Here is a 71,159-nt window from a genome sequence, read left to right as displayed (position 1 = left end):
ACCCGAAACATAGTTACAAGGCTTTTCTTTATAGTTTGGCCAATTAGCCAAGATCCTCTTATTTATTCTTTGAGGCTTAAGACTTAGAGGCATCTTTAGGGCATTTTTCTCAACAAATGACGGGATTTATAATATAGTATGGCTGCCCATTTCATAGGTGTGCAGACATAGTTGCCATAGAAACCTGTTAACCAAATGTGGTTAACATTGTCCAAGTATGGTATAACAGGCTATAAGCCTATTTCAATGCAATTGGAGTAGAACACAAATCTTTACATAGATACAAGTGAGCTTTTAGAGGACCCCACTATGTAGAGGTGCATAGTGGGTAGCTTGATCTACATGACCATTACTAGGCCATACTTGAGCTATGTTGTTAGACTTGTGAGTCAATTTATGTAAGCCCCTAGGAAGCCACACTTGGATATGGCTAGTCGGATTCTCAAGTACATAAATTCCACAGTTAATAATGGACTTTTCTATGAGGCTAGTACAAACATACAGCTACATGGATACACAGATGTTGATTGGGCTAGTAGTGTCACAGACAAGAGGTCTAGCAGTGGCTTTATGTTTCATTTGGGAGTGTTGTTGTGAGTTGGAGCACTAAGAAACAACCAACAATTGCTTTATCGAGTATAAAGATAGAAGTAGCTTGGTTTTTCAGAAGCTACTTGTTGGTGATATGGGTGAGCCCCTCGATAGGACAGTTGTCATTTATTGTGACAACACACGTAGCATATAGTTGGCCCCAATAACCCAATACATCATGGTAGAATAAAGCACATTGAGATGCATTATCACTTTGTGAGGGAGAAGACTCTAGCAGGTAATGTAGATCTTGTATATGTGAACATAGAGGATCAGATGGCGTCTAACATCTTCACAAAGGCATTGGGCATAGAGAAGCTCCACAAGCTTAGGAGCTTACTTAGAGTGCAGTGTTTGGAGTTAAGCTCAAGGAGGAGTGTTGAGATATTGAGCTCAACTAATGATGTGAACATTAATGACCCACCTAAGTGATATCTTACTTGGAGTGCAGTGTTTGGAGTTAAGCTCAAGGAGGAGTGTTGAGATATTGAGCTCAACTAATGATGTGAACATTAATGACCCACCTACGTGATATCTTTCCCACTTATGCCACTGGCATGGTTGATATGCTGCCAGTGGATGACAAGTTATGTGACAACCACTTTGGAGTATTAGAATTATGGCATAGTTATAGCGCCAGCTCATATAGTTGAGTTCACACTATGGGCCAGCCTTTGTATGTTATTGTAGGAGAGTACTTTCCCTTGTATTATGTACTCTTATCTTTTGGAGTAGAACACAAATCTTTCCATAGATACAAGTGAGCTTTTAGAGGACCCCACTATGTAGAGGTGCATAGTGGATAGCTTGATCTACATGACCATTACTAGGCCATACTTGAGCTGTGTTGTTAGACTTGTGAGTCAATTTATGTAGGCCCCTAGGAAGCCACAGTTGGATGTGGCTAGATGGATTCTCAAGTACATAAATTCCACATTAATAATGGACTTTTCTATGAGGCTAGTACAAACATACAGCTACATGGATACACAGATGTTGATTGGGCTGGTAGTGTCACAGACAGGAGCTCTACCAGTGGCTTTATGTTTCATTTGGGAGTGTTGTTGTGAGTTGGAGTACTAATAAACAACCAACAATTGCTTTATTGAGTATAGAGGTATGTGGGTGACCCCTGGATAGGACAGTTGTCATTTATTGTGACAACACGAGTAGCATATAGTTGGCCCCAATAACCCAATACACCATGGTAGAATGAAGCACATTGAGGTGCATTATCACTTTGTGAGGGAGAAGACTCTAGCAGGTAATGTAGATCTTGTATATGTGAACATAGAGGATCAGATGACATCTTCACAAAGGCATTCGGCATAGAGAAGCTCCACAAGCTTAGGAGCTTACTTGGAGTGCAGTGTTTGGAGTTAAGCTCAAGGAGGAGTGTTGAGATATTGAGCTCAACTAATGATGTGAACATTAATGACCCACCTAAGTGATATCTTTTGCACTTATGCCATTGGCATGGTTGATATGCTGCTAGTGGATGACAAGTTATGTGACAACCACTTTGGAGTATTAGAATTATGGCATAGTTATAGCGCCAGCTCGTATAGTTGAGTTCACATTATGGGCCAACCATTGTATGTTATTGTAGGAGAGTATTTTCCCTTGTAGTATGTTTTCTTATCTTTTGGAGAAGAATGTAAATCTTTCCATAGATACAAGTGAGCTTTTAGAGGACCCCACTATGTAGAGGTGCATAGTGGGTAGCTTGATCTACATGACCATTACTAGGCCATACTTGAGCTATGTTGTTAGACTTGTGAGTCAATTTATGTAGGCCCCTAGGAAGCCACACTTGGATGTGGCTAGATGGATTCTCAAGTACATAAATTCCACAGTTAATAATGGACTTTTCTATAAGGCTAGTACAAACATATAGCTACATGGATACACAGATGTTGATTGGTCCGGTAGTGTCACAGACAAGAGGTCTACCAATGGCTTTATGTTTCATTTGGGAGTGTTGTTGTGAGTTGGAGCACTAAGAAATAGCCAACAATTTCTTTGTCGAGTACAGAGGTAGAGGTAGCTTGGTTTCAGAAGCTACTTGGCGATATGGGTGAGCCCCTGGATAGGACAGTTGTCATTTATTGTGTGACAACATGCATAGCATATAGTTGGCCCCAATAACCCAATACACCATGGTAGAATGAAGCACATTGAGGTGCATTATCACTTTGTGAGGGAGAAGGCTCTAGCAGCACAGGTAATATAGATCTTGTATATGTCAACATAGAGGATCAAATGGTGGCTAACATCTTCACAAAGGCATTGGGCATAGAGGAGATTCACAAGCTTAGGAGCTTACTTGGAGTGCAGTGTTTGGAGTTAAGCTCAAGGGGGAGTGTTGAGATATTGAGCTCAACTAATGATGTGAACATTAATGACCCACCTAAGTGATATCTTTCGCAGTTATGCCACTGGCATGGCTGATATGCTGTCAGTGGATGACAAGTTATGTGACAACCACTTTGGAGTATTAGAATGATGGCATAGTTATAGCGCCATCTCATATAGTTGAGTTCACACTATGGGCCAACCATTGTATGTTATTGTAGGAGAGTACTTTCCCTTGTAGTATGTACTCTTATCTTTTGGAGTAGAACACAAATCTTTCCATAGATACAAGTGAGCTTTTAGAGGACCCCACTGTGTAGAGGTGCATAGTGGGTAGCTTGACCTACATGACCATTACTAGGCCGCCATACTTGAGCTGTGTTGTTAGACTTGTGAGTCAATTTATGTAGGCCCCTAGGAAGCCACACTTGGATGTGGCTAGATGGATTCTCAAGTACATAAATTCCACAGTTAATAATGGACTTTTCTATGAGGCTAGTACAAACATACAGCAACATGGATACACAGATGTTGATTGGGCTGGTAGTGTCACAGATAGGAGGTCTAGCAGTGGCTTTATGTTTCATTTGGGAGTGTTGTTGTGAGTTGGAGTACTAATAAACAACCAACAATTGCTTTGTCAAGTATAGAGGTAGAGGTAGCTTGGTTTCAGAAGCTACTTGGTGATGTGGGTGAGTCCCTAGATAGGATAGTTGTCATTTATTATTTTGTGACAACACAAGTAGCATATAGTTGGCCCCAATAACCCAATACACCATGGTAGAATGAAGCACATTGAGGTGCATTATCACTTTGTGAGGGAGAAGGCTCTAGCAGGTAATGTAGATCTTGGATATGCTGCCAGCAGTGGATGACAAGCTATGTGACAACCACTTTGGATTATTAGAATTATGGCATAGTTAAAGCGCCAGCTCATATAGTTGAGTTCACACTATGGGCCAACCATTGTATGTTATTATAGGAGAGTACTTTCCCTTGTAGTATGTACTCTTATCTTTTTAGTTATATGGTTGTAGAGAAGAGAAGAAGATAGAAAAAAATTTAGCCATCCATCTCTCTTTTGTGCCTTGCTTTCTCTTGTGTGTGTGTGTGTGTGTGTGTGTGTGTGTGTGTGTGTGTGTTTTTGCTTACAAGGAACTCAAGCTCTTCCTCTCCCTTGCATTATCTTTAGAATCTTGCCTTTCTCTCTTGTGTCTTGCTTTCTCTTGTGTGTGTGTGTGTGTGTGTTTGCTTGCAAAGAACTAAAGCTATCCCTCTCCCCTACATTCTCTTTAGAATCATGCCTTTCTCTTTGTCCATATAATTAGCTCTACTATGATATTTTTAAATGTAGCTAGCCTTCTAGTTCCTTCGGCTTGATTGGGATTTGCACCCCAACTTTGTTTTAATTGAAGAGGTCTAGGACCTTTTGCAAATTGTCTCTTTGCTTAAGAAACAAGTGGCAGGGGACTCTATGATGGCTTGGTGGGTGGAAAGGCCTTAGCAAAATCTTTTGCCATTGACATAGCTTCAGATATGGAGAATGGCTTGCATTTTTTAACTAGACTCTCAAGAGATTCATTTAGCTTCATGACAAATGTATTTAAAAGAGCCATTTCATCCATTTAAGGGGTACAATGGAGGAGATTAGAAAAACCCTAATGATACTCTTTAATGCATTTGTTTTCCTAAGAAAACTCTAGGAATTCAATCATTTTATCTTTATGGAATCTTGGTGGACAAAATCTTTCACGAAGATAAACCTTCATACAATCCCATCCTAATTAACTTTGATCCCACACATTGGATTCACAGTGACTTCTCTATTCTATTTGAGCCACACCAATGAGTTTTAAATAAGCAAGAGCCATCTTGCTTTTTTCATTGTATCTTGCAACATCAAAGTATACACCATACAATTAATATAGGCTTCAATTGATTTACCTAAGTTTTTCCTTCTACTTCAAATGGGCCTAATTGAGCTCTGTGAAGTGCCTCCTTGTTGACATCATTGTCAAAAGGTTATTCTACTGGTTCAAAATTATGTCTATTATGACTCATGATTTTGAAATAAGTCAAGAAAAATTACTAATGTATCATGACAATTTCAACTTTTAAAGTTGGAGCTCAAATAACTATCAATTTATGCTAAACATCTTATTACATGATTGATAGGATTTTCATATGCTCAAGGTTACATAACTCATAGTATTTTCATATGCAAAAGGTTACATAGCTCATAGTATTTTCATATGTGAAAGGCTACATAGCTCATAGTATTTTCCTATTCTTACAAAAATATTCCCCCCTTATACAAAGTTTTCTTGTTTAAGAAGCCTTCAAGACCTCTGAGAATCTTGATTTCTTATAGGATAACAATTTTCTCAAACAAGCTAGCTTATTTTTAAAATTTCTTGACAAAACTCTTCATCATTTGATGCATTATCTATGTCAAGAACCCAATAATAGTTTACCAAACTTGCTATTTCCAACTCATGAAATTTTCACATTTTGCTTTAACATCTCTACATTACTAATAATAGAAAGTTCAATCATACGAGAGCAAAAGTTATCATCCCATAATCAAGCCCATTGGGTTTGCCTCTGTCCTCGAAACAATTCTTCTTCATCACGACTATTAATTCGTAGTAGGATCTGGTTAACAATCTCTTTCTTCTTCAAAAAATATTATTTCGTTTTCAAGGTTCCTAATAATTGGTTCATCATTAGATGGCATAATTCTTGCACAAATATATTTATACTTTTGCATTAGATGGCATAATTCTCTGCACAAATATATTTGTACTTTTGAGATAAGTTTTCAACTTGATGTTTTTAGGATCCAAAAGAGACATCTATATCATATACATACACACATACATATATATATATATAGAGAGAGAGAGAGAGTTTTCCTCCATGTAGGTATGAGGGCCACTTAATACATTGTGTGCTTAGGTTTAAACTCAATGTGCATTTGGAATGTGTACGCAAGAATCGTGCATCCTGCAAGGCCACATCACTATCTTCCTTCTTTGACGACATTACATTGGCTTCTTCAGGTCTCTTTTTATGCCAGAAATCCTTTACTATGTGACCAATTTTGCCACAATGATGACAGGTTATCTTTGTCCTTAGTTCTTCTCTGGTCCTCGATCCGGGTCCTCTTGAGAAGAGTGCTTTCTCCTCACTTGATGTAGCATGAACCGTCTTCCCTTGAATCCACGTCTCTTCTTCTATGAGTGTTGCTTCCACTCCTACAATGGTTGTGGATCTGGGAGGTTCTCCAAGGTAGCCACTAAGAGCCATACTCCTCAAGTGTCATGCTTTTTAACAATATGGCTATGGCATCCTCTTATGCTAGCTAATTCTTGAGTTATACTCTTCATTTTGTTAAGTGTGCTGAAAGTGATTCACTATCCTTAATGTCCAAGCCAAAGAATTGTATTTTCAAGCTTATTTTTGAATTATTTTGCTTTACCCCAAACAATTTCTCTAGTTTATCCCAAGCACCCTTAGATGTATCTTGTGATGCAATACCTTATCTCGTTTCACTGCACCCTCTCTGCACAGGCTGTGTGGTGGGTGGCCCTTATCCACCCACTAACTCATCTGCCTCCTCCACACTGCGTGTAGCACGCTAGCAACACTATGGCCACCATCGCCACTCTCAGACCTCGAGCTAGGCAGAGAAGACGACTTTGAGGCCTGCGCATCTGTTGTCCATCTACTGTTAACTACTCACCTGTAGGTGGAGGTTTGCTGCTCTCTCTTTATTTCATGGCTTGCCAGCGAAGTTCATCGCATCCCTCCTATTGGATGGCCATATGTGTAGCGGGCGGTTGATCTCACCTTGGCTACAACCTTAGCTCTAAACCTCCTATGCTATGCAAGCCCTTTGATTGCGCTATTGCTTCTATGAAGTGTACACTGTTATTGGAGTTGCCATGCCCATCAAAGAAGTCGCCATAACTCCTGCTTTTGCATCTTTTGTATCTTCCTAGAACCTTGCCCTCATCCTTGCTCATTTTTTTATTTTTTATTTTCACTCTCATCTCACAGAGCATACACAAGCCCACTATCATCTCTATCCTCATCCTTCACCAAGGTACACTCGCCCTCTCTAGACCATCTGCTCAATGTTGCGTGCGCAACAAGCACTTCTTGCAAGCTGCTCATTGGTTTTGGTCAACATTGTACACTCTGTTGCAGTTAGTGGCTCACCACCAACACTTCTGTTGCAGTTAGTGCCTCACCACCAACACTTTTTACTACATTCAAATCGCCACCACACCAACACTTGCTTCTTTCTATTGCAGTCGAGTCATAGCCTCTTGCTTCCTTTGTATTAATTGCTCTTTAATTTAACGATTTTAATTCTGCACTTTCTTATTCTATTCTGTGCTTCTTCTCACCAACCTTGCTTGGTGCTTTAGCTTCATGTAGCTTCCTTTATTAGACTTGCTACTATGCTCTCTAGTCTTCTTTAGCTGCAACCCTTATGTGCAGCTCCTCTCTCTTTCAAGCTCTCCTTTTTGAGAACTTTAAAATGCAACTCCTCAATAAAACCTTCTTAACAAAGTTAACTAGCCATCAATATGTCCTCACTGAGTGCACAATTTTCATGCTCTCCTCTTGCATGCCAAAACTACTACAAAGGTGCTTTTCACATGGTCTCTCAAAAGAAACCATAGGTGCATAAACCAGAAAAATGAATGCTCCAGTAGCATCTAGAACCCGCTCATCTTCCATGAGCAAATCAATGAGAACAATCATTCTATCATGCTCTACTTAGGCTCTAATCAGTCCACAAAATTGCTTGTCTTCACACGAACAAGCATGCAGCTCACATCCCTGCTAAATTGCAAGGTACCAAAGGATTCATACATCCCAAAATAACAACCCGTTTTCAAAATTTCATGAGGCAAAACTCACAAAATCAACCTTCATTGCTTAATCTTCTTGTTGTGGCAGCTTCTTTGGTGATGACAACTCTATTTGCACCCTCCTTGATGCAAAAACCTCTACTTGAACTTCAATGACAGCTTCAAAATCTTTAAATGGTTGAAAATCTTCAACTCCAATCTCCATGAGCAGCTTCATGAACTCTCTCTAATGCAATCTTAATGATAATAGAGTGTGCTTAAATTTTCTCATAAGAAAATGCTAAAAACATAATATATGTTTCAAACCACAATCTAATGTACATATTATTAAACCATGATCAAGAGCCCATCCTAGCTCATATTATGGTGTTGATCCAACAAAGATTAAGCATAAACTATGGTGGGTTAAACCACACCAAGAACTCCATGGATATACATATATATATATATATGTATATATGTATATATATATGTATATATGTATGTATGTATGTATATATATATATATATATATATATATATATATGTATATGTATGTATATGTATATATATACATATACATACATATACATATTACATATATATATATATGTATATATATATATATATATATATATATATATATGTATATGTATATATATATATATGTATATGTATGTATATATATATATATATATATATATATATATATGTATATGTATGTATGTATATATATATATATATATATATATATATATATATATAGAGAGAGAGAGAGAGAGAGAGAGAGAGAGAGAGAGAGAGTATGAACCATATAAAGAAAGGCGTCTAATATAGATAGCCATTGACCCAATCTCCTTTAAACATCATTGTATCATGTGGCAATCTCTATCCCACATCTTCTTGTGAGGCTCTCATAAATCACATCCCACATAATATCTCATCTCACCCATAAGGTGTGTCCCCACACAAACATAAACTCACACATAAACCTGTTGCAATTCTACATTGCACATTTCAACAGTAGAGGAGGTTGCCACTTGGGAAGAGTTAGGAGTCAGATTAAAAATTGATTTTCACATGCTTCTTTTTTTGGGTTGAGACAAGGGAAGTTAGGAGAAAATTCCACAACAAGGGGAGTTAGGGGTTTATTCCATGATGTTAAAAGAGGAAAACAAAGAACAAGATTTGGCCTAAATTAAGGTGTTAAAGTTAAAAGGGAGGGTTTAATAATTTTACATAAAGATCTAAACTTTTCTACATTATCTTGGTCTAAAGCAAATGAAATGGGATTTTAGGGGACTTTAGGGTCAATTTTCAAATGTTATGGGCCTCTTCAAAGTGAGACTAAAAATGGGGATTCTTTCATATCTAGATAAGAACTTACAAGTTGAATCATCACATTAACCTTATGGGGATTATGGACAGAGTCAACATATCTAATTATGCCTTGATAATGTAAGGCTTGGGCTAAAAACTTGAATACTTGAGTTCTTGAATCAAAGATTTGGTAAGCTTGTTTATTATTACACTTTAATATTGTACGAGCGTGAGATGAACTTATCAAACACCATATCCTTATTTGAAACAAATCATGGTTGTTTCTTTATTTAGGAAAGTGCTTAGAGGCTATACAAAATGTGTGGAAACCATTGTTCCAATCATAACACTTGTGTGTGTGAATGCAAACCATGGTTGTTTCTTGATTTAGGAAAGTGCTTAGAGGCTATACAAAATGTGTGGAGACTATTGTTCTAATCATAAAACTTGTGTGTGAATGCAAACCACTCCATAACTTGACCTCGGTAAAGAAACCATGTAACTTGAGCATATATGAAACCACCCATTCAAGAGAGGTCACAAAACAATGGAATATAAAGGGAAGGTGATTGTACACTCTCATGCCTTGGTTATAGAGGAGTACAAAGTCGAAGATCTGAAATCCAAGAAGAAGAAAGTTAAGAGAACTTCCTTGGCTACTTCATATAAATATGTATCTAATAAGGGATGGTCCAATACTTTCTTTGAACTTATGTATTTGTTCTTTCCATCTATAATCTTGAACAAGTATCCATGGTCAGATCATTGCGAATATTTTATGAATCTTTGTACATATGAATGCGAGAGAGTGAGATGGGCCTCCACTATAGTGCGAGCTTCGACATGTCTTCTATGGAGGCATGTAAATAATCTATGAAAAGATTTTTATGGTTATGTGAAATCTTTGAATGAGAAAGAGAGTGAGATAGATTACGACTATAGTGGGAGACGGTCTTGGTAGTTCTGTGTGGAGACTAATGGGTAAGCTCCAACAAGAGAAGATTTTCCCAAAGCTTGTAAATATTAATAATTTTTTTATTATGGGAATATGTGTCTTGCATACATTTTATTTATATTGTTCAATCAGTGTGAATGATTGAAAGCAATGTCTTCATTAGTCATTATTGGATATTGCATCCATTTGACTGATGAAATTTGAGGCTCGTGAGTGAGAGAGTAAAATCTTAATACAAATATGTGAATTTCTAGTAAAAGTGTACATTTATATTCAAGCCTCACTATGTTTATGATGCAATATCTTAGATGGAGATATTATCGAGCTCCTAATCATCACAAGGGGATAAATAAATAAGGAAATAATTAAATAAACACAAATCTTCTATCAATTGGGTGTCGTTTATACGTGGTGTGCTAAAGGAAAACCTAAACCAATAAAACTATATGGAATTCTTAATCCAAAATAATTATGCAATAGCTTGATATGTGAGAGACTCCAATTCTAAAGTTTTGCTTATTTTGTGTAGCCTAGAGAAAGTTATAGAGTGTGTCATTTTAGAATGTTCCTTGAGGGTGTTTTGTCAATATAAGTGATGAATTGAAGGAAAAAGCAAATAAGCTTGATTTCCTCCAACCTTTTGGTTTGTGAGTAAGCGTAGTTTCAAGCTTTCCATTATTTATGCATACCCTCACAACAAGAAAAGCTAAGCTTGATTTCCTCCAACCTTTTGGTTTGTGAATAAGCGTAGTTGCAAGCTTTCCATTATTTATGCATATCCTCACAACAAGAAAAGCTTGTTTTTATATTTTTTAATCAATGCTATACAAGAAAATGAGTGCATGCTAATTGGTCAACTACCACAAACCTGGCTTGGATTTTATTGATTAAAAACCACCACATTTATTGTCGCAAGAAATTGAATATGTAGATTAAGTTACCAACAAGCATTGTTGTACTCTAACAAGGGATGTAAACTATCACAAGTTGTTTGATAACCTTACAAAAAAAAAAGTCTAAACCTCACCATATCTCAATACACTTTAACAAACAACATTAGTGCTCATCCCTAGCCTTATAATTTTTTTAAAATGCCTAATTAGGTTCTATCCTCAAGCCAATGTTTAATAGGTTTTAAAATGTTCATTTATTATGTTAGACTTTGTTTAGAAATGGAATTACCCCACAACTTCCCTAGCCAACAATGCCATAATTCAAGCAATATAGTATTCGGTGCTACAAAACTAAGAGGCTACATGGAATTCGTTTTCTTTTTTAAACATCAATGCAAAGTCATTAGATATGTCCCAATTGCTCTTAATAAGAATGGTATTTGCTTAATGAGCACATTTGGTGCTACAAAGCTAAGAGGCTACATGGAATTCATTTTTATATTTAAAACAACCATAAGCTTGGTATCACTGCAAAGTCATTCCATATCTCCCAATTTCTCTTAATAAGAATGGTATTTGCTCTCAATATGAATGGTATCACTGCAAAAGTCATTGGATATGTCCCAATTTTGCTCTTAATAAGAATGGTATTTGCTAAATGAGCACATTAAGATAGTCCTTGCTTTCTTGTGGGCTTGTGGTCAATATGAAGTGCCAAAAACGTTCTTTCCCTAAAACATTTCATTGCTTGCTTTTGCAAGTCTCCATCATAGGGTATAAGGTGGGGGTGAAATTCATTCTCTACTACACTACATCAATTTATTTGTCACATGAAGTGATAGACATGTGCATGGTGGGATGGGCAATCCTTGATATGCAACCTAACACCTTGAGTATGACATTTCAATGTATTAGCCTATATCTATGTGGGCATTGTGAGACAACATTGGTTAAGAGGAAAGAGTTCTTATCATCAGTTTTATAGGTGTACCTTATGGATCACCTAGCGGAAAGTGATAGTGAGGCATGGTTTTCTTTGTCCCTCCCAAGGTACTCTATTGATAGTGTGAGCATATCTACCCCTTTTAGAACTCCACAAAGGAAAAGGGTTATGAGTTTTGAGATAGTTGATGAGGTTATGTCAAATTGTGTGTCTTTCTACAATATGCTTTGCTTATGCGTGAGTTCGAATTTTTATCATCTTGAAGATGGCCTTTCCTATGTGAACCAGAGGTAGGTGCAATCCATTCGCTGTGTTAGGATTATCATTTGCCATGAAAACTTTACATGATGGTTAACAATTGGAACATAAGGCACACATGCTATTTGTGCTCTTGTCATTGGTGGGAGGCTTCAACGAGCATGATTGCCTATCCATTTCGAGTTGATGAATGGGATGGCTTGGGTTGCAACATTTCTACTCCTAAAGTGTGAGATGGGTTGGGGCAGTACTGGAGAAAATACTCCTTTATTGTATTTTTCATGGTTGAGATTAAATTGGTTCAAATCATGGCTTGTTTGGTAATCAAGGGCTAAAATTTAGGTATATAAGGCAACATAGATGCATTTTTGAGAAAAGCTCCACAATGATGATCCACACCATTCTCATCTATTTATTAAGATCTCTTACATGTGTAAAATTTTAAGGTCTTTTTTTGGCTTTCCTTGTGATAGGCTATGTGTTAAATACTTGTTGTAGTGCTTCATGGGGGTCTTCATTCTTAAGTGGGGATTAAGTTGGGTGGGTTAGGAACCATATAAAGGTATGATTTATTCATGATCTTGGGTCTCTCAGATGATAAAACGAGTGGTTGATGATAAGGGGGTTTACACACTTTAAGTGGCCCATTCTGTTTTTTTTTTTTGGGTTTTGGCAGGAGATCCAAACTCATGGATGAGAAGTCACTTTGTCCATCTCCCGCCCATTGACGAGAATCTTCGTAAAATGCACTCAATGTGTATAGGACCTAATATATGTTATAGTATATTAACTATGTGTTTTCTCTATATGTGGCCCTTTTTTTCCCTACAAACAATTATTCTTCTTGTCCTCATTTTATTTTATACCTATAATCTAAATTTCTAATATATATGTAGAGGGAAGGTGTGAGGTCATTGTGACTTCTCACTTGTTCTAAAGAAACTGTTTTAGCCAAGACAGGACCTCGGCTGGTTTCACACGCTATTGACCATTGGGAGAATCTACGCTAGATATGTTTACACGATGACGACACAAAGAAAGCTAGCATGCCGCCCACCACCCACCTCGGGTCCTTCAGGAAGGCCAGGTGGCCCTTCCTCGCTGTTTTGTCTGCTCTTCGCAGGTGCGTTGCATCCGTCCAAGCACACGCGCTCACACCCCTCTCTCTTTAATTAACTACTACCCGTCTCCTTCTCTTTCTACTCCGTGGTGTGCACTGTGACCAGGTCTCCTCTCTCTGTCTCTCTCTCTCTCTCTATCCTCCTCTGGCTCTCTCTACCCGCCTCGTGCGTGACCCCATTTCTTCTCAAACAAAGCTGCTTGCGGCCTCGTGCAGCCCAGCCAGTTATACTGTTTTGGTGTGGAGCCCCTCTCCTCACCGTTCTCTCTCTTCCCGAAACCTCCCCTCCTCCTGTGTCCTGATCCGGAAGCCGGGTTTGTGCTCCTGCTGCAGGCAGCAGCTGCCGTGTATGCTGTAGCTCTCTGTGTCTAGCGTAACGGCTTGCTTAGCCCTTAGCCCTAGGCCTAGCCTCTGTTAAAGTTTTCAAAAAAGGGCAGTAGAAATTCACCTTCTGTTCCCGCCCTTGGTACTACTGCCCAAGATCTCGCTTAGTGTCAGCACCTTCCCTTGGCATTATTGCTGCGTTCTCTGGTGTGGATAACTTCCTCCCCCTCCCCTTCTCTTTTTCTCCCGGATCTGTCTCAAAGTAAGGGTTGAACGTTTGTTGAATATCCTCAAGCCATGGAGAACAGCAGGTACAGCAACAGTTGGAGTTATACTTCCCACAACCTTGTGCAGGACTAGCAGGTGTGTAAAATCTACAGCTCAGTTTTGACGAGGTTACTATTGTTGCTGTAAGGAGCTTCTTCTCCCTAGAGCATGGCCGGCTGGCCGTGGAGCCGATGAATCAGACCTGATAGCAGATAGCGCAAATTTAGATTAGAAAATGCCTTTCAAGAGCCTGATCCGGGAATTTCAGGATTTGAGGGATGGCCTGGGCAGCATCTCCAGGCGGAGCTTTGACATCAAGTTCCCCATCCACCATCACAGGTCAAGGTCTATGAGCTCTGTCTTGGATGAGAGCCAGGCCAGGAGCAGCAGGAATGGTGAGACTACTCAACAGAGCTGCTGGGCCACCATGCCCCCAGAGCTTCTCCGGGATGTGCTTCAGCGCGTTGAAGCCAGTGAGAGCACTTGGCCCTCCCGAAAACACTTTGTTGCTTGCGCTTGCGTCTGTAGGAACTGGAGAGACATTGCGAAAGAACTTGCCAAGCTCCCTGAGCACTCCGGAAAGCTGACATTTCCCATATCTCTTAAACAGGTATGCACAACCAACTACTTTTTTTTTCCTTCCCCGTTTTATGTAATCTCTGTCCCTCTCTATCATTCATTATTGCATCTGATCAAATTTGAAGGTGGGTTTTTTATATGATTACGAATTGAGTGGCTGTGACTTGAGGCTAGGTTGATTTTCCACGGAGTTATGGTGGCTGCTGGATGTAGTACAACGTCTGCACCTGAGGATGATACTCAGGGATGATTTCATGCCCTATGTAGTCATCTTACAGCTGCAGGGGAATGCCCTTTTCTTTGAACACTTAAAATGACCAGTAAACTGTTTCACCTTGATTTAGATAAGAAGGTGCTTCTATGGCTTCTTGTGTTATCGATCAAAAGATTGGGAAAGAGGCCTCGAACTTCAGCAGTCGTTTCATGTGGGCTTGCACCTGTACCTGGATCTGGGTTTGGACCAGTAGCTGAAAATCATCGAATTGTTCTTGGACGGTGCGAGACAGGTCTAGTGCATTAGACGAGGGGCTGTGATCAATTTGAGACCTTTTGCAGCTTGGTACAAAGTGGGTTTATAAGCTTAAGCATAAAGCTGATAGTAGCATTTTGATGTGACCTCTATAAAAAAAGAGACTTGTTACAAAGGTAACAAGCATTTTGATGGTAGCATTTTGATGTAAGGTAAGAGGCTTGTTATAAAGGGTTATGCATATGAGAAGGCCATAGATTATGATGAGACCTTTATCCCCATGTCTTATACGACTATAATCCGGTGTATTATTGCATTGGCAATGCATCATGGATAGAATGTACATCAATTGGATATCAAGGCTACCTTCTTGAATGGTGATTTGTATGAGGAGGTTTATGTATCTCAACCTCGTGGTTTTGTTCATAAGGGACATGAGTCTAAAGAATGTAAGTTAACAAAAGCTTATATGGTCTTAAGCTGGGTCCCAAAGCATGGTACGATAAGATAAATGTATACTTGGTTACAAATGGTTTTTGCAATAGTCCACTAGAGTACCCTTTATGTAAAGAAGAGTAAGAATTGTTTATTGGTCATCGTTTTTATACATTGATGACATGCTACTTACAAGCCCTAATGAGGAGAAGATTCAGTCTTCAAGGTTGAATTACATGTGTCATTTGAGATGATAGATTTGGGCTCATTACATTATTATTTAGGCATAAGTTTATTTAGCATGTTGATGGTATTGTGACGTTGCAGTCAATGTACATATAGAGACTGTAAAAACTAAAAGCTTGTCACTACACCAGTAGAGATAGCTCTCTCTGGTGCATGGTGTGAGAGGGTTGCGGGATGGGCTGTGATACATGTGCTTTCTGTGGTTTGGATGAGTCAGGGTGGTGTTCGCTATGGTCCCTTGGTGGGGACCAAAAAAATTTGTAATGGAGGTTTGAGAGGTGTCCTGTCTCCTTGTGTGCTATTTCATAAAAAACTCTTGATGACGGTGAAGCTCCATCAAGTACAAGTCCAACATTTGTCATGTGCATGATCAATGCCATGGACTATCTGCAGACGTTGATCCAGAAGAGGCAGCGAGATAAAGACTATGAACCAGATAGGATCAGAGATTGGAGCACAGGTGCTTTGGGCAGTGTGGAGCAAGGCTTGGGAAAAACAAGAAGAGGATGCTGTCGGTCCCTGGAAAGGGGGTACTGTTGGTTGGAGTCTGGACACAAGCTCTGTTGGCTGTACCAGAGAGCATGGCGGCTGAAACGCATCAAGATATGGCAAAGGGACTACAAGCGCATCAAAACATGATTTATTTGTCCAATCAACTGGCCGACCAGCAGTCGGCCAGTTTTGCATAAAGTCAAAAGAACTATAAATAGCACGAGAGGCTCCTTGAAAGATTCATTCAATCCTCTAGGGATTGGGTCATTAGGAGTCCCATAGGAGGATAGAATTTTGGGTGTTATCACCTTTTCTTCAAGGCAGCCTATGGCTGTAGACAAGTATCTTTTTGTACTATATGAATATACGGAAATGAGTCCAGCACATCTCTCTCTCTATATCTGCGTTTTGCATCAGATGGTTTCCAAGAGTGTTTAGGGCTGAAAGAAGACTCCTAGAGCTTCCATATGTTACATTGGTATCAGAGCATCAGGCTCAGCAAAGCTAAACACTAATTCAGTCCCATATGATGGTGTACAGGTCCAAGGTATAGGAAAGTACACAGATACGAAGCCCAAGGCAAGGAACATAGAATCGGGAAGAGATCCCAAGAGGTTTGTTGGTGGTGTTCCACAAAGCCAAAGGGGATGGCAGTCCTGTGAGCCAGATAGGTTCTCGGGCAACGGTCCCAAGGGAGGTTTATCCTCCAAGGGTGATGTGAAGAGTGCCAGACTCATTTCTCAGGAATGAAGACCAAGACGGTGTTCAGAGTCAGGGCAGGAATGGATTGTGGACTTGATGGAACCAGATGCATAGATCTTAGTCTGTGACAGAGTATGTCTTGCACATGACATCCCCCTCTGCAAAACTTGATGACGGGCTTCCAACCTGTTCTTGGATGACTGTCATCATTCCATACTTTTCCCGAAGTTCCTTTGTCATCCATCCATCCCTGGCAACCCTTTTCTATGAAAGCCCGGCCCTGTCTCCAAACTACTCTGTCACCGACTAAGATCTATGCATCTCATAGTCACAAGAGACGGAGGGGACAGAGGCTTGGAACGTCGGGACGGCGCAGGGACGGGGACGGACGGACGTCCCCCACTAGACGTTTCTCACAGGGGACGGCGACGGGGACGGGGACGGACGGACGTCCCCCACTGGACGTTTCTCACAGGGGACGGCGACGGGGACGCCGCAGGGACGGGACGACGTTGTGCGGGGACGGCAGAGAGCCGTTGCGCCTGTCGTTGCTGCCGTTTTTGGCCGTTGTGCCTGCCTGTCCGTTTCTAGCCGTTTATGGTTGTTGGGCCTTGGCTCTTCTAGCCGTTTATGGCTGTTGGGCCTTGGCTCTTTGAGGCTTGGCCCTCTCTCTCTCTCTTGCCCTTGAGGCTTTCCTCTCTCTCTCTTGCCTATCTATATAAGAACAAGCCTCTACAAGGCTACAAGCACACACAAGTTCACAACTCTCAAGGCTCAAGCTTTCAAGGCTCTAGGGCCTAGGCTCTCACCTCTCCCTCAAGCCTCTTGAGTCTTGACTCTTTCAACTTCCAAGCCTCTAGGCTCTCTCTCTCTCTCTCTCTCTCTCTCTCATTCCTCAAGGCTCTCTCTCTCTCTCTCTCTCTCTCTCTCTCTCTCTTTCATTCCTCAAGACTCAAGAGTCAAGCCATCTTCAACCATGGCATTCTCCTCACGTGCCGGGGCTTCTCGTAGGACAACGGGATGGACATGGTGGGAGGAGGTTAACTACACCACATCCGTTCATGGAGGCGGTTCTCGGCCATGGGTATGCAAGCTTTGCTCGTATCGGCGAACGGGTGGCGCCGACAAAGTGCGAGCCCACCTCTTGCATGAGAGTGGGCATGAGGTGAGGTTTTGCACGAATGTCACGCCCGAGAAGAGACGGGAACTTCTTGACAAGCTTAGCGTCTACGAAGCGGTCGAAGCGACAAGAAGGACACTACGAGTGGCCGTGGATCCCGCGACGATGGGGAGAGGAACTCAAGCCTCTATAATGGAGTCATGTGGTGGATCGGGATCATGCACACCATCACCTTCACCATCAAGTCGGAATGTTACTCCATCCACGACACCGGCACTCTCCATCTCCACGGCCTCTCAATCATTACGTGGTCCACGACGACAATCTACACTTGGGGAGAATTGGAACCCCAACTTGAAGGAGGAGGTGGATATGGCGGTGGCCCGTTTCTTCTTCCACGACCACATTGCCTTTCAAGCGGCTAGGTAAGTGCAATCGATCATTACCAATTCATCATTCATGTTTTCATCATCCTAGTCCCCTTCTCATTAGTAAATTACTTTCTTGAATAGGTCGGAATACTTCAAGGTCATGGTTAAGAAGATTGGGGAGTATGGCTCAACTTATAAAAGTATTGGATGATGACAGTCGTCCAAGAACAGGTTGGAAGCCCGTCATCAAGTTTTGCAGAGGGGGATGTCATATGCATGACATGCTCATGGACATTCTCAGGGCTAATCCAAAAGGGGCAGCCAAGAAAAAGACCATTAAAGCTAGGATTTTGGAGCATCAAGTGCTGATTTGGCTAGAGGGGACTAGGATGACCAGGCGGCTGCAAGAGGGGACTTTTGGCTGAAGGAGATGGCTGTCGCCAAGACCAGATTGAGGTAGCTGCAAGGCGCATCATCATATATAGCATTTATGACCAGCTGGCTGGCTGACCAGCAGTTGGCCAGCACTCCTATGGTCCAAAGGGCCTATAAATAGGCACAAGTGCTCCTTCTTGTAATCATGCACTCCCACTTTGGGTGTGGGTCTAGACTAGGAGATCTAGGTGTTTATCACCTTTTGTGTGAAGGCAGCCCAGGGCTGCAGAATTAGGTACCTTTTTGTACCATATGAATATACTGAATTTACAGCACATCTCTCTCTCTCTCTACTGTCTCTCTATATCTGCGTTTTGCATCAGATGGTTTCCAAGAGTGTTTAGGGCTGAAAGAAGACTCCCAGAGCTTCCGCATGTTACAACATTCTTGGTCTCTATAGTGCATCACCTGTGTGAGAGGGCCAAAACCATCTTGAAAGAGGCAATGCATCTTCTGCATATCTCATATTAGACTAGGCATTTGCATACATAATGCCCCTTGGTTTGAATCTCTTTAGACCTGCATCCATGCCTCTTGTAGATTTCCCTTAGCTCTCCCAAACTCAATCCAAAGTTGGTGGGAGGATACTCTCAACTTGCTGATGATCTTGAGTCCATGAAGATACTCCGGTGCCTCAATGAAGCCATCCTTAGACCCTCAAGAAGTGCTCTCTTTAGTAGTGGAGGAGCTTTGTGGGAATCTTTGTTAGACACTGATGGTTCATGTTTGACTCGTGTGAAGTCTTGTGTGTGTGTGTGTGTGTTGAGAGAGAGAGAGAGAGAGAGAGAGAGAGAGAGAGAGAGAGAGATTTTATGAACGTCTTCCAAAAGACCGAACTCGGCCTATGAGACAAATCGGAGTACCTGTATGGGGTATCCTCTGTCATCCCAACAAAATGAGAGAGAGAGAGAGAGAGAGAGAGAGAGAGTTTTTTTAACGTCTACAAAAAATCATAAGGGACCAAAAGTGTCCAAAAGTGTTACAGCGTGTCCATGAATCATGGAAAAACAGGATGAAAAAGCCAAACATGAATCCAATCTTCAGAGTTTTTAGGCTCTAGAAGTGGCACATATTATGGATCCTTATTTGTACCATCTAGTAATTGGTTGCACGATCGGCACATGCTAACAGTTGTGGTGTTAGTTGTTGCATTGCATGCTCTACACATGTCAATTGAAGTGGTTCTGGCAGTGGTGTCAGACTCATCTGCCAGTATTCCTCGACCCATAGGGTGCCTTTTATAGAAACAAGGTGGTACATAGTTCCTTTTGGATTATGTAACACCTTGTTTCTATAAAAGGCTCCTCTCCTCATTTATTATGGTTTTCAATGCTTTGGTAAGGCATCTATTCAACACATGTAGCAAACAGAATTTGTGAGGCAAGCCTTTGCTTTTAAACATGCATCTAGCCATTTGCATCAAAGACATGTTCTTTCTCTCAGCAATACTATTTTGTTGAGGAGAATATGGCGTCGTGCATTGATGCTTTATGCCTTCTTCTGTCATAAAAGCTTTGAAAGCAATGGACATGTATTCCTCCCCTTGATCTGAACTACGGAGGGTTTGCACTTTGCAACCTGTTTGATTTTCAGCTTGTGCCACAAAATACTGAAAACATGTAATCAGATTTTGCTTTCAAGGGATACACCCAAGCAAATCTGGAGTAGTCATTGATAAAGGTTACAAAGTATACATGCTTTCCAATAAATGGTGTCCACATAGGATCACACACATCACTGTGCACAAGCTGTAATCATCTTACCCAATATGCACCCTTAATATAGATGTTTTGGTGGCAGCTCTACATGAGGCATATCTTGAACCATTTTATGCCTTTGCGATAGCATCAAACTGTCATAATTCACATGCCCAAACCTGGCATGCCATAATTCTGCCTCTTACATGGCAGGTGTAAGAGTGGTAACCACATGAGCATCAAGCTCTCTCCTGTCAAACCTATCAAGCTGAGATGACCCATGGTACAATGTGCCGGAAGTGACCAATGTATAGCCACCTTCATGGTCGTTCACTGTGCATCCGTCGTTCTCAAAGTTCATTGCAAATCCTCTTTTAGCAAAAGAGGAGAAGGATAGCAAGTTCTTCTTAATCCCTGGCATATACAATACATCTGAAAGACATAAGTTTGCATCATTTGCTGTTGTGAGGATTACATATAAGAAGAATTGTTTGCACATATTACTCGTTTGCCTTCAAGGGTAGCCACGGTAGCCATAAGCTTCTTAAACAAATCCCTTTGTGAGGTAATGTGTTTAGTGAAAGAGTGTGTACAAGCGGAAGCAAATAAACATGAGAGAGATTGCAAGCAAGAACAAGACCTTTATTAGCTTGAGGTTACAGAGTACAAGAGCCAGCAAATAGGGCACTATTGGATGATACAATGAATAAAAGAGCAACTCTTATATACTTGTGTATGAACTAGGTCGGCTCTAGAAATAGGCCGACAGGACCTCCACGACAGCATATTGAAGATGCATTATCTTAACACCCCCCTCTGCATCTTGAAGTGTGCAAAAAAAAAAGTCAGAAGAAAATTGATGACGAAGGTGCGACCATGGACACCTCAGCATGGCCAGTATTGAGTAGACCTCGCACATGTCAGCTTGATTTCTTCACAAAACATAATGCCACTGTAAAGAGAAAAAGAAAATCTGCTTGGCTCCAAACTCCAGGTAGAACTAGGAACACATCACATCTAATAACCTCGAACAAAGGAACATGGAACACATCCTGTCCATAGTCTTTGCTAACCAATAGTTCTGGAACTCATCCGAATCATGAAGGAAACTTGGTTGATCCTGGAACTCATTCGGACCATCAAGTGAACTTGTCTCTCTTTTATTCATTGTATCATCCAATAGTGCCCTATTTGCTGGCTCTTGTACTCTGTAACCTCAAGCTAATAAAGGTCTTGTTCTTGCTTGCAATCTCTCTCTCTCTCTCTCTCTCTCTCTCTCTCTCTCTTTTTGGTCTCATAGGTCATTTTGGCCTTCTGAAGACGTTAATATATCATTTCATTTCATTTCTCTCTCATGTTTATTTGCTTCCGCTTGTGCATACTCTTTCATGGGTACTATTGGATGATACAATGAATAAAAGAGAGCAACTCTTATATACTTGTGTATGAACCAGGTCGGCTGTAGAAACTGGCCGACAGGACCTCCACGACAGCATATTGAAGATGCATTATTTTAACATTTAGAAGCACCACTGTCAAAGTACCATGTGTTGTGTCTTTCATTGACACTGAGAGACATATGCTGCAATGATGTATCATAACTGCAAGTAAGGAAAGTCCACTCATCTTGCATAAGAATTATTGATGCATCATCTTTCTTTGCAGGCGATGAAGAATCTACACCCATGCCACTTTCCTTTTTCTTCTCCTTTGTAAGTCTTTTTTTGCACTCATTTCGATAGTGACGTGGCTTTTTGTAGTAGTGACATTTGTCATTTTTCTTGGGCTTGCCTACATCATTTTTAGCCTTTTGTGAAGGCTGTCCCGAATTAGTATTTGGCTGAAAACTATGTTTGGCTTTTCCCTTGTCCTTGTCTTGGGTAACAAAAGCCCCATCATTGCCATGCATATTGGAAGATTTGTTCTTCTGATTCTGCTTCTCCTGTAGTAACAAGCCAACCAACTCTTCAAACAAGATTGGTTTTGGATTTCCCCGCATAGATAGATCGAGTGAGCGATGTGTGAAAATTCAAGTAAGTTTCTGGAAAAGATGAGTGTTCTCGAAATTAGCTCTTTTTCAGAAATGACCTCATCAATATTGAGCAGCTGCTTCCAAAAATCCTGGATCTTCGTAAGATGATCAACCATACTATCACCATCATTCATGTCCAAGTTCTCAAGCTCTTTCTTGAGAAATGTAACCTTGGTCTCATTCTTTGCCTGATACATGGTTTCAAGTACATCCCAAGCTCGCCGTGAGGTCTTGCAAGACCGGATATGCGGTGTGATTGATCGCTTTACCGACAAAGCAATCAAAGTCATCGCTTGGGGATTGCGAGTATCCCATCTCCTTTGCTCCTGTGAGGGAGGAGAGGGTACTGCAGCTTGTTGAGCACCACGGCTAGGCGTGTTAGGTGTTATGTCAACAGGGTGTACATCTTCACCTGACATATAACCCCATAATCCTTTGGCCACAAGAAGATTTGGGACTATGAAACTCTAGAGGGAGTAATTACTACCATCCAATTTGTCCTCTTAGGACCAAACCCCGAATATTTCCAGCCATTTTAAGAAATCGATTTACCAAGAGATATGCAAACATGTGTAACCAAATATGCTGTAAAAGGAAAAATTCCAAATGCACCGGAGTGCAATGCAAGGCAACCACACCACAAAGTCCTGTGCAAATGTTTTGCCCCAAATACAATGTTGCAGATAATTGCAATGCTGAAAAATCCCAAATTTTTGAGCACCAATGGATTGATTTATGTCTCAATTGCACATAATTCACAAAAGCTCCAAAAATCTATATACCAATGAGTTTTAATTGTGCAATTAAGCATTGATTTTAGATAAGCCCCAAATTTCTCTGTCTGGTAATTGCAATTGTGCAATTACGCACAAATTTTTGAAAAATCCCTAAATTTTCTTTGAATCCTACACCCAAATGTTGCCATGCATTGCTGCATGCACTTGATTTTTGCAATAAAGCAAGCTATGAACAAAAGCCCCATGAACTGAACTACAAATCAGTTACTTGAATGGCAAGAACCCTGATTTTGTAGGGTTTGCATAGTTGTAGCCGGCAAATGTGACGAGTAGGTGACTCTGTGGCGATAGCAAGCAAGGTGTTGAGTCTTTGACAAGCAAAAGGGTCGATGCAAGCGGCAAGACTTGCAGGGATCGATGATGCACACACGTGGAGAATCAAACGGGCTGCAGGGGTTGTCGTCGGCGGGAGGTGCGTAGGCTGGTGTCGAGGGCGAGAGTTGCTGACGGCGATGGCGCGAAGGCGGGAGGTGTCGACGACGCTGTTGATGGACGGAATGGCGAAGGCGACCGGTTGTCGGTCAGAATCGTGGACGGCGAGACGGACGGTGTTGGCTGCCACATGGAAGAACTCTAGAAATTTGCAGACTTTTGTCGAGTGCCAGATTAGCCACAAGTGTAGCGGAGCTCAGCCAGGCGCCGCCCACTGTGGTGAGAGCGTGGCCGACTGGTTGGGCATTGGTGGCTCACTGGGCACTAGTGCCGCCCAGTCTGGAGGCGGAAACAAGTTGAGAAACGCCAGGTGGGCGGTGGGCCTAGGCGGCGGAAGGTGGCCGTGATTGTGGGCGATTGAGGTGGACGGAAGTGCACAGTCGTCCACGGAATTGCAGGCACCGACGAGAACTGTGCAAGTAGGGGCAACCTTGCTCTGATACCACTGTTAGGGTTAGGGTTCCACAGACAGAGACACAAAGAAATGAATAGCAGCAAGAACACTAGAGAGTTGGTGATTGATGCTCACACAAAGAGGGATAGCATAGAATGTGTGGAGCATGGGAGTCGACTCCATAATATCAAAATACAATAATAAGGGTGGTGTCCTTTCACACCAGATGTTAAAGGGAAAAAACCCATTGTGAGAAAAGTGCCCTTGGTTAGCCCATGTTCACATGTGGCACTACTCCTAGCATATATGTCAATAATATAGCCGTTCTTTGCAGAAGCATGTAAAGCACCTCAGATTCGTCTTGGGGATTTGAAGGCGTGAATGTCTGCATTCAAAAATCTGTTATTGTAAATTCTTTTGTAAAGAAATCACATACCTAGGTCATTGGATTTCCAGAGCTGGGATGAGCATAGATCTTGAGCAGATGCTGTAGATCCATAAGGTTTTAGATTGGCTAGTACCTCGTACTGTCAGACAGGTTTGTTCATTTTTAGGATTCACCGTCTTTCTTAAGAAGTTAGTGAGGGAGAATTTTGACTTTGATCGTTCCCCTTTCTAACCTCCTCAAAGGACTTGGATGAAAGTCCAATGCTCCTATTACCTGAATGAGAGGCTTGATCAAGTTTTTAAAACGATCGAGCTTATGGTGAGAGATGCACTAGTTTTAGCCATACTGAATCTTGGCAAATCATTTGTGGTTGAGACTGATGACGGTGATTATACGATAGGGGTTGGCTTATTTCAGGAGCGCCAACTTGTGGTTTTTGAAAGCAAGAAGCTTGATGATACCCAAGTCAGATGACATTTCTAGGAGAAAGAGTTCTATGTGGTTATTCATGCATTGAAATTTGGATGCATTACTTGTAGGGATTCAAATTTGTTATATTGACTGACCATGAGTGAATTCCAAGATCATGTCGTATTTGGAAAGTGGCATAACTTCAAAGTCTATCTTATCACGATATTTGTAAGCCCAACGGAGCGTGTAGTGACACAGATGCAATCACGTGTACGAGAGATAAAGATAGAGAGAGAGAAGGGGGAGCGGGAGATGGGAATAGGGGTTTCACACGGTACACCACCCTGAGCGGGGAATAGGACCCGCCCCCTCTTCAAGAATTTATTCCAGGAACAATCCACGGGCTTTTCCAAGCCAGGACCAATACAACAAATGAATACAATATCAAACAGAAGTGTTGATGTTGTAATCGGGCCGAGGTCGATGTTGAGGCACAAGATAACCCGAGCTCACCATGAGAATGACCCACAAAAGACTTACACCGGGCTAGTACCAAAATCCAATGTTTGATGTTCCCAAATATCCACAAGACTCTTTGTTCTCAATCCGGACAAAAGTAATCCCCAAAAGCTTCACTCCAGGATAAGTATGTATCTCCATAAAATAATTCCCCTGCTTTGTAGGGCTTCTAAGAAGCTGATGGTGATGGATCTTTTTGGGTGATATGATCTCTTGTTGTAGATGCTGGCACCGGCCGTATCTGGAGGCAGCAAACAGTACAAGTGGAGGTACACAAGGTAGTGCACAAAGTAGTGGCAAGTATTGTAAGTAGAGATGGTGCAGGTAGGCGCTACTGCAGTGGTGGTGCTGGCATGATGGCTGAAACGGTGCTGCTGTATGCAGAGGCGCTGCTGAACAAGATACTGCAGGTGACAGCTCTCTTAGCAGAGGCGGCACAGAGGCCAGAGATTCTGTCAGTACTGTGGGCAGAAGCGGCGGCAGGTGGCTGTTTGCTGACTGGACAGTAGGCGACCTTTGATGGCGTAGGCGCACAGGCGAGGTACAGGGCTGGTACAGGGGCAGTTAGCACAGCCAGACAAAAGGGCAAGGAAGCGGCACAGTTGGGGGCAGAGGCGGTGCAACTGGAGGGGTTCTGCTGCAGACAGACGCGGCGCAGTAGCAAAGTAAAGGTGCTGCAGAGGGCGGCTGTCGTGCAGAGGCAGCACTCAGATGGAGGCAGCAGGGTGGCGTAGGCAAAGGTAGCGCACAGGGAGGAGCAACGATGGAGGTTGGCGCTTGCAAGGAAGGCTGCTGCCGACTGAGGTGAAGGAGTTAGGTGGCGTGAAGAAGGTCAGGTTGATGATGATAAGTCTTCACAATATCTTCTTGAGAAATCCTTACGAAAATTTTCTATGCTTCTCCATGAAGATATTAGCTCCTATATTTGAAAATTTTCTTATATATTTGATGGGGGACCATGCTTTTGCCAAACTTTGCTTTTGCTTTATCTCTTAGCTTTTGTTTTATTTTCTTGCTTTTGCTTTGCCTTTTTGCTTTTGTTTTAATAATAGTCAAAGTTCTTGATTTATGCTTTTACAACTTTTGGGCCTTGCTTTTTGGCCTTGGAGCTGCTTTCTGGGAAAGCGGCTTTTAGCTTTTTGATCCAGTTCGATGCCCTCTTTCCAACGGTGTCCTCAGCTTTTTGGTCAACAAAGTTTGACTTTTGCTTTTTCTTGCTTTTTGACCTAGACAAGTGCTTTTTTCCAATTCCAACTTTAGGAACCCTGTTTCCATGTGTCCATCATCTTGTCCATTTGTTCGGGCATGAGTTCTATCATGTGAAAAGAGCATGGAGGACCAAATGGTTCCATTCCCTTTCTCTTACATCAAAGTTGTCCTCAACTGTGGCATGCATATGATCGTGGTACTAGCCCCATCTAGTGCTCTTGTGCATCTGGTCTTTCCTCATATATATGGTGCCTTCTGCTCTTCTGGCAACATCTTTATGACTTTCTTTGATCGATGTACTTGTTCTTGATGGTACATGTTCTTTATAGCCTGTAACAAGGGTTAGATAATAAATGCATACTCACCTTCTGCAAAAACTAGACACAATCTAGTCAATAAACAAGTATGCATCATTCGCGTCTACTGGGTATTCCAGGTACTGGCCAAGTAGTTTGGAGCCCAGTGGACTTTCATATGCCATAAATCCAAGCTTTGTCCACGCATCAAATCATGTTCATGGATTGTCTTGTCTAGTTTCATCGAAGGGAGGAGGGGGGGGAGAAGGGGGTGGGGAAGGAGCTGCTGACAAAACGGGAGCGGGAACGGGAGGAGGCGAAGGTGGAAGCGAGGCGGGAGGGGGGGACGGGGGCGAAGGAGGGGGTGCTAGCATCTCCTGATCCTCAGTCTGCGCTGGGGTCTCCTCCTGGAGGGGAGCAAAGCTGTTCCTCACTGGAATCCAGTGATGCTGAGACCGTGACTACTACTGCATCGGTCTCTGGGCATGCTGCTGTGGCTGTCTCCCTCTACGGCGCCCCTGTCCAGGCTGCCAATCCGAGGTCTCTGTGGGCTGAGCACGTGTCCCGGAGGTTGCCTGCCGAGCCGCATCTGTGGGCGGGCCATCGGGGGCCTGCTGCTGCGGTGAAGGTAGGGGTCTCTTGCGAGGGCAGGCCTTGGCCAGATGGCCGACCTGCCTGCATATGAAACACTGGTTCGGGAGTCCCGAAAACTCCACTCTCTGATCGATCCAACCCCCCCCCCCCCATCCTAGGTAGCTGAATGACCTTCGGAAGGGAGGAGATGTCAGGAACCAGAACTCTGACCGAAGGCAGGCCAGCTGCTCTAGCCACCACTGAAGCTGATGTGGGGCCAGTCTCAAGCACCGAGCCCCACCAATGCTCCTATCCTAGAAAGGAGCGGAAGGTACTCGCGGCGGAGTCCAGGGAAGCAAACTGTGACATGGAAAAGGCGCTCTCCCTGCTCGGCCGTTGCTGGGTCGAAGCCATGTTGCCAAGATCTGAAGAAGGCCGGAGCACCCCTGATGTCAAGGGGACTCATGGCTAGGACCTGGGACACGCTCTGGGCTGTTTCGAACTCAATCTGGTAGTGTCTGCGGCCCAGTTATAACTGAACGTCTAGGATCTTGCCCACAGCTGCAAGAAAGCGGGCCTATAGAAGATCTCGGATCTCCCCTCTGTTGGGGCGAGTGCCGACTATACGGCAGATGGTGGAATGTGCCTGGAGGCGTTCCACCTCTGCGCGGCGAGGCTCGCTTCCTCTTCTTGCGAAAGAGAAAGCCTGATGGGGGAATCCTCAGGGGCGGGCGAGGGGGCTGCGGAAGAGTCCCTATGAGGTGGGGCGGGAGGAAACTCCATCAGTGTTTGAAGCTTAGTCGAGGGCGAAGCGAAAACGGAGCGTCCTGCAAGAACCAAGCTGCACAAAAGGCGGAGCGGGGAGGGGCGGAGGAGGAAAGGCGGAAGACAGAGGGGGAGGGGGGAGACAGAGGGGAAGGGGCTGAAAAAAGAGGGGGGCGGAATTGAGGGGGAGGATCGTATGGTAGAGGCGGTGAAAGGCAGGGGGGCGGAGGAAACACGAAAAAAGGGGGGGGGGAGGGGGGGCGGAGGCAGGCGGAGGGGGCGGGTCACGGAGGAAGGGGAGAGAGCAGGGGTGCGCGAAGTAGGCGGGTGGGGGGGGGGGGCTGGCGCGAAAGAGGGGGGGGGTGCAGGCGGGGGGAGCTGACGCGAGGGCGGAGAGGACGGGGCAGGCGGGGGGAGCAGTCGCGAAGGCGGGGAGGGGGGTGTGCGAGCAGGCGGCAGCGCGAGCAGGGGGGAGGCGAAAGCTTCAGCGAGCGAATTCAAATATACTTTTGGTCTCAAATCTTTGGTCACACACAAACGGGTTTGCATCATAAGAAACCTTTCCTTGATGACATAAGAAGTCACCAAGTCTCCATTCTACAACCTATCCCAAATGTCCTTGAATTCTTCTTCTGTAGCATAAAGATCTTTCATCATAGTGAAGTCCAAATGATATCCCATGGAAACTGCATGGGTCATGGGTCTTCGAGTCTGTAATACATGCAGAAGCTTTGTGAGTCTTCTTTCAGCCCTAAACACCATCTAGAACATGCTGATGCAAAAACACAAACAGAAGGGAGAGGAGAGAGAGAGAGCTGGAAATTCAGTATATCATATGGTACAAAAAGGTGCATAAATCCTTGCAGCCATGGGCTGCCTTGAAAAGGTTTAAAATACCTAAACAAACTCCTAGTTCTATGACCTAGCCAACAAGGGGCTGAATGATAAAAAACGATGAGCAAAAGAGGCTTTTATAGGCCTTGGACCAACTAGAGTAAGTGGCCGACTCCTGGTCTGCCAGCTGCTTGGACATCTTTTTCATCATGGAAGTACCGGATCTATTTTATTGTAGCTGACAGCTTCTTCACGTATTCCACTTAGTCGACAGGTCTGCTTGTTCACTCCAGTCCATCCCTTGCCATAACCTGCACATCAATGCTCCAAAATTCTGGTTCTATCTGGTTCTTTAATCCTTCTTTATCTGGCTGCACTCTAGGATTAGTCTCGAGATTAGCATGTACATGTGCATGCACATGACATCCCCCTCTGCTAAACTTGATGACGGGATTCCAATCTGTCTTTCTTGGATGACTGTCATCATCCCATTCTATTCCCGGAGTCCCCTTGTCATCCTTCCTACTCTGGCAGCCTTTTCACTGAATACCCGGCCCGGTCTCCAAATCCACTCTAACTCTGAAGAAGATCTATGCATCTGTTCCATCCAGTCCCCATTCCGTTCCTGCCCCGTCTCTGAACACTGTCTTGGTCGAAAGGAGTCTGGCACTCTCACTACACCCCTTGGAGGATCATCCTCCCTTGGAACCGTTGCTTGAAAGCCTTTCCCGACTCACAGGACTGCCATTCCCTTTGGGCTTTGTGGAACACCACCAAGCAACCTCTTGGGAGTTCTTCCCGGTCTTGTATTCCTTGCCTTGGGCCTCATACTTGTGCACTTTCCTGTACCTTGGTCCTATACACCTTCATATGGGACTGAATCAGTGTTTAGCCTGATGCTCTGATACCAATGTTACATTCGGGAGCTCTGAGAGTCTTCTAAACACCATCTAGAACATGCTGATGCAAAAATGCAAACAAAAGGGAGAGTAGAGAGAGAGAGAGAGAGAGAGAGAGAGAGAGAGAGAGAGAGAGAGAGAGAGAGAAAGAAAGAAAGATTTTATTAACGTCTTCCAAAAGACCGAACTCGGCCTATGAGACAAATCGGAGTACCTGTATGGGGTATCCTCTGTCATCCCAACAAAATGAAAAAGTATATCATATGGAGAGAGAGAGAGAGAGAGAGAGAGAGAGAGAGAGAGAGAGAGAGAGAGAGCTGGAAATTCAGTATATCATATGGTTCAAAAAGGTACATAAATCCTTGCAGCCATGGGTTGCCTTGTAAAGGTAGTAAAATACCTAAACAAACTCCTAGTTCTATGACGCAGCCAACAAGGGGCTGAATGATAAAAAACGATGAGCAAAAGAGGCTTTTATAGGCCTTCGACCGACTAGAGTAAGTGGCTGACTGCTGGTCGGCCAGCCGCCTGGACCTCTTTTTCATCATGGAAGTACCTGATCTGTTTTACTGCAGCCGACAGGTCTGCTTGTCCACTCCAGTCCATCCCTTGCCATAACCTGCACATCAATGCTCCAAAATTCTGGCTCTTTAATCCTTCTTTATCTGGCTGCACTCTAGGATTAGTCCTGACTGCACACTAGAGATGATTTACTGTTGGAAGGTATCAGGCTGGCCTTAGATGATGGCCAGTCGAGGAATCTTCTTTGTGATGGCCCAAACTTTCTTGTCCCAATCCACCATGAACATCATAGTGAGCATGTGGGTACGGATGCGAAATATGGGTACCAATCCCCTTACAAGGCAGGAAGAAAGGTCCCACCCTCATTCATGGAGTTTATCTAGCAAGGGGGAGTCTGATTTTTCCGAGAGCCTCATCATATCCACTACTAGAGGGGGAGCCCCCATGTGTCATTGAAGATTCTCCCTAATCAGGGCTGCCGTGGATGTAGAGTGTGTGCAGTTGCAGTCCAAGGTGACAGTAGGGGGTGGGAGGTGGGAGGCTTGGTATGGCATCTGGTCCTGCCTGGGGGCGCTGCGCGCGGGGGGGGGGGGGTGTGTTGGGGGGGGTTGGGGTTGTTCCATGGGCTCAAGTGCCTCCTCGGGTCATCATCTAGAGCTGCCATACTGTATTTGGAAGAAGCTCGTGATCAGCTGCGAGGTGTCCTGGAGCTTGGCTTTGCCCTCTGTGAGTGAGTCGCCACGCCTGTGAGAGAAAGAAAGAAAGATATATTAAGCGTCTCTAAAGACCCAATGGGCCTATGAGACAAAAGTGATACAATAATGTCCATGGCATATCTCAGCGTGGAATGGAAAATAAGATAGAAACAAACCAAAGCTATCTCACTGACGTGATACAAAACTGTCCATGGAATCTCATCATGGAATACCAGGAACGTGGAACTTGAGAGAGAGAGAGAGAGAGTTTTGTACTGAATTTGTGTTCTAATTTCTGATAAATGCTAGTGTTTTGCAGCCTGGGCCCCGGGACACAACCGTCCAATGCTTCATCAAACGGGACAGGAACAATTCCACTTACCAGTTGTACCTTGGACTTACTGCAAGTAAGGTTATGTGCCTGGTTATTTTGCATATATGAGGTTGTATCGCAACATAAATGTAGCACATGGGGTTGTATCGCAACATAAATGTCAGAGGGTTTTAGTGCATTGATTGGCCAATTTTTGGACTGACTCACATCTGACCGTACAGCATTGGTAGAGAGTGGAAAGTTTCTGCTGGCTGCTCGGAAGGTCAGGCGTGCCACTAGTGCAGACTACGTAATTTCTCTGAATGCAGATGATATGTCGAGGGGGAGCAACACATATGTAGGCAAACTCAGGTGAACTTCAAATTGATTTAGGAATTTTTGAAACAGTGGGCATTGCTTTTCCAAAAGTTTCTATCAATGATAAATGGCATGTTTCCTGTTTCATGCAGATCAAATTTTTTAGGCACGAAGTTTACGATATATGACAGCCAGCCTCCACATAGTGGGGCAATCGTTTCCACGAATAAAGCAGGGCGGCGTGTGGGCTCTAAACAGGTGTCGCCACGGCTGCCTGCTGGAAGCTACAATGTGGCTCACATTGCCTATGAGTTGAATGTACTAGGCACTAGGGGTCCAAGGCGGATGCACTGCACGATGCATTCGATTCCGGCTTCAGCAATGGAGCCGGGTGGTGTGGCTCCAACTCCCGTGGAATTCTCTAGTGCTGCCCTAGACTATTCTCTGTCCTCCCTTCCCTCCTTTGGCTCAAAGTCTTCTTTCTCGGATTTTAGCACTGTCGATGCAGAAGCTCCAAAAAATGGTTTTTTAAAGGAGGGACCTCTTGTCCTCAAGAACAAGGCTCCCAGGTGGCATGAACAGCTTCAGTGCTGGTGTCTCAACTTCCGAGGACGTGTTACTGTTGCTTCTGTGAAGAATTTCCAGCTTGTAGCGGCCACCACTGAATCTGTACAGACTGCATCCCAGACTGACCATGACAAAGTGCTATTACAGTTTGGTAAAGTCGGCAAAGATATGTTCACCATGGATTACCGGTACCCCTTGTCAGCATTCCAAGCCTTTGCCATATGCCTCAGCAGCTTTGATACTAAGCTGGCTTGTGAGTGACAGGCATTTAGGTAAAGCTCTTTAGATTCCCTGTGCTTAGCAGTTCTCTTTTTCATACGCTGGAGTTGTTTTCTATTCTGAATGTGTTGCAAATGTGTCCATCTGGGCGAAGCAAGCCAGGTTAGGTAGGTTGTCTTTTAGCATATTATTGTAACATTCGGTTTAGCTTCCACTGAATTCTGCAACTGATTCATGGAGATGCTCTCAAATTTACTGTGATATGCCAATGGCTACTTTATGTATGCAAGGTATGTTATTGCCAGTGGCTAGCTTGTAATTTATTTGAAATGTGTATGTAATACCTTGTTTTTTGAGAGGTGGTGAAAGCCGTGTAAAAGAGGAGAGGTACCATGAAGAATGGAGTGGAAAATGGGCTTGTGTTTGTGTATCATATGACTGAAATGTCAATCTCTGAAGACAATTTTCAAATTTGTCCTGCAGAGCAAGCATTATGGAAGTTGAATGTAGTATGAGTAATTACTTCTGTAGGAGGGTTAACTTTTGTATTATTACTTTGGACTTTGAATGTAGTATGAGTAATTACTTCTGTAGGAGGGTTAACTTTTGTATTATTACTTTGGACTTTTGGACCATTTGGAAGGTGGGTTTCCCTTACGGAGTTTTGTCCTAAGGGGTGATGTATGCCACACAAACTATAAGCTTGTTGTATGCCCCACCTACCATAAGCTAGTTGCAGGCTGTTGGTGTCCTCAGCAGAGGCCTTGCTTGCCTTTGGGGTATAACATGGCTCGACTTTCGCATGTCCTGAGAACGGCCTATGTTGCCCTTCTATCAATGGGCCAAATGAGTGTGCAGCAACACTTTATCTAGTCAATAGCACCTTCACCTATAGACAGATCCAAGCCCCCCCCTGGTTTGGTTTCAAAAGCAAGCGAGTTTCATGTTTCATATCACCTTACTGCAAGCTTGCACATCTACCATGGATTTTGAATTTAAAAGCATACACATTTACAAGTAAGGATAAAGCATAAACATGAAAAGCTAGTTGATTGAATTACTAACCCAATCATGGAAGTGTGGATCACCTACATTAGGAATTGCTCCATTGCCTAGACTAGTTTTAGGTCCACACATTGATGGTTGCTACTTGAGACTTATTAACGAGCCACCTTACTCCAACTCACTTTGAATGTTATTATCAACGTTTGAATTCATCTAACTAGCCTTGCTCATGGTACACCAACTCCAGCCCTTAATCAAGGTGTTGTCTACTTAAGAGCACCTCTACGAGTTAAAGCTATGGATCCTCCTCCTCTAGGGCATTCATGCTTAACCTTTTGTAGTTGAGGCATAAAAGTGGTTTGAGTTTTAAAAAAATTGACAAGGTTGCTTTGCAAATTTTGGAAAAGTAGAGAATCAAAACTCTATTAAAGTATTTGATCATGCGTGATTCAAACACTCAATTCTTTGTGTGATATAACGACAACCTTTCGATGTTTACAACAAGGCAAAAGACATGTTTACAATATAACCATTGACGGAATGAAGGCATCTTTTCAAAATTAAGTTGGAGACTATGAACATGTGATTTGTTGATTGTAGATTCATGTCAGCGGAGTGCTCCATGTAAACTTAAGGTGGTTAACATACCCCCTTTCTTGAACTTGATCACATCCTTGCGATTGATGGAAAGTATGGTCCTTGGGGAGTGGGTGATGATCATGTCATAGAAGATGCAGCACAATAAATTGTGGCTATGTTCCTTTGGAAGTAGAGATGACGTGGAAAAGCTACTGGTGTAGGCAAAGAGTAAGTGAGAGAAGGGTTAGTAGATTATTGGTGAGAGATTGCTCACGGATTGACTTGCAAGGGGTGTTCCTTGATCAAGGGACCTCTAAGGTAATTACTAATAACACGAGGGAAAAAGTGTCATGCCCCAAGGGCACTACATCAAAGCCTTTATCAAAATCCTCCATGATCAAGCGCTACTTTGTCAATTGCCCTTGACGTCCTTTGGGATTAAAAATTCAACAGGTTTCTTGCCCTTGCTCTTATTTGGGATGGAAGGTTCATCAGGTTGGTTGCTTTCCTTGGCTGACTAGGAGGAGGAGTAAGCTACGTGTGTTGCGGCCAGGTAAACAATGCAAAGGTGAAAACAATATGGAGTGTCATGACTCACAAATACACAATAAACACAATGCTGGTACATTGTGGGTAATGATGGGTTGGTTGTCCTTGTGGACCTAATATTGATAACCCATTTCACAATACTGATCAATAAGATCCAATAAATGTGAATTGATCTCCTAATTTGTCATGTCGTTTGTGGCTTTATTATTTTCTCGACTTTAGGATGTTAGCCAAAGAGGTTCGCAAAGCCTCTAATGGGATGTATGAAATGATTGGAATCAAGTTCCTTCCATCATGTTATCATATCTAAACAAATTTTAATTGGAACATTGATCAAAGGATTCAGGATTTATAGTGATGATTAAAGTAATGCAAAAGATTCATTTTTAGACCCGAGGAATCGATCTCTCATATTTGGATTTGAGATAATTTATGCGCACGATAAAATCTCTTAAAGATTCCTTTGGCTTTCTCTTTATGTGCTATACCTGAAGGGTTGAGCTCCACCTAGGTCTACGAGGTGAGAACCCAACAATAAAGGGTGATCTCACTGACTTAAAATTCACCTTTACTAGAACCATTGACTTGCTTTACTATCAAGGCACATCCGAAAGGTATGTACCTTTGAAAAGCACTCCATGTTGAAGTCCAGCTTATCTTAGCCTTGCCAAAGCATGTGCCATGCCTTCGAGCCACAAATGAAACCTCTGAATGTGGGTGCACTAGCTTGTCTATCGCGTCCTCACTCCATTGTCACCAATGGAATGCTCCTTGCTACTAAAGGGGTGAAGGGAGAGATGTCAAAGACTAGATGGAGGAAAGAAGAGACGGTCCTTCGCGATGGTTCTCTCTTACAAAAGGTGAGGAACGGAGGAGCTAATGGAAGAGGGAGAGCTCTCAAAGACTAGATGGAGGCAAGAAGAGATGGTCCTTCCCGATGGTTCTCTCTTATAAAAGGCGAGGAAAGAAGAAGCTAATGGAAGAGGGAACCCTACAACCACACCTATTCAAATAAGAATCCATCATGAATGTAGAAATCCAATAACATGCAAGAAAGCAAGAAGAGGGAAGAAGGAGAGCTCACAAGCAACTAGTGCAAGGGAACGATTGTGTATTGCTTATTGCTAAAAATGACATAAACAATTGACTAATTTTCACACTAGGCCGGTCAAACTTAAAAACGGTCTGGCTTCTATTACCAGTCTTAAGTAACTATGTACACTAAGTCCGTAGACTTTCCCTTTTTGACATTAAGCACACGTAAAGCTGCTTTATATAATCTAGTATTGTCTTACAAAAGTTAAGTGCCCGTTCGTGTTTGTAAGATGACAAAGTGTCTTATGGTGGGTTAGGCAGGTGGCTAAAACCATGTTAACTGACACAGAGTGGTAACATATCCCCCTTCCTAATGGTGATCGCGTCCTCGCGCCCACCCAAGTTGGTGGTGAAGCAATTGTTGAGGTGGGAAGGTGTGGATGGTCTAGGATATGCCACGAAGTTGGTAGTCGAGGTTAAGTGGTATAGTTCAGGACTAATATGCAACTGGATGAGGGCAAGGTGGTTATTCAAGTCAAGAGCTTACCTTAGCCTTGCCGAAGCATGTGTCATTGGGTCGTGCTGCTAACTCATCGCACCTATCACGTCCTCACTCGATTGTTACATTGGACTGCTCCTTTGCCAAAGGGGTGAAGGGAGAGCTCTCAATTCCTAGATGGAGGAAAGAAAAGATGGTCCTTCGTACGATGGCTCTCACAAAAGGCGGAAAAAGAAGAATCTAATGCAGCATGGAAACCTATAATCACACCTATCCAAACAAGCATCCATCAAGAAAGTAAGAACATAATAGCATGCAAGTAAGCAAGAAGAGGGAAAAAGGAGAGCTCACAAGAAAATGTTTACAAGGGAGTTATTGTCCAATGTTTATTGTAAAAAACAATTTATATACATGTGACTAGCTTTCACACTAGGCTGAGTCTCTATTATTACTAGTCTTAAAAATAGTTCGGTCTCTATTATTACTATTATTACTAGTCTTAAGCAACTATGTACACTAAGTCCATAGACTTTCCCTCTTTGACATTAAGCGCATGTAAGGCTGCTTTATATGTTTTATTGTTGTCTTACAAAATATAAGTTCCCGTTCGCCACCATAGGTAAGATGGCAAAGCACCTTAAGGTAGGTTGCACGGGAGAAAGCATGTTAACCTATGGAGTGGTTATCATACCCTCTTTCCTAATTTAGACCGCATCCTCGCATTACCAAGTTGGTGGTGAAGCTGTGCTGAGAAGTGGATGGTATGGATAATTCAAGACACGCCATGGATTTATAAACTGAGGTTAAGTGGTTAGTTCAAGACATCGATTTGCAACCAAATTTATGGTAAGTTAATGGGAAGCTTTGGGTAGCCTTGATGGTGGTAGTTAGCTTGTCGAGCCAGGATGGGAAATGAAAGGCGATGTAGAGGTGTTTCATGATAGGCCTTCGTTGGTTGTGGCAGTGCTGTGGACCCATCAAGAAGAGATAGCTACTGGGAGAAGCTATCCGCACCCTATGAGTAGCAGAATGAGTGCTAGAATGATTGGCATGTCTAGATGGAGATCCGAGATAGCTAATGATAGGATCCATAACTAAGTGAGCTGGGTGGCCTATGTGGCTCGATGAACTTGGTGTTATTGAGCATGTGGGTGGATTGAATAGGCAGGGTGGTCTAAGACGAGGCATAGAAAGGTCTTGTATGGGCATTGGGCAAAAAGGTGGGCCCGTGTAGAAGCTTCTTCTAGTGAATACTCTAACACTACGCTTTCTTTTGCACTTTGCATTATGCTTTCTTTTACTCTCTTCTCTCTCTCTCTCTCTCTCTCTGTCTCTCTCTCTCTTTGGGTTTGGGTATCACATGGATAAAGTTTTTGTACAGAAAGTGGGCCCCATAAAAAGTTAGGTGTAGGAAGTAGGCTAGACTTCGTGTGGGGTGAGACTTACCAACCTGCATTGGTAGCAAATATGCCGCCAGTCTCATAGAAAGACACGATGAAGGGCTTGCGTGGGAAAGCCATTGGCCGGATCGGCACATGATCTCAAAGGGCTTCCAAAACCTTGTATCTGGCATGTCTTCAAAGGTGACCACTTTGTGGTTGTGGAAGTATTTGACCATGTTGTAAAGGTCGAGCTGTGGAAGTTGGGACCCTTCATTGAGGTTGAAGACCAACTACCTTTTTCTTGTGCATTGGTTCTTGGCACCTTCTCTAGAGGATGAGGTTGATGAGTTGGAAGAATCGGCACATGGCTACGATAGTGGGGTGGTCAGGAACATGGCATAGTAGAGTCATTGAAGTTATTCATTCGAAGCCGCATCTCCATGGTTGTGAGGGGTGTGGGGCATTCAATGTAAGGAAAGTTGTAAGTAGACCCTTTGCCTTCCATGCATAGAAACGTACACCAAGGTCACCTTGTTTTGATTGGCATGAACTTTGGGTCAGTGCAAATTTTTCTTTAATTTCTCTGGGTGCGGCTAGTTACTCTCACCATATTTGGTGGCCATCAAGGAGATAGGGTGTATGCCACTTGGGTTGGATTCCTATGTGACCTACGGACTTGGTAGTTCTAGGGTCAACAAAATGCCATCCTCTTCTGGTGTGTCGCAGAGGTGGTCAATCTTCCCCACCACTGGGCAAATAAGGAATCCATGTGTTGGTTCACCAGACGGATTTAAGCCATGTCAAAGGGGGTATTCAAGTGACTATGGAAGTTGCCTTGGAATGTGAGATCCTACACAATTAGTAGCTATGTGAGTTGCTGTTCATGGATAAGCAAGGATACCCTTGGGTCCCTTCCCATCGTCTTCATTGGCTTCTTTTGAAGTAGCATGTGGTGATCCCTCACATTGAGATCTAGCCCCTTGTGGAATGATTCGAGTATGGGGGGATCATGGATGCGGTTAATGAGGGGGTTGAGTTGGTTGAGAAGGTTGCGGGGGTTGAGCGGTGAAAGAGGAAGAGGCTACCATGAAAGATATTGCGGATTGCTTGACAGGAGGGATATGGGTGGGAGTTGGTTAGGGTTGGCTCTAGGGGATTTTTTGTGGCACCCAATCTACTCATTCGTGAGGGAACTTTAGTGGCTAGGCAGGCTTTGACAATAGCTGAAGACTCGTGCTTGCCTTGTGTTCCTTGTTTTGTGAGAACATAACCATTGCCATGTTATATCTCTTAGTAAGTCTTTTGGTGCCTATTATAGGTGCCTTGGGGCTATAGCCTTGACCTTCATGGGGTGGGACCTTATGTCCAAAAAGTGCTAATTAAAAGCTACAATCATCGTGTAATCAGGAGGTACTTGGCGATCCATAGATACTTTTGAGATAGAGGTCTCTGGGCTTTGGTCTCTGCAAGGTGGTGCCTTATTTTACCACTTATTTATTTGTATTTAAAAAAGAGATTTATAATAAATTACTTAGCAGCAATTTAATTTCTAAGGCTAGACTATAACTTGAGAGAAGTGATATGTGTTGAGACTAAGTCCATAACCATAGACGTATTCTTCAATATTTTTGGTTTAATAGAATTTGGACCAACTTTAATTTTACTAACTAGGAAAGTTTGACCAGTCATCAAAGCATGATTGCATGTTTAAGTATTGCATCATTGTTAAAGTTCTAATATTTTCCAAAAGAACACTTTACTAGTTACCATGTTGTCATGCAGATCTCACCCAACACCAACTGATCCTTCTTGCAGCATTAACTCATCTTTACCAAAATATTCCAAAGATGGAATCAGCATCAGGAAAGAGGCATATTAGCCTTGACAGAGACCTCAAATGTCGAGCTAACCACCTCTTCACTTTCACTTTGTTTGGTTGTGATGCCAAGAAAGTAAGATTTCACTTAAATGGTTATGTATTGTATATTTTACATGAGTGCTCGATAGTTATCTATGAAAGGCATGCCATGGGATAGCTTAATGAAGGCTACCAGCAAGGTTTACACTAGTGTAGCCTTGACAGAGACCTGAAATGTCGAGCTAACCACCTCTTCACTTTCACTTTGTTTGGTTGTGATGCCAAAAAAGTAAGATTTCACTTAAATGGTTATGTATTGTATATTTTACATGAGTGCTCGCTAGTTATCTATGAAAGGCATGCCATGGGATAGCTTAATGAAGGCTACCAGCAAGGTTTACACTAGTGTAAACAGTCTAGGAGGCCAAGGACCTAAATTTTAACTTTGGTCGCCTAAATGGTGTAAACCCTAGAAATAAGGAGGTAAGGTAAATGAAAGCCCAACTCCTCATTCTCTTGTATTTTCTTATGCATAATCTAAGAGTGCTCTTGATCTCTACTCTCTCCCTCTTATGCATAGTCTAAGAGTACTCCTACTCTCTACTCTCTCCCTCTTGCCTCTTTCTTGCTTGTATACATGATTTGAGCTCTCTAGCTGCTTGTCTATGCGAGTGTGAGTGAGTGAGTGAGAGAGGGATTGAGCTGCGAGGTAGTTGAGCTACGAGGAGTGTGTGGTAGGGCAATGATGGTGTGAGCTCTCACGTGCTGCATCGACAGTGCTGCCAATCTTAAGCTATCACGAGGTAAGTGACATACCCCGCTTGTGAATTTGTGTGCTTGTTATGGCAGATTAGTACTTGATTTGAGCATTGTGTGATCTTTAGGGTAGTGTTGTGAACTCCCAACAAGGCAAGAGTGACTCATATTCCTTTCCCATGGTGCAAGGGCCTACCACACACGCATCTATGGTTTCTAATCTAGGAGAGATTTGAAGATCACTTTGACTCTTATTTAAGGATTGTCAAATCCCAAAATACCAATGACTCATTTGTGGGAAACCAAAAGATTTCTCTCAAAGATTAATATGACATGAAGGCATTATTATAAATGACCAATAAACTTTAGATTTTATGATTCAAGAAGAAAATGCTGGTTAAAAGAACAATTTCTATTATGAAATTCATGATATCCTCAGAATTAAGTATTTTAAGCCTACTAAGTGTGCTTATGCATAACATAAAAGAGGGAGTGTGGGCTTCTAGATTAAAGTGAAACTCAAGTATTACTTCTAATCTAAGTCATTAGATGGATATTTGACTAAGGTATTTTTAATCATGCTTATGAAATCACTTTCAAGAGAGGCTAATCATTCAACTATTGATACATAATCTTACACAGAGTTCATGGATTTAGCATTAAACATGATCGCAACATTATTGAATATTCAAATAATTATTGCACATATTATAAAACATTACATACAATACACATACAGTACATGTTACACATACATAATTACGAAACAAAGATTCTAGATGTGAAGGGTATTGATCCTAGTTTTATCAACCTAAAGTCAATCTTAACAACGATGCAGTTCCCATTTGGTAGCAAAGGTACCAGATGAATCCATTATGCCTGACAAGTTAAAGAAGTGATTGATAAGCTACTGAAAGTAGGTTTGATTACCCCATTGAAAAAGCTAATAGGGTATCTCCAATTATCTTTGTCCCCAAGAAAAATGGGAAGTTAAGGGTATGTGTGGATTACAAGAAGCTGAATGTAGCCGCCACTATCACAGAACAAGTGGTATGATGAAATGCTAATGTTCTTAGGAAATGGAGCATTATTGTAGGGGATGACTAGAGATCGCCAAAAGAGGCTGACACTTCGTTAGTAGAACCTTAACAATTGTTGCAGGCCAGCTATACAAAATGGAGGTGGATCAGATTTTAGGACGATGTGTTCAAGTTCTTGAGAAAGTTGCAGTAATTACAAAAGAGCATCAAGGTGGAGGATATTTTTCAGAGATATTACAAGCCGAAAGATATTTTAGGCAAGATTATGGTGGCCCACAGTGTTAAAAGATGTCTGGTGTTACCAAAGCCTATGATTTTTGCCAATAGTTAGGTCAGCCGAATGTTGCGGCGGATAGAATGCCACATAATTCGATATTTCCACTAGAAGCATTTCAAAAATGGGGATTGGACTTTGCAAGACCTTTCAAGCCCCTAGCTCAAAGAACCGGCAAACAATAAATACATTCTAGTTACTACACACAAAGTGGGTTGAAGCCAAAGCTCTCAAAGATAACAAGGCATATCAGTAGATAAAATCTTGTATAAGATAATAATGACCATATTTAGTTGTCCAATTGAACTGGGCAATGATCAAGATGGAATTTCTCTTGAACGAGGTCATCAAGATTCTCACAAAGTATCATATGATAATTCAAAAAAAATCCATAGTTTATTATACACACACAAATGGTAAGGCTAAATCCAAAAATCTTGAAGAAGATTGTTGATCAAAATCGGGAGATTGGGATCAGAAGTTATATTCGACACTATGGGCATTTCAAATAATTTATAAAGTGACATGTCACACTCCTTTTTCATTAGTGTTCGGTTTGGAAGTAGTTGTGTCGATGAAATTTATCATTCCCAATTTCCAGATAGCAATCTCACATCCGCAACTTTTACGTTAGCTTAGGGGTAGCTTAGGAATAAGATTCCGGATAGTTCATCTTCTTACACTTGACCACTTTTGTGCATTTCCTTTTCATGCGCTTCTTCCATAACACTTAATACTTTAATCTCTTTCGAAATTTCAACTTGTTCTATTTCTTGAAGAATCTGCTTGACCCTATCCTCTAGATTTACTAGTATGCCTTGTAAGAGATGGTCCTTCGTGATGGTTCTCTCTTACAAAAGGTGAGGAAAGGAGGAGCTAATGGAAGAGGGAGAGCTCTCAAAGACTAGATGGAGGCAAGAAGAGATGGTCCTTCGCGGTGGTTCTCTCTTATAAAAGGCGAGGAAAGAAGAAGCTAATGGAAGAGGGAACCCTACAACCACACCTATTCAAATAAGAATCCATCATGAATGTAGAAATCCAATAACATGCAAGAAAGCAAGAAGAGGGAAGAAGGAGAGATCACAAGCAACTCTAGTGCAAGGGAACGATTGTGTATTGCTTATTGTTAAAAATGACTTATATACAATTGACTAATTTTCACACTAGGCCGGCCAAACTTAAAAACGGTCTAGCTTCTATTACCAGTCCTAAGTAACTATGTACACTAAGTCCGTAGACTTTTCCTTTTTGACATTAAGCACACGTAAAGCTGCTTTATATAATCTAGTATTGTCTTACAAAAGTTAAGTGCCCGTTCGTGTTTGAAAGATGATAACGTGTCTTGTGGTGGATTAGGCGGGTGGCTAAAACCATGTTAACTGACACAGAGTGGTAACATACCCCCCCTTTCTAATGGCGATCGCGTCCTTGCGTCCACCCAAGTTGGTGGTGAAGCAATTGTTGAGGTGGGAAGGTGTGGATGGTCTAGGATATGCCATGAAGTTGGTAGTCGAGGTTAAGTGGTATAGTTCAGAACTAATATGCAACTGGATGAGGGCAAGGTGGTTATTCAAGTCAAGAGCTTACCTTAGCCTTGTCGAAGCATGTGTCATTGGGTCGTGCTGCTAACTCATCGCACCTATCACGTCCTCACTCTGTTGTTACATTGGACTGCTCCTTTGCCAAAGGGGTGAAGGGAGAGCTCTCAATTCCTAGATGAAGGAAAGAAAAGATGGTCCTTTGTACGATGGCTCTTACAAAAGATGGCTCTCAATTCCTAGAAGAAGGAAAGAAAAGATGTTCCTTTGTACGATGGCTCTCACAAAAGGCGGGAAAAGAAGAATCTAATGTAGCATGGAAACCTATAATCACACCTATCCAAACAAGCATCCATCAAGAAAGTAAGAACACAATAGCATGCAAGTAAGTAAGAAGAGGGAAAAAGGAGAGCTCACAAGTTATTACAAGGGAGTTATTGTCCAATGTTTATTGAAAAATAGTTCGGTCTCTATTATTACTATTATTACTAGTCTTAAGCAACTATGTACACTAAGTCCATAGACTCTCCCTCTTTGACATTAAGCGCATGTAAGGCTGCTTTATATGTTTTACTGTTGTCTTACAAAATATACGTTCCCGTTCGCCATAGGTAAGATGGCAAAGCACCTTAAGGTAGGTTGCACGGGAGAAAGCATTTTAACCTATGGAGTGGTTATCATACCCTCTTTCCTAATTTAGACCGCATCCTCGCATTACCAAGTTGGTGGTGAAGCTGTGCTGAGAAGTGGATGGTATGGATAATTCAAGATACGCCATGGATTTATAAACTGAGGTTAAGTGGTTAGTTCAAGACATCGATTTGCAACCAAATTTATGGTAAGTTAATGGGAAGCTTTGGGTAGCCGTGATGGTGGCAGGTAGCTTGTCGAGGCAGGATGGGAAATGAAAGGCGATGTAGAGGTGTTTCGGGATAGGCGATGTAGAGGTGTTTCATGATAGGCCTTCGTTGGTTGTGGCAGTGCTGTGGACCCATCAAGAAGAGATAGCTACTGGGAGAAGCTGTCCGCACCCTATCAGTAGCAGAATGAGTGCTAGAATGATTGGCATGTCTAGATGGAGATCCGAGATAGCTAATGATAGGATCCATAACTAAGTGAGCTGGGTGGCCTATGTGGCTCGATGAACTTGGTGTTATTGAGCATGTGGGTGGATTGAATAGGCGGGGTGGTCTAAGACGAGGCATAGAAAGGTCTTGTATGGGCATTGGGCAAAAAGGTGGGCCCGTGTAGAAGCTTCTTCTAGTGAATACTCTAACACTACGCTTTCTTTTGCACTTTGCATTATGCTTTCTTTTACTCTCTTCTCTCTCTCTCTCTCTCTCTCTCTCTCTCTCTCTCTCTCTCTCTCTCTCTCTCTCTTTGGGTTTGGGTATCACATGGATAAAGTTTTTGTACAGAAAGTGGGCCCCATAAAAAGTTAGGTGTAGGAAGTAGGCTAGACTTCGTGTGGGGTGAGACTTACCAACCTGCATTGGTAGCAAATATGCCGCCAGTCTCATAGAAAGACACGATGAAGGGCTTGCGTGGGAAAGCCATTGGCCGGATCGGCACATGATCTCAAAGGGCTTCCAAAACCTTGTATCTGGCATGTCTTCAAAGGTGACCACTTTGTGGTTGTGGAAGTATTTGACCATGTTGTAAAGGTCGAGCTGTGGAAGTTGGGACCCTTCATTGAGGTTGAAGACCAACTACCTTTTTCTTGTGCATTGGTTCTTGGCACCTTCTCTAGAGGATGAGGTTGATGAGTTGGAAGAATCGGCACATGGCTACGATAGTGGGGTGGTCAGGAACATGGCATAGTAGAGTCATTGAAGTTATTCATTCGAAGCCGCATCTCCATGGTTGTGAGGGGTGTGGGGCATTCAATGTAAGGAAAGTTGTAAGTAGACCCTTTGCCTTCCATGCATAGAAACGTACACCAAGGTCACCTTGTTTTGATTGGCATGAACTTTGGGTCAGTGCAAATTTTTCTTTAATTTCTCTGGGTGCGGCTAGTTACTCTCACCATATTTGGTGGCCATCAAGGAGATAGGGTGTATGCCACTTGGGTTGGATTCCTATGTGACCTACGGACTTGGTAGTTCTAGGGTCAACAAAATGCCATCCTCTTCTAGTGTGTCGCAGAGGTGGTCAATCTTCCCCACCACTGGGCAAATAAGGAATCCATGTGTTGGTTCACCAGACGGATTTAAGCCATGTCAAAGGGGGTATTCAAGTGACTATGGAAGTTGCCTTGGAATGTGAGATCCTACACAATTAGTAGCTATGTGAGTTGCTGTTCATGGACAAGCAAGGATACCCTTGGGTCCCTTCCCATTGTCTTCATTGGCTTCTTTTGAAGTAGCATGTGGTGATCCCTCACATTGAGATCTAGCCCCTTGTGGAATGATTCGAGTATGGGGGGATCATGGATGCGGTTAATGAGGGGGTTGAGTTGGTTGAGAAGGTTGCGGGGGTTGAGCGGTGAAAGAGGAAGAGGCTACCATGAAAGATATTGCGGATTGCTTGACAGGAGGGATATGGGTGGGAGTTGCTTAGGGTTGGCTCTAGGGGATTTTTTGTGGCACCCAATCTACTCATTCGTGAGGGAACTTTAGTGGCTAGGCAGGCTTTGACAATAGCTGAAGACTCGTGCCTGCCTTGTGTTCCTTGTTTTGTGAGAACATAACCATTGCCATGTTATATCTCTTAGTAAGTCTTTTGGTGCCTATTATAGGTGCCTTGGGGCTATAGCCTTGACCTTCATGGGGTGGGACCTTATGTCCAAAAAGTGCTAATTAAAAGCTACAATCATCGTGTAATCAGGAGGTACTTGGCGATCCATAGATACTTTTGAGATAGAGGTCTCTGGGCTTTGGTCTCTGCAAGGTGGTGCCTTATTTTACCACTTATTTATTTGTATTTAAAAAAGAGATTTATAATAAATTACTTAGCAGCAATTTAATTTCTAAGGCTAGACTATAACTTGAGAGAAGTGATATGTGTTGAGACTAAGTCCATAACCATAGACGTATTCTTCAATATTTTTGGTTTAATAGAATTTGGACCAACTTTAATTTTACTAACTAGGAAAGTTTGACTAGTCATCAAAGCATGATTGCATGTTTAAGTATTGCATCATTGTTAAAGTTCTAATATTTTCCAAAAGAACACTTTACTAGTTACCATGTTGTCATGCAGATCTCACCCAACACCAACTGATCCTTCTTGCAGCATTAACTCATCTTTACCAAAATATTCCAAAGATGGAATCAGCATCAGGAAAGAGGCATATTAGCCTTGACAGAGACCTCAAATGTCGAGCTAACCACCTCTTCACTTTCACTTTGTTTGGTTGTGATGCCAAGAAAGTAAGATTTCACTTAAATGGTTATGTATTGTATATTTTACATGAGTGCTCGATAGTTATCTATGAAAGGCATGCCATGGGATAGCTTAATGAAGGCTACCAGCAAGGTTTACACTAGTGTAGCCTTGACAGAGACCTGAAATGTCGAGCTAACCACCTCTTCACTTTCACTTTGTTTGGTTGTGATGCCAAAAAAGTAAGATTTCACTTAAATGGTTATGTATTGTATATTTTACATGAGTGCTCGCTAGTTATCTATGAAAGGCATGCCATGGGATAGCTTAATGAAGGCTACCAGCAAGGTTTACACTAGTGTAAACAGTCTAGGAGGCCAAGGACCTAAATTTTAACTTTGGTCGCCTAAATGGTGTAAACCCTAGAAATAAGGAGGTAAGGTAAATGAAAGCCCAACTCCTCATTCTCTTGTATTTTCTTATGCATAATCTAAGAGTGCTCTTGATCTCTACTCTCTCCCTCTTATGCATAGTCTAAGAGTACTCCTACTCTCTACTCTCTCCCTCTTGCCTCTTTCTTGCTTGTATACATGATTTGAGCTCTCTAGCTGCTTGTCTATGCGAGTGTGAGTGAGTGAGTGAGAGAGGGATTGAGCTGCGAGGTAGTTGAGCTACGAGGAGTGTGTGGTAGGGCAATGATGGTGTGAGCTCTCACGTGCTGCATCGACAGTGCTGCCAATCTTAAGCTATCACGAGGTAAGTGACATACCCCGCTTGTGAATTTGTGTGCTTGTTATGGCAGATTAGTACTTGATTTGAGCATTGTGTGATCTTTAGGGTAGTGTTGTGAACTCCCAACAAGGCAAGAGTGACTCATATTCCTTTCCCATGGTGCAAGGGCCTACCACACACGCATCTATGGTTTCTAATCTAGGAGAGATTTGAAGATCACTTTGACTCTTATTTAAGGATTGTCAAATCCCAAAATACCAATGACTCATTTGTGGGAAACCAAAAGATTTCTCTCAAAGATTAATATGACATGAAGGCATTATTATAAATGACCAATAAACTTTAGATTTTATGATTCAAGAAGAAAATGCTGGTTAAAAGAACAATTTCTATTATGAAATTCATGATATCCTCAGAATTAAGTATTTTAAGCCTACTAAGTGTGCTTATGCATAACATAAAAGAGGGAGTGTGGGCTTCTAGATTAAAGTGAAACTCAAGTATTACTTCTAATCTAAGTCATTAGATGGATATTTGACTAAGGTATTTTTAATCATGCTTATGAAATCACTTTCAAGAGAGGCTAATCATTCAACTATTGATACATAATCTTACACAGAGTTCATGGATTTAGCATTAAACATGATCGCAACATTATTGAATATTCAAATAATTATTGCACATATTATAAAACATTACATACAATACACATACAGTACATGTTACACATACATAATTACGAAACAAAGATTCTAGATGTGAAGGGTATTGATCCTAGTTTTATCAACCTAAAGTCAATCTTAACAACGATGCAGTTCCCATTTGGTAGCAAAGGTACCAGATGAATCCATTATGCCTGACAAGTTAAAGAAGTGATTGATAAGCTACTGAAAGTAGGTTTGATTACCCCATTGAAAAAGCTAATAGGGTATCTCCAATTATCTTTGTCCCCAAGAAAAATGGGAAGTTAAGGGTATGTGTGGATTACAAGAAGCTGAATGTAGCCGCCACTATCACAGAACAAGTGGTATGATGAAATGCTAATGTTCTTAGGAAATGGAGCATTATTGTAGGGGATGACTAGAGATCGCCAAAAGAGGCTGACACTTCGTTAGTAGAACCTTAACAATTGTTGCAGGCCAGCTATACAAAATGGAGGTGGATCAGATTTTAGGACGATGTGTTCAAGTTCTTGAGAAAGTTGCAGTAATTACAAAAGAGCATCAAGGTGGAGGATATTTTTCAGAGATATTACAAGCCGAAAGATATTTTAGGCAAGATTATGGTGGCCCACAGTGTTAAAAGATGTCTGGTGTTACCAAAGCCTATGATTTTTGCCAATAGTTAGGTCAGCCGAATGTTGCGGCGGATAGAATGCCACATAATTCGATATTTCCACTAGAAGCATTTCAAAAATGGGGATTGGACTTTGCAAGACCTTTCAAGCCCCTAGCTCAAAGAACCGGCAAACAATAAATACATTCTAGTTACTACACACAAAGTGGGTTGAAGCCAAAGCTCTCAAAGATAACAAGGCATATCAGTAGATAAAATCTTGTATAAGATAATAATGACCATATTTAGTTGTCCAATTGAACTGGGCAATGATCAAGATGGAATTTCTCTTGAACGAGGTCATCAAGATTCTCACAAAGTATCATATGATAATTCAAAAAAAATCCATAGTTTATTATACACACACAAATGGTAAGGCTAAATCCAAAAATCTTGAAGAAGATTGTTGATCAAAATCGGGAGATTGGGATCAGAAGTTATATTCGACACTATGGGCATTTCAAATAATTTATAAAGTGACATGTCACACTCCTTTTTCAGTAGTGTTCGGTTTGGAAGTAGTTGTGTCGATGAAATTTATCATTCCCAATTTCCAGATAGCAATCTCACATCCGCAACTTTTACGTTAGCTTAGGGGTAGCTTAGGAATAAGATTCCGGATAGTTCATCTTCTTACACTTGACCACTTTTGTGCATTTCCTTTTCATGCGCTTCTTCCATAACACTTAATACTTTAATCTCTTTCGAAATTTCAACTTGTTCTATTTCTTGAAGAATCTGCTTGACCCTATCCTCTAGATTTACTAGTATGCCTTGTAAGAGATGGTCCTTCGTGATGGTTCTCTCTTACAAAAGGTGAGGAAAGGAGGAGCTAATGGAAGAGGGAGAGCTCTCAAAGACTAGATGGAGGCAAGAAGAGATGGTCCTTCGCGGTGGTTCTCTCTTATAAAAGGCGAGGAAAGAAGAAGCTAATGGAAGAGGGAACCCTACAACCACACCTATTCAAATAAGAATCCATCATGAATGTAGAAATCCAATAACATGCAAGAAAGCAAGAAGAGGGAAGAAGGAGAGATCACAAGCAACTCTAGTGCAAGGGAACGATTGTGTATTGCTTATTGTTAAAAATGACTTATATACAATTGACTAATTTTCACACTAGGCCGGCCAAACTTAAAAACGGTCTGGCTTCTATTACCAGTCCTAAGTAACTATGTACACTAAGTCCGTAGACTTTTCCTTTTTGACATTAAGCACACGTAAAGCTGCTTTATATAATCTAGTATTGTCTTACAAAAGTTAAGTGCCCGTTCGTGTTTGAAAGATGATAACGTGTCTTGTGGTGGATTAGGCGGGTGGCTAAAACCATGTTAACTGACACAGAGTGGTAACATACCCCCCCTTTCTAATGGCGATCGCGTCCTTGCGTCCACCCAAGTTGGTGGTGAAGCAATTGTTGAGGTGGGAAGGTGTGGATGGTCTAGGATATGCCATGAAGTTGGTAGTCGAGGTTAAGTGGTATAGTTCAGAACTAATATGCAACTGGATGAGGGCAAGGTGGTTATTCAAGTCAAGAGCTTACCTTAGCCTTGTCGAAGCATGTGTCATTGGGTCGTGCTGCTAACTCATCGCACCTATCACGTCCTCACTCTGTTGTTACATTGGACTGCTCCTTTGCCAAAGGGGTGAAGGGAGAGCTCTCAATTCCTAGATGAAGGAAAGAAAAGATGGTCCTTTGTACGATGGCTCTTACAAAAGATGGCTCTCAATTCCTAGAAGAAGGAAAGAAAAGATGTTCCTTTGTACGATGGCTCTCACAAAAGGCGGGAAAAGAAGAATCTAATGTAGCATGGAAACCTATAATCACACCTATCCAAACAAGCATCCATCAAGAAAGTAAGAACACAATAGCATGCAAGTAAGTAAGAAGAGGGAAAAAGGAGAGCTCACAAGTTATTACAAGGGAGTTATTGTCCAATGTTTATTGAAAAATAGTTCGGTCTCTATTATTACTATTATTACTAGTCTTAAGCAACTATGTACACTAAGTCCATAGACTCTCCCTCTTTGACATTAAGCGCATGTAAGGCTGCTTTATATGTTTTACTGTTGTCTTACAAAATATACGTTCCCGTTCGCCATAGGTAAGATGGCAAAGCACCTTAAGGTAGGTTGCACGGGAGAAAGCATTTTAACCTATGGAGTGGTTATCATACCCTCTTTCCTAATTTAGACCGCATCCTCGCATTACCAAGTTGGTGGTGAAGCTGTGCTGAGAAGTGGATGGTATGGATAATTCAAGATACGCCATGGATTTATAAACTGAGGTTAAGTGGTTAGTTCAAGACATCGATTTGCAACCAAATTTATGGTAAGTTAATGGGAAGCTTTGGGTAGCCGTGATGGTGGCAGGTAGCTTGTCGAGGCAGGATGGGAAATGAAAGGCGATGTAGAGGTGTTTCGGGATAGGCGATGTAGAGGTGTTTCATGATAGGCCTTCGTTGGTTGTGGCAGTGCTGTGGACCCATCAAGAAGAGATAGCTACTGGGAGAAGCTGTCCGCACCCTATCAGTAGCAGAATGAGTGCTAGAATGATTGGCATGTCTAGATGGAGATCCGAGATAGCTAATGATAGGATCCATAACTAAGTGAGCTGGGTGGCCTATGTGGCTCGATGAACTTGGTGTTATTGAGCATGTGGGTGGATTGAATAGGCGGGGTGGTCTAAGACGAGGCATAGAAAGGTCTTGTATGGGCATTGGGCAAAAAGGTGGGCCCGTGTAGAAGCTTCTTCTAGTGAATACTCTAACACTACGCTTTCTTTTGCACTTTGCATTATGCTTTCTTTTACTCTCTTCTCTCTCTCTCTCTCTCTCTCTCTCTCTCTCTCTCTCTCTCTCTCTCTCTCTCTTTGGGTTTGGGTATCACATGGATAAAGTTTTTGTACAGAAAGTGGGCCCCATAAAAAGTTAGGTGTAGGAAGTAGGCTAGACTTCGTGTGGGGTGAGACTTACCAACCTGCATTGGTAGCAAATATGCCGCCAGTCTCATAGAAAGACACGATGAAGGGCTTGCGTGGGAAAGCCATTGGCCGGATCGGCACATGATCTCAAAGGGCTTCCAAAACCTTGTATCTGGCATGTCTTCAAAGGTGACCACTTTGTGGTTGTGGAAGTATTTGACCATGTTGTAAAGGTCGAGCTGTGGAAGTTGGGACCCTTCATTGAGGTTGAAGACCAACTACCTTTTTCTTGTGCATTGGTTCTTGGCACCTTCTCTAGAGGATGAGGTTGATGAGTTGGAAGAATCGGCACATGGCTACGATAGTGGGGTGGTCAGGAACATGGCATAGTAGAGTCATTGAAGTTATTCATTCGAAGCCGCATCTCCATGGTTGTGAGGGGTGTGGGGCATTCAATGTAAGGAAAGTTGTAAGTAGACCCTTTGCCTTCCATGCATAGAAACGTACACCAAGGTCACCTTGTTTTGATTGGCATGAACTTTGGGTCAGTGCAAATTTTTCTTTAATTTCTCTGGGTGCGGCTAGTTACTCTCACCATATTTGGTGGCCATCAAGGAGATAGGGTGTATGCCACTTGGGTTGGATTCCTATGTGACCTACGGACTTGGTAGTTCTAGGGTCAACAAAATGCCATCCTCTTCTAGTGTGTCGCAGAGGTGGTCAATCTTCCCCACCACTGGGCAAATAAGGAATCCATGTGTTGGTTCACCAGACGGATTTAAGCCATGTCAAAGGGGGTATTCAAGTGACTATGGAAGTTGCCTTGGAATGTGAGATCCTACACAATTAGTAGCTATGTGAGTTGCTGTTCATGGACAAGCAAGGATACCCTTGGGTCCCTTCCCATTGTCTTCATTGGCTTCTTTTGAAGTAGCATGTGGTGATCCCTCACATTGAGATCTAGCCCCTTGTGGAATGATTCGAGTATGGGGGGATCATGGATGCGGTTAATGAGGGGGTTGAGTTGGTTGAGAAGGTTGCGGGGGTTGAGCGGTGAAAGAGGAAGAGGCTACCATGAAAGATATTGCGGATTGCTTGACAGGAGGGATATGGGTGGGAGTTGCTTAGGGTTGGCTCTAGGGGATTTTTTGTGGCACCCAATCTACTCATTCGTGAGGGAACTTTAGTGGCTAGGCAGGCTTTGACAATAGCTGAAGACTCGTGCCTGCCTTGTGTTCCTTGTTTTGTGAGAACATAACCATTGCCATGTTATATCTCTTAGTAAGTCTTTTGGTGCCTATTATAGGTGCCTTGGGGCTATAGCCTTGACCTTCATGGGGTGGGACCTTATGTCCAAAAAGTGCTAATTAAAAGCTACAATCATCGTGTAATCAGGAGGTACTTGGCGATCCATAGATACTTTTGAGATAGAGGTCTCTGGGCTTTGGTCTCTGCAAGGTGGTGCCTTATTTTACCACTTATTTATTTGTATTTAAAAAAGAGATTTATAATAAATTACTTAGCAGCAATTTAATTTCTAAGGCTAGACTATAACTTGAGAGAAGTGATATGTGTTGAGACTAAGTCCATAACCATAGACGTATTCTTCAATATTTTTGGTTTAATAGAATTTGGACCAACTTTAATTTTACTAACTAGGAAAGTTTGACTAGTCATCAAAGCATGATTGCATGTTTAAGTATTGCATCATTGTTAAAGTTCTAATATTTTCCAAAAGAACACTTTACTAGTTACCATGTTGTCATGCAGATCTCACCCAACACCAACTGATCCTTCTTGCAGCATTAACTCATCTTTACCAAAATATTCCAAAGATGGAATCAGCATCAGGAAAGAGGCATATTAGCCTTGACAGAGACCTCAAATGTCGAGCTAACCACCTCTTCACTTTCACTTTGTTTGGTTGTGATGCCAAGAAAGTAAGATTTCACTTAAATGGTTATGTATTGTATATTTTACATGAGTGCTCGATAGTTATCTATGAAAGGCATGCCATGGGATAGCTTAATGAAGGCTACCAGCAAGGTTTACACTAGTGTAGCCTTGACAGAGACCTGAAATGTCGAGCTAACCACCTCTTCACTTTCACTTTGTTTGGTTGTGATGCCAAAAAAGTAAGATTTCACTTAAATGGTTATGTATTGTATATTTTACATGAGTGCTCGCTAGTTATCTATGAAAGGCATGCCATGGGATAGCTTAATGAAGGCTACCAGCAAGGTTTACACTAGTGTAAACAGTCTAGGAGGCCAAGGACCTAAATTTTAACTTTGGTCGCCTAAATGGTGTAAACCCTAGAAATAAGGAGGTAAGGTAAATGAAAGCCCAACTCCTCATTCTCTTGTATTTTCTTATGCATAATCTAAGAGTGCTCTTGATCTCTACTCTCTCCCTCTTATGCATAGTCTAAGAGTACTCCTACTCTCTACTCTCTCCCTCTTGCCTCTTTCTTGCTTGTATACATGATTTGAGCTCTCTAGCTGCTTGTCTATGCGAGTGTGAGTGAGTGAGTGAGAGAGGGATTGAGCTGCGAGGTAGTTGAGCTACGAGGAGTGTGTGGTAGGGCAATGATGGTGTGAGCTCTCACGTGCTGCATCGACAGTGCTGCCAATCTTAAGCTATCACGAGGTAAGTGACATACCCCGCTTGTGAATTTGTGTGCTTGTTATGGCAGATTAGTACTTGATTTGAGCATTGTGTGATCTTTAGGGTAGTGTTGTGAACTCCCAACAAGGCAAGAGTGACTCATATTCCTTTCCCATGGTGCAAGGGCCTACCACACACGCATCTATGGTTTCTAATCTAGGAGAGATTTGAAGATCACTTTGACTCTTATTTAAGGATTGTCAAATCCCAAAATACCAATGACTCATTTGTGGGAAACCAAAAGATTTCTCTCAAAGATTAATATGACATGAAGGCATTATTATAAATGACCAATAAACTTTAGATTTTATGATTCAAGAAGAAAATGCTGGTTAAAAGAACAATTTCTATTATGAAATTCATGATATCCTCAGAATTAAGTATTTTAAGCCTACTAAGTGTGCTTATGCATAACATAAAAGAGGGAGTGTGGGCTTCTAGATTAAAGTGAAACTCAAGTATTACTTCTAATCTAAGTCATTAGATGGATATTTGACTAAGGTATTTTTAATCATGCTTATGAAATCACTTTCAAGAGAGGCTAATCATTCAACTATTGATACATAATCTTACACAGAGTTCATGGATTTAGCATTAAACATGATCGCAACATTATTGAATATTCAAATAATTATTGCACATATTATAAAACATTACATACAATACACATACAGTACATGTTACACATACATAATTACGAAACAAAGATTCTAGATGTGAAGGGTATTGATCCTAGTTTTATCAACCTAAAGTCAATCTTAACAACGATGCAGTTCCCATTTGGTAGCAAAGGTACCAGATGAATCCATTATGCCTGACAAGTTAAAGAAGTGATTGATAAGCTACTGAAAGTAGGTTTGATTACCCCATTGAAAAAGCTAATAGGGTATCTCCAATTATCTTTGTCCCCAAGAAAAATGGGAAGTTAAGGGTATGTGTGGATTACAAGAAGCTGAATGTAGCCGCCACTATCACAGAACAAGTGGTATGATGAAATGCTAATGTTCTTAGGAAATGGAGCATTATTGTAGGGGATGACTAGAGATCGCCAAAAGAGGCTGACACTTCGTTAGTAGAACCTTAACAATTGTTGCAGGCCAGCTATACAAAATGGAGGTGGATCAGATTTTAGGACGATGTGTTCAAGTTCTTGAGAAAGTTGCAGTAATTACAAAAGAGCATCAAGGTGGAGGATATTTTTCAGAGATATTACAAGCCGAAAGATATTTTAGGCAAGATTATGGTGGCCCACAGTGTTAAAAGATGTCTGGTGTTACCAAAGCCTATGATTTTTGCCAATAGTTAGGTCAGCCGAATGTTGCGGCGGATAGAATGCCACATAATTCGATATTTCCACTAGAAGCATTTCAAAAATGGGGATTGGACTTTGCAAGACCTTTCAAGCCCCTAGCTCAAAGAACCGGCAAACAATAAATACATTCTAGTTACTACACACAAAGTGGGTTGAAGCCAAAGCTCTCAAAGATAACAAGGCATATCAGTAGATAAAATCTTGTATAAGATAATAATGACCATATTTAGTTGTCCAATTGAACTGGGCAATGATCAAGATGGAATTTCTCTTGAACGAGGTCATCAAGATTCTCACAAAGTATCATATGATAATTCAAAAAAAATCCATAGTTTATTATACACACACAAATGGTAAGGCTAAATCCAAAAATCTTGAAGAAGATTGTTGATCAAAATCGGGAGATTGGGATCAGAAGTTATATTCGACACTATGGGCATTTCAAATAATTTATAAAGTGACATGTCACACTCCTTTTTCATTAGTGTTCGGTTTGGAAGTAGTTGTGTCGATGAAATTTATCATTCCCAATTTCCAGATAGCAATCTCACATCCGCAACTTTTACGTTAGCTTAGGGGTAGCTTAGGAATAAGATTCCGGATAGTTCATCTTCTTACACTTGACCACTTTTGTGCATTTCCTTTTCATGCGCTTCTTCCATAACACTTAATACTTTAATCTCTTTCGAAATTTCAACTTGTTCTATTTCTTGAAGAATCTGCTTGACCCTATCCTCTAGATTTACTAGTATGCCTTGTAAGAGATGGTCCTTCGTGATGGTTCTCTCTTACAAAAGGTGAGGAAAGGAGGAGCTAATGGAAGAGGGAGAGCTCTCAAAGACTAGATGGAGGCAAGAAGAGATGGTCCTTCGCGGTGGTTCTCTCTTATAAAAGGCGAGGAAAGAAGAAGCTAATGGAAGAGGGAACCCTACAACCACACCTATTCAAATAAGAATCCATCATGAATGTAGAAATCCAATAACATGCAAGAAAGCAAGAAGAGGGAAGAAGGAGAGATCACAAGCAACTCTAGTGCAAGGGAACGATTGTGTATTGCTTATTGTTAAAAATGACTTATATACAATTGACTAATTTTCACACTAGGCCGGCCAAACTTAAAAACGGTCTGGCTTCTATTACCAGTCCTAAGTAACTATGTACACTAAGTCCGTAGACTTTTCCTTTTTGACATTAAGCACACGTAAAGCTGCTTTATATAATCTAGTATTGTCTTACAAAAGTTAAGTGCCCGTTCGTGTTTGAAAGATGATAACGTGTCTTGTGGTGGATTAGGCGGGTGGCTAAAACCATGTTAACTGACACAGAGTGGTAACATACCCCCCCTTTCTAATGGCGATCGCGTCCTTGCGTCCACCCAAGTTGGTGGTGAAGCAATTGTTGAGGTGGGAAGGTGTGGATGGTCTAGGATATGCCATGAAGTTGGTAGTCGAGGTTAAGTGGTATAGTTCAGAACTAATATGCAACTGGATGAGGGCAAGGTGGTTATTCAAGTCAAGAGCTTACCTTAGCCTTGTCGAAGCATGTGTCATTGGGTCGTGCTGCTAACTCATCGCACCTATCACGTCCTCACTCTGTTGTTACATTGGACTGCTCCTTTGCCAAAGGGGTGAAGGGAGAGCTCTCAATTCCTAGATGAAGGAAAGAAAAGATGGTCCTTTGTACGATGGCTCTTACAAAAGATGGCTCTCAATTCCTAGAAGAAGGAAAGAAAAGATGTTCCTTTGTACGATGGCTCTCACAAAAGGCGGGAAAAGAAGAATCTAATGTAGCATGGAAACCTATAATCACACCTATCCAAACAAGCATCCATCAAGAAAGTAAGAACACAATAGCATGCAAGTAAGTAAGAAGAGGGAAAAAGGAGAGCTCACAAGTTATTACAAGGGAGTTATTGTCCAATGTTTATTGAAAAATAGTTCGGTCTCTATTATTACTATTATTACTAGTCTTAAGCAACTATGTACACTAAGTCCATAGACTCTCCCTCTTTGACATTAAGCGCATGTAAGGCTGCTTTATATGTTTTACTGTTGTCTTACAAAATATACGTTCCCGTTCGCCATAGGTAAGATGGCAAAGCACCTTAAGGTAGGTTGCACGGGAGAAAGCATTTTAACCTATGGAGTGGTTATCATACCCTCTTTCCTAATTTAGACCGCATCCTCGCATTACCAAGTTGGTGGTGAAGCTGTGCTGAGAAGTGGATGGTATGGATAATTCAAGATACGCCATGGATTTATAAACTGAGGTTAAGTGGTTAGTTCAAGACATCGATTTGCAACCAAATTTATGGTAAGTTAATGGGAAGCTTTGGGTAGCCGTGATGGTGGCAGGTAGCTTGTCGAGGCAGGATGGGAAATGAAAGGCGATGTAGAGATGTTTCGGGATAGGCGATGTAGAGGTGTTTCATGATAGGCCTTCGTTGGTTGTGGCAGTGCTGTGGACCCATCAAGAAGAGATAGCTACTGGGAGAAGCTGTCCGCACCCTATCAGTAGCAGAATGAGTGCTAGAATGATTGGCATGTCTAGATGGAGATCCGAGATAGCTAATGATAGGATCCATAACTAAGTGAGCTGGGTGGCCTATGTGGCTCGATGAACTTGGTGTTATTGAGCATGTGGGTGGATTGAATAGGCGGGGTGGTCTAAGACGAGGCATAGAAAGGTCTTGTATGGGCATTGGGCAAAAAGGTGGGCCCGTGTAGAAGCTTCTTCTAGTGAATACTCTAACACTACGCTTTCTTTTGCACTTTGCATTATGCTTTCTTTTACTCTCTTCTCTCTCTCTCTCTCTCTCTCTCTCTCTCTCTCTCTCTCTCTCTTTGGGTTTGGGTATCACATGGATAAAGTTTTTGTACAGAAAGTGGGCCCCATAAAAAGTTAGGTGTAGGAAGTAGGCTAGACTTCGTGTGGGGTGAGACTTACCAACCTGCATTGGTAGCAAATATGCCGCCAGTCTCATAGAAAGACACGATGAAGGGCTTGCGTGGGAAAGCCATTGGCCGGATCGGCACATGATCTCAAAGGGCTTCCAAAACCTTGTATCTGGCATGTCTTCAAAGGTGACCACTTTGTGGTTGTGGAAGTATTTGACCATGTTGTAAAGGTCGAGCTGTGGAAGTTGGGACCCTTCATTGAGGTTGAAGACCAACTACCTTTTTCTTGTGCATTGGTTCTTGGCACCTTCTCTAGAGGATGAGGTTGATGAGTTGGAAGAATCGGCACATGGCTACGATAGTGGGGTGGTCAGGAACATGGCATAGTAGAGTCATTGAAGTTATTCATTCGAAGCCGCATCTCCATGGTTGTGAGGGGTGTGGGGCATTCAATGTAAGGAAAGTTGTAAGTAGACCCTTTGCCTTCCATGCATAGAAACGTACACCAAGGTCACCTTGTTTTGATTGGCATGAACTTTGGGTCAGTGCAAATTTTTCTTTAATTTCTCTGGGTGCGGCTAGTTACTCTCACCATATTTGGTGGCCATCAAGGAGATAGGGTGTATGCCACTTGGGTTGGATTCCTATGTGACCTACGGACTTGGTAGTTCTAGGGTCAACAAAATGCCATCCTCTTCTAGTGTGTCGCAGAGGTGGTCAATCTTCCCCACCACTGGGCAAATAAGGAATCCATGTGTTGGTTCACCAGACGGATTTAAGCCATGTCAAAGGGGGTATTCAAGTGACTATGGAAGTTGCCTTGGAATGTGAGATCCTACACAATTAGTAGCTATGTGAGTTGCTGTTCATGGACAAGCAAGGATACCCTTGGGTCCCTTCCCATTGTCTTCATTGGCTTCTTTTGAAGTAGCATGTGGTGATCCCTCACATTGAGATCTAGCCCCTTGTGGAATGATTCGAGTATGGGGGGATCATGGATGCGGTTAATGAGGGGGTTGAGTTGGTTGAGAAGGTTGCGGGGGTTGAGCGGTGAAAGAGGAAGAGGCTACCATGAAAGATATTGCGGATTGCTTGACAGGAGGGATATGGGTGGGAGTTGGTTAGGGTTGGCTCTAGGGGATTTTTTGTGGCACCCAATCTACTCATTCGTGAGGGAACTTTAGTGGCTAGGCAGGCTTTGACAATAGCTGAAGACTCGTGCCTGCCTTGTGTTCCTTGTTTTGTGAGAACATAACCATTGCCATGTTATATCTCTTAGTAAGTCTTTTGGTGCCTATTATAGGTGCCTTGGGGCTATAGCCTTGACCTTCATGGGGTGGGACCTTATGTCCAAAAAGTGCTAATTAAAAGCTACAATCATCGTGTAATCAGGAGGTACTTGGCGATCCATAGATACTTTTGAGATAGAGGTCTCTGGGCTTTGGTCTCTGCAAGGTGGTGCCTTATTTTACCACTTATTTATTTGTATTTAAAAAAGAGATTTATAATAAATTACTTAGCAGCAATTTAATTTCTAAGGCTAGACTATAACTTGAGAGAAGTGATATGTGTTGAGACTAAGTCCATAACCATAGACGTATTATTAAATATTTTTGGTTTAATAGAATTTGGACCAACTTTAATTTTACTAACTAGGAAAGTTTGACTAGTCATCAAAGCATGATTGCATGTTTAAGTATTGCATCATTGTTAAAGTTCTAATATTTTCCAAAAGAACACTTTACTAGTTACCATGTTGTCATGCAGATCTCACCCAACACCAACTGATCCTTCTTGTAGCATTAACTCATCTTTACCAAAATATTCCAAAGATGGATTCTGCATAAGGAAAGAGGCATATTAGCCCTGACAGAGACCTCAAATGTCGAGCTAACCACCTTTTCACTTTCACTTTGTTTGGTTGTGATGCCAAAAAAGTAAGATTTCACTTAAATGGTTATGTATTGTATATTTTACATGAGTGCTCGCTAGTTATCTATGAAAGGCATGCCATGGGATAGCTTAATGAAGGCTACCAGCAAGGTTTACACTAGTGTAAACAGTCTAGGAGGCCTAGGACCTAAATTTTAACTTTGGTCGCCTAAATGGTGTAAACCCTAGAAATAAGGAGGTAAGGTAAATGAAAGCCCAACTCCTCATTCTCTTGTATTCTCTTATGCATAATCTAAGAGTGCATCTCTACTCTCTCCCTCTTATGCATAGTCTAAGAGTACTCCTACTCTCTACGCTCTCCCTCTTGCCTCTTTATTGCTTGTATACATGATTTGAGCTCTCTAGATGCTTGTCTATGCAAGTGTGAGTGAGTGAGTGAGAGAGGGATTGAGCTGTGAGGTAGTTGAGCTACGAGGAGTGTGTGGTAGGGCAATGATGGTGTGAGCTCTCACGTGCTCCATCGACAGTGCTGGCCTATGAGAATCCCAAGCTTAAGCTATCATGAGGTAAGTGACATACCCCGCTTGTGAATTTGTGTGCTTGTTATGGCAGATTAGTACTTGATTTGAGCATTGTGTGATCTTTAGGGCAATGTTGCAAACTCCCAAGGCAAGAGTGACTCATATTCCTTTCCCATGGTGCAAGGGCCTACCACACACGCATCTATGGTTTCTAATCTAGGAGAGATTTGAAGATCACTTTGACTCTTATTTAAGGATTGTCAAATCCCAAAATACCAATTACTCATTTGTGGGAAACCAAAAGATTTCTCTCAAAGATTAATATGACATGAAGGCATTATTATAAATGACCAATAAACTTTAGATTTTATGATTCAAGAAGAAAATGCTGGTTAAAAGAACAATTTCTATTATGAAATTCATGATATCCTCAGAATTAAGTATTTTAAGCCTACTAAGTGTGCTTATGCATAACATAAAAGAGGGAGTGTGGGCTTCTAGATTAAAGTGAAACTCAAGTATTACTTCTAATCTAAGTCATTAGATGGATATTTGACTAAGGTATTTTTAATCATGCTTATGAAATCACTTTCAAGAGAGGCTAATCATTCAACTATTGATACATAATCTTACACAGAGTTGATGGATTTAGCATTAAACATGATCGCAACATTATTGAATATTCAAATAATTATTGCACATATTATAAAACATTACATACAATACACATACAGTACATGTTACACATACATAATTACGAAACAAAGATTCATAACCGACTCTGTATTTCTTTGTCTGCATATATCTTATATGTGTGTATACATCACTAGATCGAGAAACAAAGCGTCATCTGACATGACTTTTGAGATCTTATTCCTAAGCTACCCCTAAGCTAACGTAAAAGTTGCGGATGTGAGATTGCTATCTGGAAATTGGGAATGATAAATTTCATCGACACAACTACTTCCAAACCGAACACTAATGAAAAAGGAGTGTGACATGTCACTTTATAAATTATTTGAAATGCCCATAGTGTCGAATATAACTTCTGATCCCAATCTCCCGATTCTGATCAACAATCTTCTTCAAGATTTTTGGATTTAGCCTTACCATTTGTGTGTGTATAATAAACTATGGATTTTTTTTGAATTATCATATGATAATTTGTGAGAATCTTGATGACCTCGTTCAAGAGAAATTCCATCTTGATCATTGCCCAGTTCAATTGGACAACTAAATATGGTCATTATTATCTTATACAAGATTTTATCTACTGATATGCCTTGTTATCTTTGAGAGCTTTGGCTTCAACCCACTTTGTGTGTAGTAACTAGAATGTATTTATTGTTTGCCGGTTCTTTGAGCTAGGGGCTTGAAAGGTCTTGCAAAGTCCAATCCCCATTTTTGAAATGCTTCTAGTGGAAATATCGAATTATGTGGCATTCTATCCGCCGCAACATTCGGCTGACCTAACTATTGGTAAAAATCATAGGCTTTGGTAACACCAGACATCTTTTAACACTGTGGGCCACCATAATCTTGCCTAAAATATCTTTCGGCTTGTAATATCTTTGAAAAATATCCTCCACCTTGATGCTCTTTTGTAATTACTGCAACTTTCTCAAGAACTTGAACACATCGTCCTAAAATCTGATCCACCTCCATTTTGTATAGCTGGCCTGCAACAATTGTTAAGGTTCTACTAACGAAGTGTCAGCCTCTTTTGGTGATCTCTAGTCATCCCCTACAATAATGCTCCATTTCCTAAGAACATTAGCATTTCATCATACCACTTGTTCTGTGATAGTGGCGGCTACATTCAGCTTCTTGTAATCCACACATACCCTTAACTTCCCATTTTTCTTGGGGACAAAGATAATTGGAGATACCCTATTAGCTTTTTCAATGGGGTAATCAAACCTACTTTCAGTAGCTTATCAATCACTTCTTTAACTTGTCGGGCATAATGGATTCATCTGGTACCTTTGCTACCAAATGGGAACTGCATCGTTGTTAAGATTGACTTTAGGTTGATAAAACTAGGATCAATACCCTTCACATCTATATAGCTCCAAGCAAATACATATTTATATTTAGATAACAATTCTTGCAATTTTAGCCTCCATTCTTCTATGATTTGGCTCTTACTCGGACTTCTTGAGGATTTTGATCATCTCCCAAGTTCATTTCGGATAGTTCATCTTCTTACACTTGACCACTTTTGTGCATTTCCTTTTCATGCGCTTCTTCCATAACACTTAATACTTTAATCTCTTTCGAAATTTCAACTTGTTCTATTTCTTGAAGAATCTCCTTGACCCTATCCTCTAGATTTACTAGTATGCCTTGTAAGAGATGGTCCTTCGTGATGGTTCTCTCTTACAAAAGGTGAGGAAAGGAGGAGCTAATGGAAGAGGGAGAGCTCTCAAAGACTAGATGGAGGCAAGAAGAGATGGTCCTTCGCGATGGTTCTCTCTTATAAAAGGCGAGGAAAGAAGAAGCTAATGGAAGAGGGAACCCTACAACCACACCTATTCAAATAAGAATCCATCATGAATGTAGAAATCCAATAACATGCAAGAAAGCAAGAAGAGGGAAGAAGGAGAGATCACAAGCAACTAGTGCAAGGGAACGATTGTGTATTGCTTATTGTTAAAAATGACTTATATACAATTGACTAATTTTCACACTAGGCCGACCAAACTTAAAAACGGTCTGGCCTCTATTACCAGTCCTAAGTAACTATGTACACTAAGTCCGTAGACTTTTCCTTTTTGACATTAAGCACACGTAAAGCTGCTTTATATAATCTAGTATTGTCTTACAAAAGTTAAGTGCCCGTTCGTGTTTGAAAGATGACAACGTGTCTTATGGTGGGTTAGGCGGGTGGCTAAAACCATGTTAACTGACACAGAGTGGTAACATACCCCCCCTTTCTAATGGCGATCGCGTCCTTGCGTCCACCCAAGTTGGTGGTGAAGCAATTGTTGAGGTGGGAAGGTGTGGATGGTCTAGGATATGCCATGAAGTTGGTAGTCGAGGTTAAGTGGTATAGTTCAGAACTAATATGCAACTGGATGAGGGCAAGGTGGTTATTCAAGTCAAGAGCTTACCTTAGCCTTGTCGAAGCATGTGTCATTGGGTCGTGCTGCTAACTCATCGCACCTATCACGTCCTCACTCTGTTGTTACATTGGACTGCTCCTTTGCCAAAGGGGTGGAGGGAGAGCTCTCAATTCCTAGATGAAGGAAAGAAAAGATGGTCCTTTGTACGATGGCTCTCACAAAAGGCGGGAAAAGAAGAATCTAATGTAGCATGGAAACCTATAATCACACCTATCCAAACAAGCATCCATCAAGAAAGTAAGAACACAATAGCATGCAAGTAAGTAAGAAGAGGGAAAAAGGAGAGCTCACAAGTTATTACAAGGGAGTTATTGTCCAATGTTTATTGAAAAATAGTACCCAAAGCTTCCCATTAACTTACCATAAATTTGGTTGCAAATCGATGTCTTGAACTAACCACTTAACCTCAGTTTATAAATCCATGGCGTATCTTGAATTATCCATACCATCCACTTCTCAGCACAGCTTCACCACCAACTTGGTAATGCGAGGATGCGGTCTAAATTAGGAAAGAGGGTATGATAACCACTCCATAGGTTAAAATGCTTTCTCCCGTGCAACCTACCTTAAGGTGCTTTGCCATCTTACCTATGGCGAACGGGAACGTATATTTTGTAAGACAACAGTAAAACATATAAAGCAGCCTTACATGCGCTGAATGTCAAAGAACACTAGTGTCCTATAGCAGCCCCTTCTTGGCCCAAAAATGCCAAGCATATGCAGCCCTTCTATAGCCCTAATTTTGTAAAGCCCATGCCCTAGAGTGTCTGCACTAAAACAGAGAGAAATGCAAAACAGAGAGAAAGAAACTGGCAAAAGACTTCAATCCAATCACTTGCAACACCTTACAAGTGTCCCCAAAAGCTCAAGCTCACCAATGACTAATTTCAAGTGCGGAAGAATCCCTCCAACGCACCACTTACATATACACACACACACATTCGCTAGAGTGTAGGAATGCACTCAAATGCTTTAACACGCTAGAGAGTTTGAAAAGCCTAAGATGCGTATGGAAAGTGATAGGATGTGATAAGATGTGTATGAGATGTGATAGGATTTCTAACAAGTCATTTGAACCACATGGTATTCTTAAAATGAGAAAATTCAAAAGTTTAGCTAATGTAAAAAATTAGTCAAATTTCATGTTGTGAGTATTTGGAGTATTTCACATCAAAAAAGGAGGGTCAAAGGTCGCTTTCACATCAAAAAAAGGAGGTTCAAAGGCAGTGTAAATCATATAAAGGTCTTCATAATGATTAGATACTTCAGAAAATTAGCTCAGAGATATGAAATTCAAAAGTTTTTTTGATGTGAAAAATGAGGAGATGTTTACGATTGTGAATATCTGAAGTTTTTCATGCATAAAAAAGTGATTTAATTCTATCATAACCGAGGTGAGCACAAGCTTATCTAGTCATATAATTATAAGTTAACAAGATGTTTTTTACATGAATTCCCTAAACATCCAGTAGTTTGGTATTTCATGTCAAAAAAAGGATTCCAAAATGGTACTTTTCACATTGATCACATCTTCTTTTGTATAAGTGAACCATTCTCGCATAGTCATGCCTTAAGATAATGATATTTTTCAAACATAAATATCTCAAGATATTCATGGTGGTCGTGAACAATCAGTCTGATTTTTCACGCTAGAGGAAACTCCTTTTTTAATTATTACACAAGTCTACAGATCATTTTGAAAGCACTACACACACACACACACATAAAAGAGAGGAAAAAACTATTTGAGATTAACTCCTACCAACCATGCTTCACTCATATCTCTAGGTCACACACTGAAGAGCATTTCACAAGTTACATGGTTGCGGGTACTTCGATGCAAGGTCAAGTATTGTCATCAATAGCCAATCAAATCAATCATGGGTAAGCTCATTATCTTACCATTCTTCCTTCAATTCTAACTACTGTAGCAAAACAAATACTCACCCACTTATGGAAAATGCAAGTTTGTATGTACCATAGCCTTGTCTCATCGAGGTCCTTCCAGGTATATCTTTGGATCGGGAGGCCATGGTGGATAAAAGCTTAGTCAATGGTATGACCCATTGCCTAGATTTTCCTTTATAGTTTTAAATAAAATAGGTTGTTCACATGTCAACAAACCGTTTCAACAATAACCTCTTCACCACCCATAAAAAACTCTCAGAAACTCCCACACTTCTGTCGAGGTAGTGAAGAACCTTTCAAATTAACCTTGCAAATCAAAAGAATTCTTTCATGCCTCTCCAATGATTTTCACTTCAACAACAGCTATATTAAGAGTCTGCTTGACTCACTCTAATACACTCACATATGCTTGTAAGAGAACATAATATATTTATTTCTAAAAATATAAAAAGAACATGGGATGAATAAAAACAAGAAAAGTAACAACTAAGAAGCTACATTTGCATCAAATAAATGTATCAAATGAGGAATTGATATTCACTCTCTCATTTTGATAATTATGTTTGCATACCCCTCCATCTCTTCTCATCTATTGCTACTAACAAGCCTTTATACTCACCAACTACTTGAAATAACCAATGTAAAACCTGCTTTATGATTACAAAAAAAAAGAAACAAGAAAAAATAAAAAAAGGACCAATCACGCGTAGAAATCCCCACCCCATTTACTAACTTAGTCATGTACTAACTAGCCTTTCCCTTTCATTCAAAAGACCGGCACAATGACCAATGGAAATTCATGAAACAACATTAGCTTGTGCTAATCCTCTCTCTAATCTTCTTCTCTAATGCATGCTAGTGAGTTTGTATGAGAGTTGTAAGGTGAGAGGAGGAGGGTTGAGGACCTGCACCAATACAACGGGGTGATAATGTTCATGAGAGACGTGATGGAAATTCCTCCCTAATAAGGTGTGGAGCTTGAAGACCTTGAGGGTTATGATCTTGGCCATTAGAAACATCCCCATGAGATAGTTATAGTAGCTTGCTAAGGTAATCTCTTGTGAATGTGTTTCTAGGAGAGATTGAGGTGAGTAATAACCCTTTGATCAGGCGATTGTTAAAATAGAATTGAGTGATTGAATTACAACAGAATCAAACCAAAATTAGATAATTAAAGTCCTAGATCAGACGATTATTAAAGTAGAATTGAAGCGATCAAACTGCAACAGAATCAGGTGATTAAAGAAGTCAAATTTCTCGATCAAAGAAGTTAAATTGTCGATTGAGAACACTGAATCGCTAATTGAAAGATTGAATCACACAATCGAGGAACTTGAATCACTGATTGTACTAGTCCTGAATCGCATGATTGAATTGTACTAAATCTCATAATTGATACAGGAATCGAGAAATTGTAAAAGTTGGATTACTAATCAAACTAGACCTGGTTAGTGCCTATGATGAAGAATAGATCGATCTAGACCTAGTCGACAATTGTAAAGATTGGATTGATGGGTGATATATGTTGAGATATCGAGCTCATCTAGTGAGGCGGTGGACACTGATGACCCGCCTAGGGGATAGGCCCCACACTTACACCACTCGCATGGTTGGTGAGATCATGGGTGATATGTGGCTAGTGGGATGACAGGCTATGTGACAGCCATTCTAGAGACTGGCATAGTTATAGCGCCAGCTTATTTAGTTGGGTTCACACTATAGAGAACCCTAGTATGTATTTGGTTGAGTACCTTTTCATATGTGTGTACTCTTATCTTTGTATATGGTGTGTGAGTGTTGAGTGAAGAAGAAGAAGATTTTTAGCCTCTCACCTTGTGTGTTCTCTTTTAGGGTTTTGTGAGTGTGTGTGTGCTTGCAAAGCTCAAGCTCTCTTCTCCCCTGCATTTTTTCATGGTATCAGAGCCTGGTTCATGCTAAGGGCTGAGCTGCAAGTAAGAGAAGCATAGGAAGCGGTACGAGGGTAAGAGCTTCAACTACTCTTCCTCCCTATTTGTGTTGACAACTACACCCTTGTCGTCGAGAGCTCTCCGGGAGGCACCGACAAACGATCTCTGATTAAGGAGCTTTCTTCACGGGAGTAAAGCTATATTGTCCTATATCGGACGGAATTTTTTTGGCCAAAAATGCGTTTTGGGCGCGTTCCGACGTCCATTTTTCAAAAAGTAGGCGATTTTGTGAGCACTGCAGGTAAGTCATCGATTCTTTGCAGAACTCTGTTTTAAGAACTGCAGGAAGATTGGTTGTGCAGACATTGTGTGTGCTGCAAGGAGGTCAACAGTTGTGCAAACATTGTGTGTGCTACAAGGAGGTCAACAGTTGCCATATTGGGTGTATGTATGCACATTGAGGTCACTGGTTGTGACATTTGAGTGTACTACAGTAGTGCTGCAGAAAATACAGTAGTTTGTGCAGGACAAACCACCAGAGTGCTGTTTCTGGTAAATTTGTGTGTCTGGCAAGATGTCAAATGATGGCATAAACCAGATTGTTGCTGAGAAGCTTGATAAGAACAACTTCCATGCTTGGAGGTTTAGGTTGACGAATTTCCTAATGGGAAAGGGTTATTGGGACTACATAGAAGGTGAGCATGAAGAGGCATTGGAGATACCGGAGATCAATCTGACTGCTGGCAGATGTGAAAGAGTTCAAGGATGTGAACCAAGGAGCTAGAAAGTTATGTATTGGCTCTCTATCAGTATACAGGTGACCATGATTGGGCACATACAGGATGCCAAGTGCCCCAAGGAGGCATGGGACACCTTGGTAAAACTCTATGAAACAAATACCAAGGCACGAAAGATACAATTGAAGAATGAACTTCATACTGTGGAGAAAAAGAGTATGTCTATGAATGACTATGCATTGAAGATAAAGGGTATTGTGGAATCCCTTGCATCTATTGGTGTTTTAGTAGATGATGATGATACGGTGGAAGTCTGTCTATGTGGTCTCGGGCCACAATACAAGGCGTTCAAGACGTCTATGCAGACTCGGGAAAACATTCCCAATTTTACAGATTTGGTGTCTATGTTGATTATAGAAGAGAAGAGCTTGGGTGAAGACCACCAACAGTATTCACAAAACAAAAACACTTCAGAGCAACAGGCCTTCTACACAAGTTCACAAAGAGGATGAGGTAGAGGAGGCCGTGGACACGGTCAAGGAGGAGCCGAATAGGTAATCAGAATTATGGCCACCAGCAGCAGCAACAATAATAGTCCCATAATTCACAACAACAACAACAACAACAACATGCAGGTGGAAGAGGCCAATTCAGAGGGAGGGGGAGTCAAAGAGGTCGTGGAAATTGGCAAAGGCAGTATAATGATACACGTGGATGCTTTTATTGTGGTAAGCCTGGACATGTGTAGGCAGATTGTTATAAGAAGCAGGCTGACATGCAAAATGGGAAATTGCAGTAAAACAACTATGCATCCTCGAGCAGAAACAATGAGGATAATGAAAGGTTGTTTATTATGCAGCATTTTGTTAATGCCATGTGTGAAAATGTTGAAACAGCACATAAAGTTGATGTATGGTACGTTGATTCAGGTGCTTTGAACCACATGGCAAGTCATGGGGAGTGGTTCAAGGAGATGAAAAACCTTGAAAGACCAGGTTTTATGGAAATAGGGGATGACACTACTCATCCAACTACCCATGTTGGAGATGTGCCATTGTCTATGCAGGATGGCAAAGTGAAGTACCTTACAGATGTACTTCATGTTTTGAACATAACAAAGAATCTGGTTTCAGTTGGCCAGATGATTGAGCAGGGTTTGCAAGTTTGGTTTAACCCTGATGGTTGTTATGTTGAAGACTTTAAAGACAAGTGCAGTGGACAGAATGTTTACGTTGAATGTAAACATGCCCGAAGTGAGTGTTGCGATGTTTGCAAATGGTTAAGGAATTGTTGCAGACACAAACATTTGGCATAAAAGAATTGGACATGTGAATGTGTAGAGAATGAAGTCTATGTAGACTTAAGGAATTGTAACAGAGCTGCCAAAATTTAAAGTTGAAGGTATGCAGAGAATATGTGAAGCATGCCAATTTGGAAAGCAAACAAAGCCTGTATTTTCACGTAACAGAAATGTAAGCAGAAATGCATGATGTTGTGCATTCAGATGTATGGGGTCCTACGAAGACCATGTCTATGGGAGGCTGCAGGTATTATGTGACATTTATTGATGACCACACAAGGAAAGTGTGGGTATACTTCATGAAGGAGAAGGGTGAGGTGTTCACTCACTTTCAGAATTTCAGAGTTATGGTTGAAAAGCAAACAGGGAAATATGTAAAGTGCCTAAGGTCAGATGGAGGGGGAGAGTACTTCTCCAATGAGTTCTTTGAATTTCTAAAGAAAAATGGTATTCGGAGACAGTTTACATGCAAATACACTCCACAGCAAAATGGAGTTGCTGAGAGCGAAAAAACAGGCACATTTCTGAGATTGCACGAGCATTGAGGGAAGAGAAGAATATGCTGCATAGCTATTGGGCTGAGGCTGTTTCTACAACAGTTTACATCATGAACAGGACTCCAACTAGGCAGCCATACATGATGTAACTCCAGAGGAGAGGTTTACTGGCAGAAAACCTGATTTGTCTCATCTAAAAGTTTTTGCATGCATTGCATATGTGCATGTGCCAGATGAGTTGAGAACTAAGCTGGATCCAAAAGCTGAAAAATGTGTGTTTATTGGATATTCCCTTGAGCAAAAGGGATACATGTGTTATAACCCTGCTACACGTGAGTTGAGGATAAGCAGGGATGTTGTTTTTGATGAGATGAGCAGCTGGTATGCTGATGAAAAAGAAACTGTTGGGGCTGATGTGAGTTGAAATGTGGTTGCACAAAATGCAAGTCAGCAATCACAGTCTTTGAGTGGACCAGGAGAGTCCTCATCTAGTGGTTCAGTTGATAGACCATGGAGTGGCAGGTTGCGTCATAATACTAGTCTTGTAAATGTGATTAGTACATCATCACATAAAGGCAAAGAGAAAGTGGTTGAGCCCCTTAGTATGCCTGACATTTTTGCAGGGCATTCTCATGTTGATGGAGAGTCTAGTGGCTCAGAGATGCAGGGCATTCTCATGTTGATGGAGAGTCTAGTGGCTCAGAGATGAGCCTTGATGAGGAGCTTGGGATCCCAGCTATGAGGACACTTTGTTGGTGTAAAGAAGGCTATGGAAGCCATGAATGAAAAGTTGCGAAGATCTGGAAGAGTGAAAAACCCTGTGCAGAGATTTACATATGATGGTTATGTGGCACATCACTATGCATACATGGCAAAGGTTGTGTAGGTTGTAGAGCCCACATGCATTGATGAGGCTGTTGGAAATGTGTGTTGGGAGAAGGCTATG

The 71,159-nt window shown here is 41.7% G+C and overlaps 1 protein-coding gene across 1 annotated transcript; it reads left to right on the top strand.

Annotated features, from left to right (window-relative positions):
- The first annotated feature begins 13,373 nt into the window (after positions 1 to 13,373).
- On the top strand, positions 13,374 to 32,976 carry LOC147613999 (tubby-like F-box protein 3). The gene is made up of 4 exons (XM_086781988.1): positions 13,374 to 14,501; positions 31,523 to 31,610; positions 31,759 to 31,888; positions 31,987 to 32,976. Exons 1-4 carry the CDS (start codon positions 14,127 to 14,129, stop codon positions 32,660 to 32,662), a joined length of 1,269 nt encoding a protein of 422 aa, XP_086638114.1. The 5' UTR covers positions 13,374 to 14,126; the 3' UTR covers positions 32,663 to 32,976.
- Positions 32,977 to 71,159: the final 38,183 nt, after the last annotated feature.

The sequence above is a fragment of the Cibotium barometz genome, chromosome 43, assembly GCF_041138505.1.
Source record: "Cibotium barometz isolate CiBa-2024 chromosome 43, ASM4113850v1, whole genome shotgun sequence".
Taxonomy (NCBI): domain Eukaryota; kingdom Viridiplantae; phylum Streptophyta; class Polypodiopsida; order Cyatheales; family Cibotiaceae; genus Cibotium; species Cibotium barometz.
The sequence above is the reverse complement of the archived record's forward strand: the minus strand, read 5'-3'. Positions and strand labels throughout refer to the sequence as shown.

Bases quoted from the DNA above. Each gene is read 5' to 3' on its own strand.
- LOC147613999 (XM_086781988.1), top strand. From the start codon at position 14,127: ATGCCTTTCAAGAGCCTGATCCGGGAATTTCAGGATTTGAGGGATGGC. The intron at 31,611-31,758 runs GTAAGGTTATGT...CTGACCGTACAG, and splicing joins GTACCTTGGACTTACTGCAA to CATTGGTAGAGAGTGGAAAG. The intron at 31,889-31,986 runs GTGAACTTCAAA...TGTTTCATGCAG, and splicing joins ACATATGTAGGCAAACTCAG to ATCAAATTTTTTAGGCACGA.